Raw genomic sequence first — 72,089 nt, forward strand, 5'->3', positions numbered from 1 at the left:
CTTACCTGAATTTTGTGTAATTTCACCTGACCTACGCTCCAGACACAGGCACACTTTAAACATACAGCCACCGGTTACACGATGTGATACTTTCAAGTACAGCTTTTTTCCAAGGGCGATTAGAGAATGGAATGAACTACCAGATTCAGTTGCCATATCTTCATCTATCCGTGCTTTTACAGCTGGGTTAGAGGATCTCATCTTCCCTGACATGATTGCGTCTATGTAGATGCTGTTTCTGATGCGTATAATACGAGCGCTTTTTTCACTTGTTCACTGCGTGCCACTTTCTACATATACTACCACTGCTTTGCATTGCCGTTGTCTTTTTGTTGTCGACTTGGATCGATACTTGCCTTTTCTTGGTTGCATATTTTTTCTCCACTCCTGTAAAAGCCCCTCTTGGGCTGACCGTATCAACAAATAAACAAACAACCGAACAGCACCAGCGGATGCCAGAGGCAATATCTTTACGTGTCTTATATACATAAAGCCTTCAAGGCATAGCTTTATGCCTCCTTTGCTCGCCTTGGTGGTCTCCGTCCTGAAATTAAATACAGCTTTATATCAATACTGAGAGAAGTGTCCAACTTTTAGCGCTCTGCATACCGTTGCATCACGTCTGCTAAGTCGTGCACTTACCTTCCAAGAGCTGGTGCAAGCGCGAAGCTGCTGTCTCCAGGTGCAGTACATAGGCGCTGAACTACCACCCCCTAAATATTGCGTCGGCGTCAAGTGATAGCTCGATGAGAGCGTAGAGGACACGCGCAGTCCTTGTGTCTACAAACACGATGCCCAGCAAGAAACGTTCGTTCATGATGTCGAGTGCCTTCGTTATGATCTGATGATAGATGTATATATATATATATATATATATAGATTTAAGAGAAGTGGGCACTTCTACAAAGACACTTTTATTTATCAACGTTTCGACCGCGGTGCGGTCTTCTTCAGGACCGCGGTCGAAACGTTGATAAATAAAAGTGTCTTTGTAGAAGTGCTCACTTCTCTTAAATCTTTATTCTGCGGAGCCAACGCAACGTACGTTCGTAATATATATATATATATATATATATATATTACAGTTGCATTCTGCAGTCCTTGAGATTTGCTTGTATTTAGCTTGTATTTATTTTGTGTATCATGATGTCCTTCTCATCATATGTTTTGTTGCAGACCTTCCAAGCGTTCAGCGATAAACCACTGCCACACTTGCGTTGCTGTGTCCATGCCGTTGCGTTTACGGGTCAGTGACTCGTTCCACCAGCATACAACTTGTATCCGCCTGATGCGAGCCGTACAGGCACGAGAGTTGCATGCATGCACACATGCGAGGCGGCCGGATGCTCAAATTACGGCGGCTTATGATACGTTTCATGTCACCTGTTTGGGGACATTTTTTTCCTACTTCGCAAATTGTGACGTTTTTTTCCGGGGATGTATGTTCTGTGGACGGTTTTTCCGGGGACGTATCTTCCGGGGACGTTTTTTCTGGGGACATTTTTTCTGCTCCCGATGGGGGCAAGCGTCAGTAAGCAACAAAAAACATTGCACATCACTTAAAGGAGGCACGTTGTGCTCTTCTACAGTTCCATCTCTCACGGCACAGAAAATCGATCGAAGGGGCACCACTGGCAGCACCGAGTTCGTCTATGGAGACTTATATGGACAGCAATGACGCCTCCGAGGCAACATTGTGAAGAGAGCTTGTGCTTCAGGAGTCTCCGACATGGTTGGCGGTGCACAAGAAGGCTCGGGATATGCCATGCATAACGGGGTACCCACCGGTGATGCAATGGGTAAAATTTATTGTCTGTCCTGGTGCTCGGCTTCTATGGGGTGAAATGCTGGAGAAATGGGCCTTGGCGCCCCTTCCCCCCCCCCCCCCGCGTGTAAAAACAAAAAGGTGGGCCACAATGGGGTTTACCACACAAGGTGGATTTCAGACACTCTCGGATCGATGAACTGCCGACAGGGTGCATTAGCCAGCGTGGAGTCAAGGTGAGACATGCCAGCAGGCACAGTCATGGAGAAGCAGTGAGGACATTTGGGGAGCGTCCATCAGGCATTGTGTGGCTGAGGTGAGCATTGGCAGTGTGTGAATTCCGATGACAGAAGTAGGTGCATTGAAAAAGGCATATGAGCCGCCATTCGTGACATTGCGCAGCTCACCGCAACACTCAATACCAGAGAGCTCGGTTACAGAAGTGTTATCATTTCCGACGCTGATAATGATTGGCGCCAGCTTGTCACTAAACCCACAGTTCTCTGTGAAGAGCATTTCGGCGTTCTTCCCATGCCGCACAGCATTCGCCCAGTTTTATGCCATGATATTCTGTACTTCCGCAAGACGAAGAGCGTGCACTTTCCTGGTCTTGAATATGGTATTCAGTGCTGTTACTCCATTCTTAATCTGTGCCCAAATAAGTTCTACAAGGTTAAATTCAAAGTGGTAAAGAGGCAGCCTGAGGATACCACACCCAGCACTTTCAGCAGCTGCATCAACCCGGTACATTATAAACTTAGTCTTGAATAGAGAAAGGGAATTTTAATGAAAGAAAGGCACGGTATTGCCTTCGAGGCCACCAGCCTTGGATGTATGCTTTCAGCCTCGAGAGTGACGGGACGTTCTCCACGCGTCTGGAGTAGTAGAACGCACTGTTCATGGCAATGACGCTTTGCGGTGGCAGATTACTGAGGACATAGCTAAACCATGTCTCGAAACGGTCGTCGTCCATCTCAGCGTGGTAGTCGCCTGTTTTCTTTCTCACGAACACATCCAGGCAACCATCAACAAATCCGTCCTCACTACCGATGCGAGTCACGATCAGCCGCTGCCCTTTTCCTGACGGCTGCTTGAGCCCCGTTGCTAAGCCGCGCCTGTACGCGTCACGTGACGACTCAATTGTCTTATCAGGCCACACCTTAATCACTGTGTGGTCAGCGGCGACCCAAGTTTTTTAAGGTAAAATATTAGGTGGTCTTCGTCCCTGCAGTGGGCGATCTCGTAGAGGTACTTATGCTCCCACAGCAACAAGTCTTCGCACTGATGAGCAAGGAGTTCTGCCCATGCCTCTCCTTCTTGAAGCCGATGTCCAAGGGGAGGCGGCGAATGGTCTATGGCTGAAGTGTCGCTAGCTCTTCTGGGGAGTCCGCGAATGCTAAATCTGCAGCAATATTCTGCGCTGTTGGGACCTCCTTGCACCGGAAAAAGCTGTGCATGCAGTCTCTTAATCCGGTCAGTATGAAGCTGTCATAAGTATGTATGCGCCTCTTGCAGCCTTCTCGTACAGGCCGCTTCCACGGAGGCAACTATAGCGCTCCGTCCATGTTTCGCAGCACTCCTGACATCAAAAACTTTGCGTAAGCCCACACCAGTTAGGTGGTTCTCGCAGATCTCTGTGATAGCTGCTTTCAGATTCTCTTCTTGGAGCTTCATGTAAACATTCCGCACGATTTCCTGAGTGCCACTGCAGAGGGCATTTCTACTGCGATTCTTTTTGAACAACCCACTCGGTGTCGTCGCGCTGTCGTGGAGCGCTTGAGGCGCGCCTGATGACTACGCAGTCGATGAAGGCGAGCTCGATGTAGCAGCCGGAGGAACGGCAGATGCATAATCATGCTCAGCCAGAAACGCGTCCTCAAGATTGGCCTCCATGTTGAAAACAGAAGTACGTCTAAGCCCCGAATCGTTTCACACAAACAATTTTATCAAGCAATAAACGACAATGAGAGCTATTATTAATTTTTGGTTTATGGTATAAGGGGGTTTAACGTCCCAAAGTGACTCAGGCTATGAGGGAAGCCGTAGTGAAGGTCTCCGAAAATTTCGACCACCTAGGGTTCTTTAACGTGCACTGACATCGCACAGTTCACGGGCCTCTAGAATTTCGCCTCCATCAAAATTCGACCGCCGCAGCCGTCATCGAACCCGATTATTAATTTTTATTGGAGAAAGTTATAGCATTTGCATTGTCGCACAAAATGTGTGAAATTATGGTTTTTGCTTGCCGTGAAGTTGTCTGAGCGCGCCGGGTTTTTTCGTTGCACACGTTTTATTTGAGCTTGATCAAAAAATAAGCTTTCAATGCTCCATGCCAATAAGCGGGTCGAAAGTTTAAAATTTATGGTTGTATAATCTTCTTTTTGTGACCATCTTTTTAGTTAGGGTAGGGAGAAAGTTTTAACATCGGACTATTTTGCATCCTCACGCAGGAAGAGTGGCAGGCGGAAATGAGGGTGTGGGCGTAGCTTCACAGCAGACTTAGGTTGTATCCGACCATAAGAGTCTTTAAAAATGGTAAGGTACAATCAGGGACACAAGTCTCTAGGGCACACCAAAGCTACCTAATAACAAAGACTCCTTGTATGTTAATGATTACTTCCTCTCGGTATCACACTTTACAAACTCATGTGAGTTATCTTGTTATGGTACGGCTTTTATATATAGAAATTACAAAGTTGATTTTCGTTAGTGCGTCTATTCTACATACGTAAAGCCTGCAGCCGTAAAGGAGAAAATGTTTTATCCACGGTCCTCCATGGAGCTCTCAAATGGATTGTGGTCTTGCAGCCTACCAGTAAGGAGATATTTTTTGTGGACTTTAAGGTAACTGAAAAGCGTCAATTTATACAGGTTAAAGTTACACCCAAGAACCCACTAATGAACTCTACAGAGGCCTGCATCAGTCACGAACCATGGCGATATAGCCCACAATGGATTCTATCTTCTTGTAGTGTAATTCAGCGAATTCGTAGTACAAGGTTATTTTTAAAAGATGATATAATTACTCCATTACGTAGAATTTTGTTGATGGTTACTCGTGCGTGTTTAAGTGAGGTTGCTCAAGATGTTCCATTATTTATGTTTAAAACTCTTTATCGGTTGCAACTCTTCCTAGGGGTATATGAGAAATGAAGCTGCTACAGGGTGTATTGATTAGTCTGCGGAGTAAACCTAACATTTTGTTTCATAGTTCCTCGCTAAGTTATACCAGCATTGTTAATAATCGCTGTTGTTCTTGTACAATGCTTGTTTGATAATTCCTGCTAGAATTGCAGGCGTTTCTTTTATTTGTTCGGACTGTTTTTACGGCTTGTTGCTGTTATGAATCTTTCATAAAGCCGGGGTTCCGTGTCTGCATATCATATTGATATGGACAGCATAATAAGGATGCGGCTATAACATGCAAGAAAAAACTTAATATGAAATAATAGTGGTTTGCTCACACTGCTGGTAGGCCCTTTTAATTTTGTATTTTGTAGCTGCATTTTGGACAGGATAGCGGCACGTTATATTTCTTCGCACAGAGCATGTACAAAAATGAATTGAAGAACATAACCTATGTGTTTCTCAATTACATTACACCCTGGGTCATTCGTTTGTACAATAAGGATGAATCGCTATGAGAACATGAAACATTCTGCTCTGCCTGTCACAGGAAATGGATCACAGCAGGTGGACCCCATGTGCTATAATGAGTAATGCGAGCAGGAACATGGGAGCGCGTAGCAGATATCTTCGAACTCCGCTTGTGGCGATGCACTTCGGCCGGTTTTTGCAGCATTGTGGAACAAATTCTGCTGCGTTTCCTGCTTCTGAGAAATGGAAGAACGCACCTCCGTTTCCAATTTGCTTCTGGAAGCGGCCGCCACGTATCGCTACATGTAGGGTTTGAGACTATCGGACACGCGTTTCTGTCTTCCCGCTCACATTGCTCATGATTGTACCGTTCAATTTGTCACCATAATTAGGCCACAACCAGTTCATCGAAATGCCACACTGGTAGTTATTATGCAGTTATCGGCTTTGCGATGTAGTGCCACTTTCCTAGAAAGAACAGCACTGACCACTCACTGTTGGCGCCCATTTTGCAGAATCTGCGATAATTACTTACCCGCCGCGGTGGCTCAGTGGTGAGGGCACTCGGCTACTGATTCGGAGTTCCCAGGTTCGAACCCGACCACGGCGGCTGCGTTTTTAACGAGGAAAAACGTTAAGGCGCCCGTGTTATGTGCGATGTCAGTGCACGTTAAAGATCCTCAGGTCGGCGAAATTATTCCGGAGCCCTCCACTACGGCACCTCTTTCTTCCTTTCTTCTTCCAGTACCTCCTTTACCCCTTCCCTTACGGCGCGGTTCAGGCGTCCAACGGTATATGAGACAGATACTGCGCCATTTCCTTTCCCCCAAAACCAATTATTCTTATTAATATAATTACTTGAAAAACACTTCAAGAAACCACCAGGTGTTCAGTGAAGCGTGGAAAAAAAAGGAAGTAAAACGTATGTGCTTGTTTAGCCAATACGGGCGAAGAGAATCTGCAGGAAGCAAACCTGCAGTGGAAAAAACAAAAACCGTGGAAAGCAGGCATTGCAGTGACCCATATTTCGACTCAATGACATCTGGTAACCCCGAGGGAATAATTTTGCAGCGCCTGTCGTTGGCACTGCGTATGGAGTTACGTACCACGATTGTGCGTGTGCACTGTAGAAAAAGCGCCGGCCGTCTTCTTGTGGAGATAGTTTTTACTCCGCCGTCTCGCATTTGCACAAAATTGCAAATGATGAGATACTAGCACGGGACGTGCGATCTGCCAGGAAACGATGTCGTGGCCCTATCGAGGTCCTTTTGGAGCAGCGCAGTTTTGCATCTTCGGCTGGTGGTGTGGCGAAGCCACACCACCAGCTGAAGATGCAAAGCCGAAGATGCAGCGACCGCACCGGTGCACCGGTGCATCTCGTAGAGCAAAATCCCTGGGTTTCGACATTCGAAAGCAGTACACGCGTGGTTGAGAATGCGCGCGCTCGAGAAGGAGGCGGCTCGATCATGGTCAAGCGCTTCACCATGGTCGTCAACCTATGATTGGCCATGCTTGTCGTACGCAGCACACGGCGCGTGGGCCGTTGTAGCACCGCAGGAAGTCGTTGCAAACAAATACGACACTGGCCACGCACGCGCTGCTGCAGCACCTGTGCTATGTCCTCAAATGCAGAAAAGAAGCGTCAGGTATAAGCTCTCAGTGCATCCGAGAGGAAATATTTTGAAGCGGGTGCTAAAGATTCGGCGGATACACTTATAAGACCGCTTACCTGTGAGAATGTCAAAGCATTTAAGTGCTGAGTCATGCTACGTTGCATAATGACTATGAGCCATTAGTAATGGCTATTACTGCGAGGCATGACTACGCATAGTTTGTACAAACTATACACGTTGCACTACTTAAGTTACTTGCGTGTACATGGTATAATTTGCTTTCCATGACACACTTTTTGGAACATTAATTATTTCTGAACAGATGCACCAATTTTAGCTGTCGTGTGATAACTGAAGCAATGTACACATCGGATAGTCACACAGGCTAGAAGATCAATTTTCGAACAACCCTTTGTAGGGTTAGTTAGGCACTAGAGGACAGCATTCAGCCCGGTCGCAGAAAATGCATCCAGGTTTCTATACATCATCACATATTCTACATCCAATGCCCTGACTAGTGCATATGCATAAAATATATTTTATCGCGTACATCGCTGACTGCGTTGCATATACACATATTTTATCCCCTCTGTGCTTGAAAACGGCATCAGTTTGTGCCCTATATTTGTGATGTGTGTTCCTGAATGTGCCGAGGTAGGGGAACAATACAAAGGGCCCTAGTTTACACTTCCCGCATTGTGCGAGATTTGGAATGGCTGTACAAAAAATGTCGCCATTCAACATCACTATGTTCAGACATACTATTGGCGGCAGTATTTTTATTTTGTAATAATGACATACATTCATCGACACTGCTGCAAAGCGAGTGCACGACACGTTAAAGGGCTAGCCACGTGGGCGAGCTGACCCGTGTTACCTCAGACTTTGTGCGCATACAAATGAGCTTTTAACTCAAGCACCAGCCTACAGGTACCACTTGCCGTTCGAAGCTTTTCTAATGTGCCTGCACTTTCTTCTATGACACTGCATAAAAAAGGCCCCCGAAAACCTCCAAGTCCTTTCTGCTTCCTTGTAACTTCGTGTACGTCCGATGTGTTTATTTACATATAAACTATAAGGATAATACACGTCTGCCAACTTCGTAGCTTTTTCTCAGCGTTGTGTGATAAAGAAGACCCCAGGATACCATTCTTGAGTTTAATATAGATAACTTGGCTCCTGCATCTTAGTCATGTATGACGCGCACCTTTCACCCACATCTCCTTTTGTTTCAAATACGTCATATCCGGCCTGGAGTTGGTCTAATGACAATAAAGTTCAGCAGTCTTCTCCGCTGCACCACATTGGTCTTTAAAGCTCTTTAATCGTCACAATAATGCAGCAACATAATGTTGGTCGTAGCAGTTACTCAGGCTCTCTCAGAAAATTAAGGAAGCCAGTGAACATACACAAAATAGTGTTGCCACTAGCAGTGTATCAGTGTGTACTTGTGCCACAAGGTGAACCATACCGGCAACAAAACCTACCGTAGAGCTAATTGTGAGTGGACATCTTTCAATATGTCTGCGAACACTAAGCACAGAGCTGTAGTCTGCATTCATCCTTTTTCACACAAAACTTGTTATTCCTGCGAAACGCTGGATTTTTTGCTAAAAAAAAACATGTAAAGCATCGAGACAAGATATCATAGTAAAAGTAGTTGTCCAGTTATGTACGGCTGATTAATAATTCAGCCTGTGCAATACGATTTTAACGTATGAGGAAATGCTCATTCACCGACCGTGGTGGCGCCCAGGCTAGGGTGTTCGAAAGGCCAGAGTAGGTTGCAGGGGATCCCAGCTATTGCAGTTGGATTAGCAGGGATGCGCAAAGCCATCCGTGTACTTTGCGATATAAGTGCATCAATCACCTAAGATGGTCGAAGTCAATCTGTGCAGGCCTTCCACTACACTTCCTCCCGTAGCCACGTTTCAGGTTTATGATGTTAACCCCCGAAAGAGACAGGAAATTGCAGTTCATTTTCGAAATATATATTCTCATTGTAAGTTCTTAAGCTGGGCATTCTTTTTGCCGGCCTCGTTTTTTGGTAAAAACTCGGCATTCTCTTCAGTCGGCTGCAGAGTCTGTCTTGTTAAAAGGATGTGCAATGGTCTTCTTGTAAGCATCACGTTTGAGAGTGAAGTTTCATAAAGGCCAGAGTAAAGCAACAATGACATGTTGGTCAAAATTTTTCATTTAGTCTCTCTCGGCCAACCAGAACGCAGCAGTGCCCCTTGGAGGAAATATTAGTGATGCTAAAGTATGTTCATAAATATTGGTAGTCCACACCGAAACTTATCTCCAGCGCAAATGTCGTCGATAGCGCGGTGCTAACTGCGATTTCTCCTTGTTTTCTGTCCGTGTATATTCTAGTTCATAGCATGTAAACTCCCTGCCAAGTCTTCAGGGCACAGCGTTTAGTTTCTAGTCATGCAGTGGAGCGGTCAAAGCTCCCAGAAAGCTGTAAACGTACGGAAGGTGCGAAGAACCTACATGATGTCCTAATTTTTCAAGGTTCTATGGTCTTTAAGGTTGTCATGAGCGCTCAACATGCTGCCGAAAAGCAAACCCTGAGCACGAAAACTTTTGGCGACGACTATATATATTGTGGTCTACAAGCACCCTCAAAGTAAAAACCATACTACCACTGTAGAAACTCTCAATGTGCTGCTGTAGTTCAATGTAAAAATACATACCATTCTTTGGGAAGTTGATCTATTGCATCTGAGGGATACAAAAATTGCCGTAATAAAATAACGCGCTGTCCTAATGAGAGTATATGTCGAGCACATTTCACTCACCCATCATTCATGGTTATCACTGGTCATGTGGACACAGAAGGGAGGACGTTCGTTTGCAGAGCATGAGTTGCAGATCTCAACCCGCTCATTGCAAACATACTTCGGTGGGTGTGGGATGAAAAATCATCCTGGTAAATAGTAAAGGCTAGAGGTGGTTGTGTGTTAAATTTGATGTCCACTACACCACCTCTCGTAGCCACAGTTCCTGTTTAGGGTGATAAAGTTGCACAGAATACGACAAGTTCTTATTCATGAGCACTCGTTAAACATTTCATGCATGAGTTGCGTAATGTCATTGGTGCTATGCTGGCACAGAAGAACGTTACAGTGTTAATGCAGGTTCTTTCACACTTTCAGTATGTACAGCACCTATTTAAATAATGCAAACATAACGAAGTGCCTCAGCACTTACTGTATATAATATATGAAAGCTGTGTTTGCTTCTCCTTGAGGAATCTGAATCACTTGAGTGCACCTGAAGAGAGAATTGAGAACTGACCGAATAATCCAAATGAGCATTCATGGGACGAAAAGTTGGAAGTACTTCATGAACCATGCAGCATAATAGGAGTGGCAGACTGAGAAAAAAGGCACACGCCTTATTTCTTCAGTCTGCACTCACAACTCACAAATGAAGCTTTCTTTCAGCGACGTTTTGCATAAATACAGAGCCCCAGCAAAAATATGAAAAGTAAAACTAGCATACACATTGAAGAACGCATTTGTTACGGTTCTCTTTTTCTGATATAGTTTTTAATACATAGTATCACCGAAACAAAAATTTGCTTGTCAGGCAGCACTCTATAATCTTTTGTTTCTGCTTCAATGTGTAACTTGGGCCCTGCTGTATGCTTCATGATGCTTCTTAACTGTAGATTTTCCAATTTATTGCAGTTAAAGTATTGCCTTAAACTGAGTCAGCTTCCTGGAGTTTTGATACACGGCCTACAATGCTTTCTACTTTTAGAACATATTTATTTTTCAGTGTACAGTTGTCATATACGCTCTTGACACTGCATAAATTCTTTCTTTGCTAGAATGCATTCCCAGCTTCATGCACGAGATCGCTGAGCAATGTTTTTGATGTCAGGTTGTTTCAGTGGTATTGAAGTCATAAACGTAGCAGAAATTTTTATAACCCTGACTAGTTACGATTATGGGAGCTGCAAAAGCACGCATGTGGGCCAGCAAGTATTCACTGTCGCCGTATACGGGGGACCTGCCGGAAGCGTATGGCTGAAACGGGCGCGCGAGCGGCACGCACACATTCACAAATACAAGCACCTTTCACGAAAAATACACAAATCATGTGGAAAATACGTTGACGACTGCTCTGTAGAGCACGCTTTACTGAATAACTGGTAAACGGACAGAGAAATGCTGCCCGGTGAACACCGGCGGTCTCCAGACGCGGCTGAGCACTCCAGCAGTAGATTGACCGGCAGTACGATCAATGTCGCCAAACGCGTCACTGTACACAACGCGCAAACAAGCCTTTTCACCGAATTTCACATTTGGGACATGACTCAACAGCACTAACGTCAGACTGGGGTAGCAATTTTTCTGGCTTCGCCGGCAAGCCAACGCTCCCCGTGGAGGCGGCCATTTTGTGAAAAGTCCGTAGGCTCTTAAATCCAAGAGAAAAACCAGTTTTTGATTTTTTTTCTCTCTGTGCTGCGACGTCAAGAACTTGCAGCGACTCTATTGGATGTGAGGGCGTCCATTGAGGGGTGGATGCGGCTGATTTCTTGAGCTGTGTCCTACTATTCATGAATGAACCAGTTCATGCGGTACCTGGCGTCGCTGGCAAGAAACCAAGAGCGGAGGTGCAATAGGCGACGCCCCTCGCCAGCCTAACGAAAACACGTTAGCATGATGCTCTCAGGGCCTCAAAAAATTAAAAAAAAACGAATAGGAAACCAAATCTGCACCGTTCGCCAGTCGGTGCCAGCGCAGTGACACATCGTTTCATAAACCTTTGTGCTGCAACAACCAGTGCCGGATGATTCCACGGACCGGGAAAAATACCGACAGTGCTATTTTCGCCAGTTCTGGTGGTACGATTTCGTCTTCCCTAGTATCTAATATCTTCTCCTAAGGTTACTGAGGTGCGAAACTCCTGCGGAGCTGTTGTGCTCGTACTCGCCTTTGCTATCGCAACGTCGGCACGCAAAAAGAACTGCAACAGCCGGGATCAGAGCGCACTTCATGCTTGTGCAGCTTTTATTCAAAGCTATCACTAGATGAGTATACGGGAGGAATCTATGAATTTCGGCTTTATTCACCGCATCTCTTTTCAACGGGACAGCGGCACCGTTTTCAATACTGGACCGCGCGATTTACTGCGACGAGTGTCAGTTGCGCGGTCGTTCGCCTATTCGGCGCCGGTCGCCGGACTGTAAATTTACACACTTGAAGCATGAGCCCCGTATTTGTATTGCGTGGACTACGAGTAAGCGATGACCTGATATGACGCGCTGGGCTGACACGTGCCCAACGTGATTGTTTTTTTTTTTTGGGCGTCACTAGCCAAGCAGCCTTTATATAGCTCGTTGTCAGCGAAATAAAGCACGCCTGCGTTTGCCCCCCGCCCGGCTCTGTCACCCGTTTTAACAGTGGCGGCTAGGATGGGATGAGCTGAGCTACAAGGACGCAGTCACACCCCTTAATGCCCACTACGTGCCAAAGGGCAACGAGATTGCCGCAAGTTACAAGTTCTTTACAAGAAACCAGGCTACAAGCGAATCTGTCCGAGAATATGTTGTTGAACTCCGCAGACTTCCTCATGGGTGTAACTTGGGCTCCAGCCTTGACCGCATGTTGCGTGACCGCATCATTTGTGGCAACCGAGATCACGCTGTTCAACAGACGCTGCTCGCAAAAACGGCACTCACGCTATCTGAAGTCGAAACTATTGCTATGGCAGCAGAGGCAGCCGCACGTGAAGTGAGCGCCATGGATGACGCAGCCTGATAACGAGGCAGCGATGGGCAGTTTAGGCGGCCGGTCTCGCCGCTCTGAGAACCGCACCAAAGCTAAAAATCAGATGAACTGATTGCGCACGGTGCGGAAACCGCGATCAGGCAAACCAATGTCTGTATAAAACAGAGCAGTGCTTTCGTTAATAAGGTAGAACTTTGGGCTTGTTGTGCATGACTTTTGAAAAAGACAGCGCATGAAGACAGCACAGTTCTACCTTATTCACATTCATTTCTTCTACATCGGGCTCTTTTATGTGTGTGCGTTCGCCGGAGGAACAGTGCGGGCAGTTAGCGTTCGTCCTGTGTTGTCTCTGCACTGTCCTGCCTTCATGCGCTATGTCTTTTTGAAAAGTGGTGCACCAACAAGCCTACCTTATTAAGATTCATTTCTTCTACAACGGCCTCTTTTATGTGTGTGCGTTCGCCGGAGGAACAGTGCGTGCAGTTAGCGCTCGTCCTGTGTTCTCTGCACTTTCCTATCTTCATGCGCTATGTTTTTTTCAAAAGTGATGTACCAACAAACCTACCTCGTTAAGATTCATTTCTTCTACATCGGCCTCTTTTATGTGTGTGCGTTCGCCGGAGAAACAGTGCGTGCAGTTAGCGCTCGTCCTGTGTTCTCTGCACTTTCCTGTCTTCATGCGCTATGTCTTTTTCAAATGTGATGCACCAACAAGCCTACCTCATTAAGATTCATTTCTTCTACATCGGCCTCTTTTATGTGTGTGCGTTCGCCAGAGGAACAGTGCGTGCAGTTAGCGCTCGTCCTGTGTTGTCTCTGCGCTGTCCTGTCTTCATGCGCTATGTCTTTTTCAAAAGTGATGCACCAACAAGCCTACCTTAGTAAGATTCATTTCTTCTACATCGGTCACTTTTATGTGTGTGCGTTCGCCAGAGGAACAGTGTATGCAGTTAGCGCTCGTCCTGTGTTGTCTCTGCACTGTCCTGTCTTCATGCGCTATGTCTTTCAAAAGCGATGCGCCAACAAGCCTACCTCATTAAGATTCATTTCTTCTACATCGGGCTCTTTTATGTGTGCGCGTTCGCCGGAGGAACAGTGCGTGCAGTTAGCGCTCGTTTTGTGTTGTCTCTGCACTATCCTGTCTTCATGCGCTATGCCTTTTTGAAAACTGATGCACCAACAAGCCTACCTCATTAAGATTCATTTCTTCGACATCGGCCTCTTTTTTGTGTGTGCGTTCGCCGGAGGAACAGTGCGTGCAGTTAGCGCTCGTCTTGTGTTGTCTCTGCACTATCCTGTCTTCATGCGCTGCCTTTTTCAAAAGTGTTTTCGTTGTGTAAAGACTGGCTATGTCGCGATAAAATGCCGCTCACAACCCTGTGTTCTGACCGGTCGCAGGCATGATGCCGATGCTTACGCCGTTTAGTCCGACAGCCCGGCCCCTGAGGTGGAGGAGGACAATATTTCGACAATCTTCGCTCTCCAGGAAGGACAGGAAAAGCGGAGACTGCTGCAAACGTTCCGCAGGGTCATTCGCTGGGGCGGTGTTTCCTTCAATATGATCATTGACACGGGATTACCGTTTTCTATAATTCCGCAGGAGGTGCACCTCAAGCATCGCCTAGGCTGGCCCCGTTTATTGAAGTGCACACAAAAGCTCAGCTGCTACCATGGAAAGCTGCCCGTCCTCGGTGAACTGCGCCTCCAAGCACATTTCGCGGGGAAGACAGTTCCTGGTACCGTCATTGCTATAAGCTGCTCAGGTCCTAGCCTTTGCGGAAGGGATTTAATTCAAGCGTTGTCGCCACTGCCGCCTGGTTTTCTCGCTACGGTGCAACCCACTCAAGCCGCTCCAGTTTACCTCCTGAGCAACTTTTCTGACCTTTTTCAACCTGGGCTAGGAAGCATTCAGGGGCAGCTTGTGAAATTCCACCTACGAGAAAACGCGCAGCCTAAGTTCCACAAGCCACGGCCAATATATACCGTACGCGCTTCGTGACAAAGTCGAAACAGACCTCGACCGTTTAGTCAATGAACGGATACTGTCATCAATTGCACGTTCTGAGTGGGCAGCGCCAATCATACCGGTCATGAAGAAAGACGGGTCCCTTTGCATCTGCGGTGATTTCAAGACTACCATATATGCTGCTTGTATAACTGAGCTATACCCGCTGCCAAACATTGAGGACATTTTTGCGTCGCTTCGTGGCGGATCCCTTTTCACTACACTGGATCTCAAGGATGCGTATAACCAACTCCTATTGGATGAGGAAGAGATGAAACTGGCTGTTATAAATACAAAACTTTGTTCTGCTATAACCGCCTTCCCATTGGAATTGCCTCGGCTCCAGCGATTTTTCGGCGGCGCAGGGAAACTATCCTGGCTGGCCTTCCGGGCGCGCAGGTGAACTTGGACGACGTATTGATAGCGGAACGCGAAGGTGGCAACGAATCGATGATCCGAGATGTTCTGCGCAGGTTACGCGACAATGGTGTCAAGTTCAGGAGAGACAAATGTCAGTTCAGTAGAGACTCAATCGTTTACTTTGGTCATCGCATTGAAAAAGATGGCTTGCACGCCCTTAAAAAGAACCTTGCTTCGATACGAGATTCGCCGAGGCCTACGAATGTAAGCGAACTGCGCTCGTTCTTGATTGTTCTGTCATATTACCACTAGTTCCTACCACACACGTCCACACTGTTGGTCCCGTTGAATTGACTGCTCGAAAAAGAACAGAAATGTCAGTGGGGCACCAACCAGGAAAATATATATCGCCGGGCTAAACAGACTCTTCTGAGCTCGCCTACTCTGACATATTTCAACCCCGGTCAACCAGTGCGATTAGGATGTGATGCGTCACCATCGAGTTTAGGTGCCGTTATCTCGAGCCGCATAGGCAAAACGAGTAAGGCCATTGCTTTTCGTTCACGCACGTTTATATCCGCTGAAAATAATTATTCACAGCTCGAAAAGGAAGCTCCGCAGCTGGTGTTCGGAGTAGCAAAGTTTTCGTACTACCTGCTATGACGGGAGTTTGTGTTGGTCAAGGACCACCAACCACTAGTGGGACCATTTTGAGCGATATTTTTAGCCGGCATGGACTAGAGTTTATCTTCTGTTTTTAGCCCGGACGATGTCACGAAAGTGTACCGATACGTTGACGATTGTTTTAGCCATTTTGGACAAGCAGAGCCATTTACATTACTGCGCTACAGTTAATAAAGTTTTAAATGCTTTTAAAAAGCATTCTAAGGGACTGACGTTCACTTGCGAGTTACCGAAGCAAAAGGCCCTTCAGTTTTTAGACATATGTGTCAAGTTTGGTGAGGAACGTGTGAGTTGGGCATATGCTCCGCGTGTAAAAAAAAACAGCTCCTACCGTATGATTGCGCTCATTCAGAGGTCGTAAAACGCAGCATTGTTAACCTCTGCCTGGAATCAGGACTAGAGAAATCGTGCGAACACGAAATGAAAAGCAGCTTTAATAGTCAATTGGAAAAATTAGTAGCGTCTGGGTACCCTCAGTCAGTCGTGACGGCGGTTGCCGAGACAGTCCTTAAAAAAATGAAGAAGCGCACGAAAAGCCTGAAGACGAGGGAAGATGAAAGGAGTTTGCGACCGGAAGTTGCCCCCTACATGCATAAAGATAGATAGATAAAGAGGAGGAGGGAAAGGCAGGGATGTTAACCAGAAAGGGGTTCCGGCTGGCTACCCTGCACTGGGGAAGAGGGATTAGGGGACTAAAAGGAAGAAGAGAGAAGGGAAAAATGGGATAACACACACACGCACAACGCAGTCACAATTTGTTCCTCAATTCAGTCGCTCTCAAGTAGGCAAAAAGTGCCTTGTATGCCTTGAGGGCAGTCGACTGCTGTGGCCACGGACCGAGGATCTTTTGCTCTGTTAATGGGCGAGGATCGAGGCGGTCCAGGGCACAACACAGTGTAAGTCTTGCACTCGCAAATGCAGGGCACTCACAGAGAAGATGAGCGATGGTCTCCTCACAACCACAGCTCTCACAGGCAGGGCTGTCGGCCATCCCCATCCGGAAAGCATAGTAATTGGCAAATGCAACACCGATCCATAAACGGCATAACAGTGTTGCGTCGCGACGTTCTAAGTTACGTGGAAGACGAAGGCGCAGCTCAGGGTCCAGTGCCTTGAGGCGGAGGTTGCAAAACTCTCCCGTTTTCCACGATGAAAGTGTGAGCTCCAGCGCCAAAGGGCGAAGCCCACACGCAGCGTCAGGTCTCGATATTGGGATCCTCACTGGAAGTCCGTCGTTGTGAGCAGAACGCGCAGCCGCATCGGCCTGGTGATTACCGTTAATACCACAGTGTCCGGGCAGCCATTGAAAAATGATGTCATGACCTTTGGAAACGGTGCCGTGGTACAGTAGACGGATCTCAGCAACAAGTTGCTCCTGTGACCCGCGGCGCAGCGTAGCTTGCAGGGCTTGAAGGGCTGCTTTAGAGTCGGTGAAAACCGTCCAGTCATGTGGAGGTTCTTGACTGATGAACTCTACCGCAGCCCGTAAGGCTGCGAGTTCCGCACCAGTTGAAGATGTTGGATAGGTCGTCTTTACTTTCATGAAGATGGATCTGGCCGGTATCACCACCGACCCCGCAGAACTGGTCGAGTGAACTGATCCATCTGTGTAAATATGTATGCGGCGACTGTGGTAACAATGCAGGTGATTCAATGTCAGTTTGAGAGCGGGCAGTAATACACCAGCTTTCTTTGTAATGCCAGGATTATAGAGGTGAACCCGAGGTTCATGAATACTCCATAAGGGTGAGCTCGGTCTTGACGCAGGGGTGAACTGCGATGGAAGATATGCGCGATGGGCTTCAGTGACTTTGGCGAATGCAGTACGCGGCCTAATTATTGGGAGTGTTGCGAGGTGATGACAGGGAACCCGTGGGAGGTGCCCAATATTTGTTCTCATGATGTCAACAGCAATGTATGTAGTCACAGAATGTTCTCGGGCAACAAGAACAGTTGCTGCTGTTGATGCACATTTAGGAAGTCCAAGACAGATACGGAGAGCTTGCACTTGCACACTTTGAAGAATCTTGATATTTGTTTTTCTAATGAAACTGAATATCGGAAGACTGTACCGCATGTAGCCCAGAAATAATGAACGGTAGAGTTGTAGCATCGAGCGCACTGATGCGCCCCAGGACTTTCCCCCGAGGAAGGAGAGGACGTGGACAATCGAAACTAGTCTTTTTCTCATGTCGTAGATATGTGGACGCCACGAGAGGTTCCTGTCGATGACAACACCAAGGAATCTGTGGCTTCTCTCATAGGGAATGGCTTCGTCATTGATGCAAATGGTGTGACGTGACATTATTTTGCGTGTGAACGCCACAAGTGAACACTTTTCGGTCGAAATGGTCAGGCCCTGCAAGCGAAGATGCATAATAGTTCGCACAACCTGAACAAGGTTGCGGGCAGGTTTGGGGTGCCACCCGTTTTTTCCGCTCCGGAAAAACTATCCAAGCAATGCCCTCGTATCGCCGGCAAGGAATCCGCAAAAAAGGTTGCGGAAAAAAGCATGCCAAGCCATGCGTACGTTGCCAAACAGGAGTGATATACGAGAGACCGCTGTCTTGCGGGAAAGCTTATGTAGGCCAAACAGGCAGATGCCTGAACGATCGACTCAGGGAGCACCAAAGAAATTTACAGGACAGTGAGGACGTGCGCTTAGTAGAACACTGTAGTTCTTGCAAGTGTTCGCCACATTTTGAAAGTACTATGCTCCTAGGCAAAGGTAAAGACCAGGCCGCACGTGAGGTATTGGAAGCCTTTCATATAAGGAAAAGGGGCAGTGATTGTATTAGTGATACGTCAATTGTGTTGTATAGCTCGGAACGTGCACTTTTTTCTGCTACAAGATGCATGTTCACGATAGTGTGATGGCACGCCTTCTTTCTTTCTCTCTTAGCGCGCATGCGCGACGCAGTCTATATATTCCACTTGATGGCTTAGAATAAAATCAGTTGTGAGCGCAGCGTCTGTGCGTGTCTCTCGGTGTCTACTTCTTGTTTTGTGTGTATGTGTTTTGCACTGCTACTATGCCTTAGAATGGAAGGTATGCGTTGCTCACTTGCAAAGTTCTACGTTGGCATTGAGGAGCTTCTAGATTTGATGTGCGTCAACAAGAACCATCCATATAGAGAGGCGTTTTAGCATTCATACCTGCTAAGCATTGAATGATATTCGCACAGGCTTTGCGGCGAGTTAGCAGAGAAGGCTGTCAGGAATTCTTTTCAGTAGATTTGAACGCTGTTGTAAAAAAGCACTGAAGTTTGTGCCCCGGTGATTGGAACATACTGAACATACTGTACATTGTGGGTGTTACAGCGCGAAAACCAGACGAAAGAACAACATAAAGAGGCATCACTGTACAAAATGACGCACCTCCATCCGACATACATATCTTGATATTGCTTCTTGTGCTAATCTCACTTTTTAAGTTTACTCCTCCCTAAGGCTTATTAGGCAACACCAGCAAGTGTGGCAATGTTAGAGTTGTGCAGAACAATAAAATGGTATGATCAGGGAAAAACAATACAGGTCACCGAGAAACGGCTGACGTACGCAAGGCACGTTTACTTCGTTTACTTATGCGCGCAAGACGATGCTAGGACGAGCAAGGCAGCAGGCAGCTCCAGAGATGAAGACGACAAAACATCTAGCCCCGAGATGGCTCTCAAGCCGCCGCGGTGGCTGAGTGGTTATGGTGCTCGGCTGCTGACGCGAAAGACGCGGGTTCGATCCCGGCCGCAGGGGTCGAATTTCGATGTAGGCGAAATTCTAGAGGCCCGTGTCCTGTGTGATGTCAGTGCACGTTAAAGAACCCCAGGTGGTCGAAATTCCCGGAGCCCTTCACTACGGCGTCTATCATAGCCTGAGTCGCTATGGGACGTTAAACCCCCATAAACCATAAACCAAACCGAGATGGCTCGTGCGAGACGCTAGCGGGCGTGGTACGGCTTCATCCGGGCGACGTGGACAACTTCAGAGGTCGGCCGTCTAGAAGAGGCAACTGTTCCCTGGGGGAGAGCTTCGTAGGTGGCTGCACTGAGCTGGCGGAGCACCTCGTAGGGGCCAAAGTATCGGAGTAGAAGCTCCTCAGAGCACCCTTGCATGAGGATTGGGCTCCACACCCAGACTTCTTCGCCTGGCTGGTAACGCGCATTTCGGTGGCGGAGGCTATAGCTCCGAGCGTCGTGGACTTGCTGGTGCCGGATGCGCTGTCGAGCGAGTTTGCAGGCGGCCTCAGCGTAACGAATGAGTTGGGCAGCACCCGTAACAGAGGAGGTAGTGTTAGCTGGAAGCAGCAATGCCTCCAGCATGGTCGCGGCTTAGCGACCATGTACTAACCGAAATGGAGTAAAGCGTGTCGTGGAGTATGGCATCCCAGTTCCGGTGGTCCGCGTCGACATACTTGGAAATTATGTCGGCGAGCGTCTTCTTGAGGCGTTCGATGAGGGCTTTCGTCTGAGGGTGGTAAGCGGTTGTCTTGCGGTGACTGTTGCTCAGGCGCGTAACCTCCTGCGTAAGGGCCAAGGTGAACGCTGTTCCCTTGTCAGTTAAAGCGATGCTGGGTGTACTGTGACGAAGCACAATGTTTTGAATGAAAAATTTCGATATTTCGTCACGAGTACGGCGGGGAAGAGCTTTTGTTTCACTGTACCGGCTGAGGTAGTCGGTGGCGACCGCAATGTAGCGATTACCTAGCGAGAACTCCGGAAATGGGCCGAGTAAGTGCATGCCGACTTAATGAAAGGGGACCTGAGGCGCAGCAATAGGCTGCAGTAGTTCCGGCTTGCTTAGTCGGCGGCGTCTTGCGACGCTGGCACTCTCGGCAAGTTCTTACGTAACGCTTCTCTACTGCAGCAACCCTGGGTCAGTAGTACTTTAGCCGTATTCGTGCCAAAGTTCGACACAAACCTAGGTTAACAGATGAGTCACCATGGCACACTTGCAGGACTTCGCCGCGAATGGTCGTAGGCATGACGAGTTGATAGACAGCTTCCGTCGGGCAGTAGTTTTTTCTTATCCAGGACGCCGCTGCATGAACAGAACGACGACAGTCCGCGCGAGAAGATTCGCGGGGAAGACTTTGCGCTTCCTTCTAGATTCTCAATTAGGATCCATAGTTCACTATCGCCTCTTTGGTGTTGAATGAGAATAGACGTGGAGATGGCGCCAAGAAAAACAGAATTGTCGGCAAGGTATGCTGAGGGATCCTCGATAGGAGCACGATACAAAAAGTCGGCATCACTGTGCTTCCTACCAGACTTCTAGGCGATGGTGACATCGAATTCCTGAAGTGGTAGGCTCCAGCGTGCAAGGCGTCCTGAGTGATCGTTGGGGTTCGCAGCCAACACAGCGGGTAGTGGTCACTGACGACCCTGAAAGGGCGGCCGTATAAGTACGGACGAAATTTGGTCACTACCCACGCAATCGCCTGGCATTCTTTTTCGGTGATGGAGTATCTCGCCTCAGATCGTGACAAGGTGCTGCTCGCGTATGAGATTACGAGTTCGAGACCATCCTGCCACTGCACAAGTATCGCACCGAGGCCGATGTTGCTGGCGTCTGTGTGCAGTTCAGTGTCGGCTGACTCGTCGAAGTGTCCAAGAATGGGCGTACTTTGGAGACAAGTTGGGAGGTCTTCAAAGGCCTGCTGTTGCCCCAGGCCCCAGAAGAACGGTTCGGAATCCTTCGTGAGTCAGGTGAGGGGCTCAGGGATCCGGGAGTTCTGCACAAAACGCTGATAATAGGCGCAGAGATCCAGAAAGCGGCGAACACTTCGCTTATCGGTGCGCAAAGGAAAAACAGCGACGCCATCTTTATCCGAGTCAGGGTTAACTCCCGTAGCGCTCATGATTTGGCGCAGAAACTTAACTCCTTGGAAGAAAAGTCGCATTTTTGGGCTTTAGGGAAAGACCGGCCGAACGAATTGCTGCGGGCACAGCGCGCAGGCGCTTCAGGTGCACTCCTAACGTGGCGGAAAAGCTGACAAGGTCATCCAGGTACACGAGACAGTACTGCCATTTCAGATCGGTACGCACAGGGTCCTTCATCCGCTGGAAGGTTTCAGGAGCCAAGCACAGGCCGAAAGAGAGCACCCTGAATTTGTACAGACCGTCCGGTGTAATAAAGGCGGTCTTTTCTCGGTCGCGATCGTCAACGTCGATTTTCCAATAGCCGCTGCGTAAATGTAGCGATAAAAAGTACGTGGCGTGGCGCAGGCGTTCCAGGGAGTCATCAATGCGCGGCAGAGGATAAACGTGTTTTTGTGACTTTGTTTAAATGTCTGTAATAAACGCAGAACCGTAGGGTTCCATCTTTCTTTCCTACTAGAACAACAGGTGACGCCCACGGGCTCGTCGAGGGCTGTATCAAGTCGTCCTTGAGCATTTCTTGAACTTGTCAGCGAATGGCATCACGCTCCTTCGAAGAGATCCGGTAAGGCGGCTGACGTAACGGTAGCTGACTTGCATCAATTATAATGCGGTGCTTTGTGAGCGAAGTTTGCCCTTGAAATCGAGGCAAAACATTCGCGGAAAGATTCGATTATGCTCTCCAGGCCACTTTTCTGATTAGATGGGAGGTTTGGGTTCGCGTCAGTTCTTATGGGAGTTGTTGATGCCTCCACTGATGCCGGGGCTGCTCTGCCAGGCAAACACTGAGCTTCACAGCCAAAACTGGTCAGCAAGAATTCGGTTCGGCTGTAGTTCAGTTCAACAAATCCGCGAGCAACACAGACTTGCCGACCAAGGAGCAGCGACGTGTAGGTTTCAGCGATGACACTATTCCGGTGCTCATATTGCAATCTGCGGCAACAAACATGCGGTCTTTTGACGGGTTCAATACGTGGTTGTCACAGACGCGTAACCTAGTCCTGCAGCGTGGCTTGGGATCACCGTCCACGAGGGGTTGAGTGGAAAATAACACGACCAGCTCCTGAAGGTTGATGACGGCACAGTACTCCCGAAGGAAATCCAAACCGAGAACCAGGTCTTTGGAGCACTCGGGCCGCACAGGAAAGCAATCAGGGAAAGGAGCACCGCGTATCGGTATTCGTGACGTGCAGACACCAATCGTCGTAACCACTTGGTCGTGGATCTGCGGCTCAGACCAAGGGTTCAGAACCTTTGAGGGCCGTGGCTCACCGACTGCTCATTACAGAAAAATCAGCGCCGGTATCCACAAGTGCGGTCACATTGCGGTTATCAGCTGTTACTGGGATTTCGGCAGACGCCAGTCGGTCACATCACTTCCTTGTCGTTGAGGTCGTCGGGCGATGTCGTTGGTTGGATCCTAGCAGGGAATCGTCGATTTCAGCAATCAGTCGGTCACAGTGTGCTGTTATCGTTGAGGTCGTGAGGTCAAGTAGGCGTCAGTCGGATCGTAGCCGCTGATCGCCGGGTGGAGGCTGTTGACTTGATCCAGTAGCGGCGGCCCTATCCCCAGAAGACGCCGTCTTCAGTTATCCCGATGTGGGGACGTGCCTCGGAACTGGCAAGAACACGACGGGCGGCTTGGCGAAGAAAACCGCCTTGGGGATGGCGACCGGGACTGGCGTCGCTTCGAGGTCGATGGCTGCACGTTAGGTACTGCCCGATATTCCGCGGCCGTTTTCCGTAGCGCGGTCGAGGTGCGTCAGGTGAAAACACCATTAAGCGCATTCTGTGAAAGGGGCAGTAGCGGATCATGTGGCCGTGTTCCCCGCAGTGGTAGTAGAGCGGCCTATTGCTTGGCGTATGCCAAACGTCCGTTTTGCTCATGGTAGACCGTGACTCCTGTGCTACGATGGGTACAGCTGCAATTGGGTACCGCAGTGACGGCACAGGAGTGACGAGGGAAAAGGCTTTCATCACTGGCCCAGGACGGCTTTGTAGTGCTTCATTGTATGTCATCACGTAGGGCGCCGGCTGCGAAGCTGGTGGCGGCTGAACAACTGGCCGTATTCATCTCGGACCACGTCCGGTATGGCAGCGACGCTGGCCTGTGGAGTTTCGAAGCGAAGTTTCTCTAGTTCTTCGCACACCAGGCTCCTCACAAGCTCTCGAAGCTCCTCAGTGGGTAGCGGCTCAAGCGTATAGTGATGAGCGGCTGCTACACTAGCCTGACGACCGTAGTGCGCGCCCCGTTCTTGCAGAGAACGCTCCACGCTCGTTGATTCCTTGGCAAAGTCGGCAACCGTTCTTGGCGGGTTGCGTACCAATCCAGCAAACAATTGTTTTTTTACGCCGCGCAATAAGTGACGTACCTTCTTGGCCTCGGGCATAGCAGGGTCTGCGCGATTGAAGACTCGCGTCGTGTCCTCGATGAACGTGGGAACGCTCTCATTCGGCTGCTGCGACCTCCATTGCAAGGCTATTTCAGCCTTTTCCTGTCTTTGGCAGGTGTTGAACGTGGCTAAGAGCTCTCGGCGAAAAACATCCCAGTTAGCGAAGGAAGCTTCGTGGTTCTCTTACCACATCGTGATCTAGTCCTGTAGTGCGAAGTAGACGTTCCGCAATTCGCTCCTGCCGTCTCACTCTTTGAAGCCCGCCACACGGTCAAAGCTGGCCAACCAGTCTTCGACGTCGTCAATCATCTTACTGTGGGACGATGGTGGCGACCGATATGTGTGAAGGACGAACGGCGGGGCACTCCCGGAATGCTGACTTGTCTGGCTAGCCGTAGTGGACCTCATGGCCATTACCAATGTTGTGAGTTGGCCGAACTCCGGTTTTAGGCCTCGCAGGCGGCGGCTCGCCTTGTGGACTGGTGTGACCACGCGTTGAGAACTGACGCCAAGGGTGTCCTCGAGGTCAGCGTACATGGGCGATTACCCAGCTGCTCCACCAAGTATGTCACCGAAAAACAGTTGAAGTACGCAGGGCAGGTTTACTTCATTTACTTATTTGCGCAAGACGCTGTTCAGCCCCGCAAGGTGGCAGGCAGCTCGAGGGATTAAGACGACAAAACATCTAGCCCAGAGATGGCTCAAGGCTTGAAAACTGCCAGGTAATAGTTTAGCCGCGATACGGCGCCTCTAGAGGAATTAGTAGTGTAGCAATATAAGAACCGTGCGTCATAACTCGCAAGCATGTGTTATTGCTTGCTGTATAGTCGAGCTTACATAAAATGCCAAACTTACCACACAAACAGGCTAGTTAGTTAGTTATATTGATTTTAATGGCGCAAAAGCAACTGAGGCTATGATGCGCCAAAAACACGGTTAGAGCTTTTGTTAAAGGTTACGCTTTTTATATCTAAAGTTTGTTTAAAACATTGGCTTCTCTGAGAAACTTAAAATTGCTTGAAAAATCAACCAGTGGTTGATCACCCAAAAGTAACATGGGGTGTAGTGGGACGTATTCATTGTAGAATGTTGTGAAATATTTTTTCCTCAGTTGTGCCAGTTTTGTGCATACAATTAAAATGTGGTTTACCGTGAGTTCATCGCCACACATTTCGCAGAGAGGTTTGTCTTTCTTTGTAAGAAGTGTGTAAGGTGTGTGTGTCCAATGCGTAGTCGACACAAAATAACTTCTGTAAAGCGTTCCTGGTGTTTAGATGATCTCCATTCTCCCAAAACGGGTTTTATAGAATGCAGTTTGTGGTTTGTTCTTCCCATGCAACCTGCTACTTATTCCTGAGTTTACTGTGCAGTAAATTAGAAAAATCCCTCTGCGGTATGTTAACTTGTTTTATATGACCAATTCGAGCTTGTGCTGAGCAAGCATCTGCTCTCTCATCACCTAAAATTTCAACATGGCTAGGGACCCAGCAGAATATAATGTTGTTTTTGCTTTGTGATATTAACTATGTTATGTATGATTTTTCCTATTATGGGTTCAACAGCATTTGAGAAGTGCAGCGCTTTAAGCATACTCAGTGAATCAGTGTAAATGATGCTATTTTTATGTTTTGTTTTACTATTTGTTCTACGGCTACAAAGATGGCATAACACTCCGCAGTAAATACCGATGCATACTGTGGCAATCGTATCATTTGTTTTCATTTTTTCCTTGAATTACTGCACTTCCGACATGACTTTTTGTTTTCTTTTTGAGCATCAGTGTAAAATTCAATGTAGGTGTCATATTTTCCTTGTAGTGCAAAGAACTCTTGCAGTATGTGCTCGTGTGGCATTTCCTCTTTGTTTACGTGTGTCAGTGTGAAGTCACACACCTAAGGGAGGCTGTACCATGGTGGCAGATATTCATGTCTTCGTGCAATATTCTGTATGGCGTCCAGCACTGCTAACTCTTTACATTTTTCTTCAAAGCGCATTATTAGTGGCCTGATAAAATGTGGTTTATTATTGCATAATCTTCTGGATGGGCACTTGGTAACAATGGGATAGCAGAGATGTTTAGGAAGAGAACGGGTTTTTAGGATGTACGTGCATGTAAGTGTGACTCTTCTATCCTTTAGTGTGGGCTCATTAGCTTCAACATAAAGACTATTTACCGGGGATGTTCTATATGCCCCAGTTGATAGGCGCATGCCAAGATTATAAACAGGGTCCAGTCGTTTCGAGTAGGATGCTCTTGCTGAACCATATACTATGCACCCGTAGTCCAGCTTGGAGCGCACTAAAGAGCGATATATTTGTAATAGGCATGCTCTATCGGACCCCCACCGTTTTCGCGAGAGTACCTTTAATACATTGAGGGCTTGGGATGCTTTCTCTTTAAGGTTGTTAATGTGTGGTAGAAACGAAAGTTTCTTGTCAAAAGTGACGCCTAAAAATTTATTTTCCTGTTTGACTGGCAGTGTGCCCATACAAAAATAGCTTATGGCCGTCTATAGAAAAGCCTATGGTGAGCTATCACTATTTATGGCCGTTTATGATCGGCTATAAAGGACGACAGGAGTACCTGTAGCCGGCTATTGACGATTATAATGCCAGCGCAGCTAAAGACATGATACCAATGAATTCCCTACAGCCGGCTAAGCAAAAACGTATGTGCACAAGCCTACAGATTGGTAACCGTCGTATTTTCTTTAGATGGCTATAGACTGGTATATCCATTTAAAGCTATAGACAAGCTGGCATCAAATCCTCTTTAGCTAGCTGTAGACTAATGTACGTCTATGAGGCTAAAGACTGGTAGCCATCTAATTCTGTTTAGATGGCTATAGAGTAGTATATCCATTTAAAGCTATATACAAGCTGCCATCAAATCCTCTTTGGCTAGCTGTAGACTAATGTATGTCTATGAGGCTAAAGACTGGTAGCCATCTGATTCTGTTTAGATGGCTATAGACTAGTATATCAATTTAAAGCTATAGACAAGCTGCCATCAAATCCTCTTTAGCTAGCTGTAGATTAATGTATGTCTATGAGGCTAAAGACTGGTAGCCATCTAATTCTGTTTAGATGGCTACAGAGTAGTATATCCATTTAAAGCTATAGACAAGCTGCCATCAAATCCTATTTAGCTAGCTGTAGACTAATGTACGTCTATGAGGCTAAAGACTGGTAGCCATCTAATTCTGTTTAGATGGCTATAGACTAGTATATCCATTTAAAGCTATAGACAAGCTGCCATCAAAACCTCTTTGGCTAGCTGTAGACTAATCTATGTCTATGAGGCTAAAGACTGGTAGCCGTCTGATTCTGTTTAGATGGCTATAGACTAGTATATCCATTTAAAGCTATAGACGAGCTGCCATGAAATCCTCTTTAGCTAGCTATAGATTAATGTATGTCTACGAGGCTATAGACTAGTATATCCATTTAAAGCTATAGACAAGCTGCCATCAAATCCTCTTTGGCTAGCTGTAGACTAATGTATGTCTATGAGGCTAAAGACTGGTAGCCATCTGATTCTGTTTAGATGGCTATAGACTTGTATATTCATTTAAAGCTATAGACAAGCTGCCATCAAATCCTCTTTGGCTAGCTGTAGACTAATGTATGTCTATGAGGCTAAAGACTGGTAGCCATCTAATTCTGTTTAGATGGCTACAGAGTAGTATATCCATTTAAAGCTATAGACAAGCTGCCATCAAATCCTATTTAGCTAGCTGTAGACTAATGTACGTCTATGAGGCTAAAGACTGGTAGCCATCTAATTCTGTTTAGATGGCTATAGACTAATCTATGTCTATGAGGCTAAAGACTGGTAGCCATCTAATTCTGTTTAGATGGCTACAGAGTAGTATATCCATTTAAAGCTATAGACAAGCTGCCATCAAATCCTATTTAGCTAGCTGTAGACTAATGTACGTCTATGAGGCTAAAGACTGGTAGCCATCTAATTCTGTTTAGATGGCTATAGACTAGTATATCCATTTAAAGCTATAGACAAGCTGCCATCAAAACCTCTTTGGCTAGCTGTAGACTAATCTATGTCTATGAGGCTAAAGACTGGTAGCCGTCTGATTCTGTTTAGATGGCTATAGACTAGTATATCCATTTAAAGCTATAGACGAGCTGCCATGAAATCCTCTTTAGCTAGCTATAGATTAATGTATGTCTACGAGGCTATAGACTAGTATATCCATTTAAAGCTATAGACAAGCTGCCATCAAATCCTCTTTGGCTAGCTGTAGACTAATGTATGTCTATGAGGCTAAAGACTGGTAGCCATCTGATTCTGTTTAGATGGCTATAGACTTGTATATTCATTTAAAGCTATAGACAAGCTGCCATCAAATCCTCTTTGGCTAGCTGTAGACTAATGTATGTCTATGAGGCTAAAGACTGGTAGCCATCTAATTCTGTTTAGATGGCTACAGAGTAGTATATCCATTTAAAGCTATAGACAAGCTGCCATCAAATCCTATTTAGCTAGCTGTAGACTAATGTACGTCTATGAGGCTAAAGACTGGTAGCCATCTAATTCTGTTTAGATGGCTATAGACTAGTATATCCATTTAAAGCTATAGACAAGCTGCCATCAAAACCTCTTTGGCTAGCTGTAGACTAATCTATGTCTATGAGGCTAAAGACTGGTAGCCGTCTGATTCTGTTTAGATGGCTATAGACTAGTATATCCATTTAAAGCTATAGACGAGCTGCCATGAAATCCTCTTTAGCTAGCTATAGATTAATGTATGTCTACGAGGCTATAGACTAGTATATCCATTTAAAGCTATAGACAAGCTGCCATCAAATCCTCCTTAGCTAGCTGTAGACTAATGTGTTTACAAGAGGCTAAATATTCGCAGCCATCAAATATTCTTTCAGCTGGCTATAGGTAAGTGTATGTAGCTTCGTGTGCACACTAGTAGCCATCAAATCCCCTTTAGCCAGCTGTTTATAACTTTAAAATCGTATGTCTCTTCATCTAAGAGTGGCAGCTATCCAAACATTCTCTAGCTGGCTGAAGAAAGATGTATGCTCCTAAACCTAAAAACCTTGAGCTATCCAACCTTCTTTAACAGCCTATAGAAAAGTCCAAGTCAATAAAATATAATTTTGTAGCCATTCAGGATTACAAGCATAAAAAGAGATGACATCCAGAACCATCCAATCTTTAGTGGGCTATATTCAGTTGTATGCCAACAAAGATGCAAGCTAGTGTCCCGCAGTTTTAAAAAAAAAGTGCTCTCGATGACTGTGTGGTCACAAGGACTTGCGACTCTATGGCTGAAAAGCTATACGCATTTGAAACTTCAATTCTTTTTCTGCCTTGAACACAAAGGGTGCGCATGAAAAAAGTCATGTTTTTAAGCCTTAGGTTCGATCGTGCTCTCCTTCAGTGGTGGAACCGACAGCTCGTTTTTTGAGGCAGGTTTTCTTGCAGAAGAAATTGCATTGAGTAGCAACAATATCAGGTTTTGTAGCGCGAAAAATGGTATTCTGTAGCATGCAGGCATTCCAGCTTTTGTAGCAGAAAAAAAATTGAAGTTCGGAGCAAAATGTCAGTTCTTGCATCATATAAAGAAAAGGAAGTTACAAAATTTCGGCTTTAATTGGAAGCCGGCAAGTTCACCTGGACATTATAACAGAAGAAAACACCAAAAAATAAAATATCCTAAACCCAGATATCCCGTCACTACAGTGCTCTTCAAAAAGAAAACATATAATGACAACACTGAAAGTGTGGATAGAACAGCAGTTGTTGCTCAGGGTAAACATAATAAATTTAGAAAAAATATATGCACGAAATGCATGAATTAAGTCCTTGAAACTAAAGCCTCCGCCGTCCACGTACTATTTATCGTCTTCTTTAAATTATTCCACCTCAACAATAATGCCACCGGCCAATCGATTGACATCAGATATCGCCATTGAAAGGCACGAAGTGATGCACTGCTGGCGAAAAACAGAGGGACGGCTCGCAACGCGAACTATATAGGCGGCTGTTCGGGCTATAATGCGAGTGGCCCCATACGTTCGTTCTCCCGCAACGCCTGGAGAACCCAGTTATCCCAGTTGCAAGCCCTGCTTTTGTGCGCGCCGCGCATCGTGGATACCTAAAATGGTAGGAGCACTGGCGCCTGTACACATACTGCACTAGCGCGTTCACAGCCACTGTCGGCTGTGTGGAGGCACGACGCAGTGACGCGCCGCGTGCTGCTGCACTCATTCTGATCCACGAGCGCGAAGGGCAGCCGCTTTCGATGGCCGTCAACGAGTTTCGTGTAACGGCCAGTACTACCGCGCGTGCTGCCGATTGGCCACACGAGAATAGCATACGTTCATCTTGTGACAAGGGTGCGATCGTGCTTATCTCAAGATATTGAGCGCTGTTTAGAAACGCCTGTTTTTTACTGCAAATACATAGGACCAGGAAAATGCACAATTCACGGTTACTCTTTAGATATTTCCAACAGAAAATGCACGTGCGACTGAAATCGAATAGCAGACTCTACTCACAAACTATTCAAAATTTTGGATATTGACACATGTGCATCGGAACTATACGTTTCTACTGGGGGAGTGAAAAAGATACTTTCATAAAAATCATCATCATCCCCATTATTTTTCTTGAGGGCTGATGCAGGCGCTAGAGTTGCAGTGATTAGAATGGTGTTACTGAAAAATCGCTATCTTTGCAGGGTCGCACGTACCCAAAAAGGCGGCGAATGTCGGGACTGGAAGCGAATGTCGTGTGATCCTCAAGCCTGTTGCGAATACACCAGACTTTACTGCGGTCTGGGGTGCAGCAAGTGCCCTTTGATGGGGGGAGCTGTGCTACCTAATCTGGAAATGGGGGGAGCCGTCGCTCCCACTGCAACCCCTGTTCCTGCGCCTCTGCACACGTGACAATGTCATGCAAGGATCGCGAAGCCAACATTTCAAAGCGCCGGCTTCAGTTCCGGTCTAGTTCTTGTGAAAGATTTCCAATTACCTTCTAATGCAAAAGTGAGCAAAAACTCTACTTGGCTTCAGCATAAACACAACGCATCATTTAACGCAGCAGCTCCACCACTGCCCTTTACTGCACGTTTTGTTTGTTTTGTGCCACTTTGAGTCATAAATCGGGTCCACAAGACCTTATTTATAGCTACCTTAAATCATGAAGCTATGTACACTAGCACAAAAAGCTATCTCGTGGCGTATGGTGAACACGCAGATTCTATCAAGTCATGGGTGGTTCAAAAGCGTTTTACCATTGGGACTATTAAATTCCATGCTATTGAACTGTTCACAGAAAATAATGCTACGGTTATTCCAAATGTCGAGCCTATAAATGTGTTATTTGACCGACATGTCTGCAAAGTATAGTCTACAATGAAACTTCTCTACATGTACTCACAAACTTTAAGGGCTTTCACCTTTGCTTTTTTGGGATCCCCGTGTACCTGCACTATGGTTACGTTCCAGATGTGCAAATTTACATATCGTGTTCAATGTCCATATCTAAAGAGCAATTTTTTAGTAATATGAAATTCTTGTATGGGCACTTGCATCAATATGTCGTAAACCTCGCTATACCACTATGGCAGTTTATTCAATATGAGCCAAAAATGCTAGGAAAATGACAATTTGCACAAGTATTTAACATGAATACTGAAGTTTTTACTGGCTTAAAGAGCCATTTAGAAAGCACAAAATCCAATATGATACCTCTAGTGACACATCAAAGCAGAGCAGGTGCAAAGACTAGTCTATACCAAGCTGAAAGGAGAATGCACTTGACATTTCCTGAACAGAGTTGTACAAGTAGTTAAAAGACACACACAGCACACAAAATAAAATAATACTGCACAGCATAATGTACAGCCATGGGGGAAATATATATAAAACTAGACTATCAAGCATACTGGTAGGCAAGAGCAAATTAAAATGTAATAATAAGAACTAACATTCATATGCGGTAACAAAGGGCTGCTTAGAATGAATACAAAGACTGGCTTGCAAGATTTATTGGGTGGCACAAACAAAACGAGGCTGCTGTTGCTCACTCTCAATGAAGTCATCCCTCGAGGATTAAATTTTACTCTAAAGAAAGGCAGGGCTAGGAAAATGAGGTGCTTATTACAATATGCGTATCAAAGAAGCCAGCCGACAATGAACAGGCAAATGAGAGTTGGTTTTTAATGATGGTGTTGAAACAAAGTGATAAATAGACATAACTTGAGTGCAGAAGAGAGCAGCGAGAGGCGGCCCTGTCCAGCTTGGACATCGAAGACCAGCGCAAGCTGATTAACCAGGCCCGAGAAGCAGCACAAGCCATCACAGTTTTCAACTGAGGATGCCGACTACCAGTCTCCAGAAATAACCCTTTGAACTCAATAAAGCTTCTGTTTACAGAAAACAGAAGAAACAGCCACATGCCACCAATGGGAATCCAACCCACGACCTGCTTGCAGTATTACACTATGTTCCACATATACTGCTGCTATTCAAGGTGACACTGGTGAACAAGCTCAAGGTATGTTTATGTCATGGGTTAATATGTGTGTTAAAAGCAACACAAATACACCAGAAGTAGAAGGTTACACAATCACCAACATAGCTCAGTTGGCACAGCACCATGACAGGTGGAGGTCATAGGTTTGATTCCCACTCCTGGCATGTAGTTTTCTTCTACTTTCTATAAAATACAAACTAATATTTGAAATAAAAAATTAAACAGAAAACTAGAATTCCTGTACACCTTCCTTGAATGCTATGCCTGCTGGCTTCTTTAACATACAGATGCGGACATAATAAACAGAGCATGATATTACGTTCTAAGTGCAATCGCACCTTCCCTATTAGCAATAATGAAACATTGTCAATCGATAACAAAGCGCACTAGCATCCACTACCAGCAGGCGCATACCATTGCCAGCAATTTCAATTAGACAAGGCGTGAAAAATGTTAGAAGGCAATACCATGCTCCATTTACTTTTGTCCGCACCTGTACATAATCCTCAATGAAAAAACCACCTAGAATAGTTTGCTTGCAGCCAAAAATATATATGACAAAGCTATCCAGACTAGCATATGACCTCGCTATTTGGAGCATTACCTGGATTAACACACACAGTAGATGAAAACAGCAATTTCCAAGCCAGTGGTCATTGATCCACTCAGATGTCATTCAGGACTTGCGAAGGCACAAGAGGCATATACACAAAACCAAGAGGTATGCACACAAGCGGCACAAGCACAAGTGGCATCCATGCAAGGGGAACAAGCATAATTGGGCATGTTTACATTTAATCTGACTGGACACTGGCAAACAAAGGAAGTCACAGAACTTGTACCTACAGAAGAAAAATACTTGTAATCAGCTGCCATAATGATGCCTCAGATAGGAGACTGCAAGATGGTAAGGAAGCTAAGGGTTTGGGTACATTAAATGAATAAACAATTGGCAGCAATGCCTCTGTAGCATTTGCAGTTATTACAAACTGATACAGTCAGTTTTTCCTGGTCTGAATTTTCCCCACATGGGTGAAATTCCTTGTCAAAGCAAACTGGCATGGTGGCATTCATCTTTTGATTTCAGCAGTTCAGGTAAAGACAAGCAAGGTATTCTTGAAGCGGTGAGCATGGATGCGTTTGTGGCATATTTCTAATGAGAGCAAGCTCAAAGTGGGCTTATTGCAAGGAGCAAAATAAGTAAAATCCAAAATGAAGATGAAGTACATTGAACTGTTTGTCCTAAAACTGAGGCGTGGCTGCACATGCAGTGCTTGAACATCATGAACTTTGCTCGAGTGCCTACTGAAATGGAAAAGCCTCCAGAGAGAAGTACCACAGAACAATGCACCTCCTTTGGCCACTTTGAATGACTTTGGTCAGCAAGCTTCAATAGTATAGATCTGTGGTTTACCATGGGCCTGGAGAGCTTATGGTAAACCTACCAGGGAATGGAAAAATGAGTATGCACTTTTAGGGCAGGCGTTAATCTCCTCAAAAGAAAGCACGAATACAAATCTCCCGAGGAAAACAACCAAGTTGCAGGACAGATGACTTCATTCTAGACACTCAAATGCCAGAGGTCTTGCACCTGTATCACACTAGCAACAATTCAGGTGATCACTACTGCTTTTTTCAGAATTTATGTAGCCCTTTTGGAGGAAAAATGTGAAGCGAGCAATCTACAAATCTATTCAGTCATATCATCAGTGCCTTGATAAAAACTCAATACCTGCAAAGAATCAACAAAATAGTTTTACTAAAACATTGTAAGGTACCATTTGGGGCACCATAGTGAACCTTGATGAATTCAGGAGCATCTGAAAGCCATGACAGTTTTAGTGGCAGTGGGCCAATGAACAATAGTGGTGCCATGTGCAAGCAAAAAAGACAGCTACATTTCTGAGCTGACAATCTTGCAGAACTGTGACTGGCGAGCACAAAAAGTGTTAAATGTTCACTACAGCTGCGCCTTTGCAAGGTGGTCACAAATGGGGCTCTGTAAAACCCTTGGACAGTCAAGACGAAATTTATGTTAACGGTTTGAAACCGCACAACTAACGTCATTTTCAACCAAACTCCAGCTACATGTAGAGCAGGACAAAGGCCTATCTTATTAATCTCCAAGTAACCCTACCTCCCATCCTACCTACATCTGTGGCCACCTTAGTGCTGTTAACTTCCTAATCTGCACATCTCACTCTTTACTGCCCCCTGCTATGCTTGGCTTCTCTTGGAATCTCTCCCCGTACCCTAAGGGCAGTCATACAATCGTTTTTAAGCGGCTTCTGCCAGGCCTACTTGGCGAGCGGGCAAGCGGATCCGCCTTGTACGGCAAACGGATAGAAAGTTGGTCAACTTCAACTTTCGAGCGGGTTGGCGGGTCGGGCCGGCGACAGGATTGCAGCTATTGGCAGTTTTTTCCGTGACGCCAGTGACGTCTCGAGCTCCGCCACCTTGCTCCTGCCGGTGCAAAATAGCCGTCCGTCGACTGAACTGGAGAGCGAGGCCTGGGCAGTGGCAGCTATGTCGCGAAGCATATTATATTGGCCACATGTTGATAATGCTAATCTTCGGAGCGACTGCGAACTTCAGCGCATGCAGCAGTGACGAGCTACAGTTCCACTTGTTGAATTCTGTATTTATCTACACTGACTGAGTTGACAGAGCGCCTCTTCAAACCGACGTAAGACCTGTGAAGTGGCGGTGTCACGAAGTGTTTATTTGTAGCTGTTTGTAGTTGTTGCAGGCGCTTGTAATCCCTACTGTGAGTTATTTTCATGTGCATGCACAAGTTTCACAGCATAGCGACAAGTGTCCGCATAGTGAAAGTGATTATGGTTGGTGCGAGGTACTCGGATGGCCCAGGTTCAGACCAGGCGGCCACATTTGGGGTTCCAGTAGTGTTGAAATCTGGGTCAGTTGGTACATGTTCAGGAGTAAAACCAGTCAAAAGACGGGACAGAGCGAAGAGACGAGGCACACACACGACGACTGGACTAGCAACTGTGCTTGTTAGAAGAAAACAGACTCCCAGGAAAAGTGGCAAAGTTTGCGCAGCTCAGTTAACAGCAATCTACATCAAAAGATAAGCTGTAATCTAACGCCGTTGCGAAAGGAAGCTAAGTTCCTTCTGCATGAGGTAGATAGAAGGACTGCTGATACAATCATCTCCTTGAATACTAATGAAGAACGCTTCGAGGATTTCGCGCTCAACTTTTCCCTTGCCTCTGCCGACAACACTAACATTGGAAAATAGCGGGTAGCAACCGCATTCCCGGCAATGTCGAGGCAAGTTAGCGCCGTCAGTAGGGGACAGAGAGTTGTGGTGTTCTCTTAGTCTGTCAATAATACATCGGCCTGTTTGACCAATGTACACTTTTTCGCAGGTAAACGGAATTTTGTAAACAACACCTGTGGCACAGTTGACGTAGCGGTTTTCATGTTGCGTCGAACAAACCGGCCGATAAGTCCTGCCACGTGCAACACGTGAGCACAGGCGTGAAAGCTTGCAGGGAGCTGAAAACACAACATTGACGCCGTGCTTTCCGGCGACCTTTTTGATGGTGTGGGCGACTTTATGCACATAAGGCATGACTTCAAAATTTCTCTTTTCCACTGTCTTTGGGTAACCCCTTTTGACGTCTCGAACCATTATCTTTTGCAGGAGCGTTTCGGCCACTGCCCTCAGAAGTTCTTTTGGAAAACCGGCCGCCTCCAAACGTTCATACTGGTTATAGAAGCTAGTCTTCATGCTGTGGTGACAACTCTTTTGCAGTGCATTACGGAAGCAGTTAGTAGCAATCCCCCTTTTGACAATCTTGGAATGAGCTGACGAATACGGTAATAAGGACTTTTTAGTTCTAGGCATGAAGCACCAGCAAACATGGCCATCGTCACGAAATGTTAATTGAAGTTCTAAAAATCTAATCGAGTGGTTAGCGGGCAGTTCATATGTAAAACTGAGGGCACTCGAGCAAGCTTTAAAAGCTGTCAAAATCTGGTTCACAACCACATGCAATGAGTCACTGGGTGAAAGATTCAAAAGAATCAGGAAATCATCAACATATCTAAAAATTCTGCACACATGTTTGTCAAAAAGAACACCTTGCAACGTCTTGTCAAACTTTGCTAAAAATATATGGCACAATACTGGTGCTACGCTTGCCCCAATACAGACTCCTTTTTTCTGCACGTACATGCCATCCTTAAAATCAACAACTGTGGAAGAAAGATAAATCGTTAACAGCTCAAGGAACGTATCCACAGAAACGCCACAAGCATTTTGAAAGGCGACTTGACCCTGCTGTTCAATCAGCTCACGCACCGCAACAAATAGATCGCCATGGGGGATGCTGTAAAACAAGTCCTCAATGTCAATGGAAAACGCACTGTTGGCTCCAGGGATGCCTTTGTCCAGAACTTCAATCACTGCAGCCGTGCTCGCAACACAGTAAGGGTCCTGAACAGTGATGGACTGTAGACGTCTCTGCAAATACTGGCCCACTAACTTCTGCCACGTGCCTGCCTCTGTCACAATGGCTCTCAAAGGGCAGTCAGCCTTGTGCGTTTTTGCAGAGAAAAACACGCGGAGGCGATTCCCTTTGCAATTCTTCACCCTTTGAGACAGGCTGTCCAGGTTGTTGGCCAACAGAAGTCTCATAGCTGCGGACTTCAATTTCGAGGAGTTGCGCTTCGCAGGCTGGAAGTTCCTGTCAATGGCCGCCAAGGCCTTCTCACCAAACGCGCCCGTGGGAAGCACCACAAAACCGCCTTCTTTATCTGCCTGAAGAAGTGTCAACTCATTTTCTGTGAAGTAGTCCACAACTCGGTGAAGAATGTGGTTACTGTGCCGTTTCTGCTTTCCATCTGCATTGCAAACGGCGTCTATACCTTCAGAAAGGCACCTCTCTGCTTTTCATCTTTGTCGGCTTTATCTGCTACACGGTGTGCAGTAGCAAGAAGTTCGTGGCTGCTGACACTTGGTTCCAAACTGTACTTAGGCCCTTTCTGTAGAAGCTGATCAATTTCTTTGGGTACTGATGCTCCATTGAGGTAAGTGACAGAATCTCTGTGAACCTTAGGCCGTTCCGTTTTAGGCAAGAGCCTTCGCACCTGATTCCAGTAAGCCTCAGTTGCCTGGGCTGCCAAGCGTCGGTGTTCCTGAAGGCAGCGAACGCCGGGCAGTTCACCACGTCCAGTGAAGCACAAAACACGAAGCCAATCATGCAATAGTCTCACCTGCCTCCAACACTCGCATTTCCAAATCTTGACTATCCGCTTCCAATGCCCCGACGATGGTTCCAAGAGGCCGAAGAACGCGACGAGCTCTTTGGGCGCCGAATTCACCCTGAGGCAATGGAACAGAGTCCGCGCTCGGCAAGTGATGATGGCAATTGCGCTGACACAAACCGTTGCCTGATTCTCTTCTAACAAGCACAGTTGCTAGTCCAGTCGTCGTGTGTGTGCCTCGTCTCTTCGCTGTGTCCCGTCTTTTGACTGGTTTTACTCCTGCACATTTGGCGCCCTGGCCTGGCTGCAGAGCTCTCGTCTCGTGTTGATGTGCTTGCTTATCAGTCTGTCTTGTGAATGTCGCCTGTAAGTTTCCATCTTTTTCGTGTGGCATGCCTGGTAACATAAATTCACCTGTTTCATTCCTTTGTCTGTTTGTGCCTGTCTGTCGGTTTGTACCTCTTTCTTTTCAGGCTTGTGGCAAAGGTTGCTGTGAAGCTGTATAGAGGTGTTGCAACCCACAGTTCAGCCGTGTGCATTACCTTTTCTGAGACTGTTGGTAATGTATATGCCACTCCTCTTGACGTCTGGGCTGTGTGAACTATCACCTTGGCCGGCACCATTGTTTATGTGCCGTAAGTATGTGTTTCTGAGCTTGACGTTTCCATCTTGCTATCCTTTCAACGGCTGGGAAACCAGACCAAGCAGTGGCACTCTCGGCAGAACCTGCCTGCTAGAGAGCGCGATCCCCAGGTGGCGGATAGGGGGCCTGCTGTACGGCAGTGCAGTGACAAGCATAGTCTACAGCAGTGGTGCTTGCACCTTGCGGACCAACAGGCAGATGCAGTTTCCCTTAGGAGCGCCGCAGGCAACCATCTTATGGAGTCCTCTCCTCTTACAAACTGAATAAACATGCAGTTTGAAACACCTATTGGTCATATTTCACGTTGTTTCTTCTTTATGAATGAAGCTTCGTGCTGTGGTTTGCTTTAGTGAGGCCCGTGTAGCGTCACATGTGCCCGTAAGCTTTGGAACACTTCGCATAGTGAAGTTTCCTAATAATGAGTGTGTAGAGTGACAACCAATTCAAAAGAAGCTCATAAATGCAGAACACTCCTATGAGTGTATACTTTACATGTTGCAAGGTGGGCACGTTTGTGTGGGCCTGAGCAGAACATGAACGTTTAAGCCATTTTGACTGCTGACTGGTCACCTTCTCAAGCAGCTACTCAGTGATGCTTGACAGTTGCATTCGAGGTGTACATAAAATTATCGCAATGATCTTAGCCCTGTGTGTCAAGCAGGTTTTGTACAATGCCATGCTGCGCATTTAATGTACTGTAATTCCAGAAAGTCGACTGCTAGTGATCCTCTTGGCTTCTTTTTGAACGTAACATATTGCCAAAATATCAGGTCTCACACTGGGGTAATGCATGAATGCTAGGAATGATAGCGATACAAAATAAGTGGCGGTGGAAGAAAATTTATTCTGCAGTGATGCTTTTGCCGGGCTTTCTTGCATGTTCTGGTCCTGTAGAACGATACAGGACAACATTAGTGCAAGTAGTGCAATGCAGGCTTCAGTGAAATGCTATTTCCTAGTAAAAGGTCGCCACAGCACTGAACACACGATGCATCAAGAGGCTTCATCAGCTCATGTCATGTCATTCGAGGCAATACCTTGTGCAGTGTTGTAATAATGGTGTGTATGAGCATGCTTGACGGATAAAGTAAGTATGAAATGTGTTTAAAATAAAAGTTTGTTTTTTATGGAAAACCAAAGCAGGGCAAAGAAAACAATGACAACCGAGAAGGAAAGCCAAAAACACGCTGACTGTTTGCACTGCTTTGGTTTTCTGTGATGAACAAACTAGCCCAAATTGCCACCCTTCATCACTTGTTTTTTGTCCTCCACTGCAGAAATTATCACAGAAATTAAATTTACCACTACAAAGAAAACAAAACCTTTTATGACAGAGAAACACTGCACCTTCAGTGCCTCTCTCATACCTTCATGTCATGAATTGTTGACACTGGCCATTGGAATGGCCTTTCGCCCTGCAGTTTTCGCACTGCAATTTTTTTCTTATGAATGCGGACGGCTTGCACCCAGTAACCATATGCGACACTCGGATGCGTTTAAGCCCAGGCAGCCAGCTTTTCGAAAGCCAGTGCGAGTGGGCGCGCCATCTGCAGTTTTGGTGTCACAAAATATGTCATCATCATCATCATCATTTATTGTCCCTTAAAGGCCCCTGTCGGGGTATTACATAAGGGGGGAGCGTATACAAGGTTGATGTGGAAAAACAAAGGTCACAAAAATATAACAATGCAATATAGGAACATAAAGAGAAGCAAGGAACGCGAATAGTTAGAACGGTGCATGTAAAAAATGCCTTTAGGCCACAAGCACCACACACGTCGGCGAGAGGTTAGGAAAAAAAAAATGTCAACCCAGGTGATCTAACAACATCGCCTTAAACCTTGTCGCATCGTGCACATTTGTTAGTGAGTCGGGCAGAAGGTTCCATTCTTCAATTGCGGTCGGAAAGAAGGACTTGTTGAAAGCATTGGTGGAGCCATGAAGTCGTTGGACGCTATTTGAATTAAAAAGGCGGCGCGATGTACGAAAGGGAGGAGATATGAGGGAACCACGGAGATAGGGGAAATTGAAGTATAACTTATGGAACAAGCAAAGGCGCGCAACTTTTCGTCTGAGAGCTAAGGAAGTGAGGTCAAGTGATGATTTAATGGAACTTACGCTGGAATGAAAGTCGTATGTTGACGATATGAAGCGTGCTGCACTGTTCTGGACGGCTTCGAGCATGTTAATTAGGTAGGACTGATGAGGACTCCAGATCGCGGATGCATACTCCAGCCTACTGCGGACAAAAGTTTCATATGCCAGTTTACGTATGTTAGCGGGGGAAGAGGTAAGTGATCTTCTAATAAAACCAAGTGTACGTGAAGCGTCGGCCGTGATTTTTGTAATATGATCAACCCAAGTTAATTTGCTATTGATTGTGATGCCAAGGTAACGATAAGATTCAACTTGCAATAGGTCCTCAGAAAATAAAGAGTAAGGATAAGTTAAATTGGAGAGTTTCCGAGAAATTTGCATAAAACTGCACTTCCTATTGTTCAGTTCCATCATCCCCAAAGAGCACCAATTTTCGATGAGCTTCAGATCGTTTTGGAGGGCAGCTTGATCGTCTTTAGTATTTATACGGCGGTAGATAAGGCAGTCATCTGCGAAAAGACGGATGGTGGATGAGATGTTGTGTGGGAGGTCGTTAATAAATATTAAGAAGAGAAGCGGACCCAGCACAGACCCCTGTGGTACTCCGGAGGAGACGGAAGTATAATTTGAAGGAAGTCCGCCTATTACGGTGAACTGAGAGCGAGCTGTGAGAAAATTGTGAATCCAGTCTAGAACAAGTGGGTGAAGGTGAAGACCTGAAAGTTTGAACATAAGACGTTGATGTGGGACACGGTCGAATGCTTTGGAAAAATCAAGATAGATGACATCGGTTTGGAACAAAGAATCAAGGTTTAAGTGAAGGTCCATGGTAAACTCAAATAACTGTGATTCACATGAATAGCCGTGACGAAAGCCATGCTGATTTTTGAAGAAAAAGGAGTTGGAATTGAGGTGGGATGCAATATGCGAGTATATAATATGCTCAAGAAATTTACATGGTATGCAAGTTAATGAAATAGGACGATAATTCGACGGGTCGCTCCGGCTGCCAGCCTTGAACACAGGAATGACTTTGTTAATTTTCCAGTCACTAGGTATGGAACTGTTCGCAAGAGATTGATCAAAGATTATTTTTAGAAAATGAGAAGATACATTTTTGTAGCTTTTAATATTTTGGCAGTGAGGTTGTCAGGCCCGGCAGCACTGGATAACTTTAGTTTGTCTATCAGAGCACAAATGCCAGCAGTAGTGATGTTGATAGGTGCCGTCGCAGAAAAGTTTAAAAAATCTTTGTGTGATGTATTCCAGGCAGGTTCATGTGTGAAGACTGATGTAAAATAAGAGTTCATGACGTCAGATCGAAGTTCTGGAGGCACCTGTGAACCATCAGGATACAAAAGGGTAATGCAATGAGTGTTGCCTGATTTGGGTGATAACATCCGCCAGAATTTCTTTGGGTTTGTTAGTAGAATGCCATACAGATCATTGTGGAAAAACTTTCTTTTTGTACACCTTAGGAGACGCGTGTAATCCTGCAGGCACGAGAAATATTTTGTCCATTTATAAGCCAGTGCAGTTCTGTTAGCTTCACGAAAAAGACGCTTTTTCTTTTGAGAAAGCCTCCTTAAGGAGTTAGAGTACCAGGGCTTGTTGGAGTCACCGCGAATGCATATCAGCGGAACATAGGTTTCGACCAGATTTAAAAGTTTGTTTTTGAAAGTTAGCCAGTTTTCTTCGACAGACCTATTAGATGCAGACTGCTTGAAATGAAGAAAAAAGTTCTCAAGCTCCGAGTTGATACAGGCGAAGTCTCCCCTTTTATAATCGCGAATGAACTTAACAGAGCGCTGCCGTTGGGGAAACGGGAGTGATAGGTTGAAAATAACTGTGTTGTCGTCACTGAAACCGTCAGTGCTCGATATGTATTGGATGAGTTCGGGGCTAGATGCAAAGACTAAGTCAAGGGTGTTACTGCCACGTGTAGGGAAGTTTACTGCTTGGGTGAGGTTAAATGTCATGACAACGTCAAGGAAATCTTTCGCTTGACGAGAAGATGTGCTCAAGTTTCCCCAATCGATGTCAGGGAAATTAAAGTCACCGCAGAGGATGTAATTGGCTTTAGGAAAACGGGTATTAAGAACGAGCAGAACCGAGTAAAAATCGGCAATAAAGGAACTGTCACTGTCAGGAGGGCGATAACATGCAATAACTATGCATGTGCTTGTGGAAAGGGTAATTCTGATACAAAGAATTTCCTGGCAGGGATGAGTCATGAGAAGAGAAGAATTAAGACTGGTTTTAATAAAGACTAAAACACCCCCACCCCTGCGCGAGGCCCTATCACGTCTGTAGATGAAAAACGGTTTATTGTTGTCAAGCAGTTCCTCGTCTGAGATATTAGCAAAGCAAAACTTACAGGAACCTTCTTTAGGCTGTTGAGGAGCAGTCTGGCAACGGAAGAAAGGTCAATGAACTACATATGGCTGACATGCTTTGCTGTGAGCTGTTATCACCTACGTGGGCTATTTCTCCACTCCCGTTTTGTTATTTCGAAAGTGTTTGAGCATTTTGCTTTTACTGTTACAAAACCTGCAAAGCATAGCTGTCTGGGCCATATATTTCAACATGCTAGCTACCGACTGAAACCCTTCTTATGGGATCTGTTCGAAAGACCCTGGCAAGTGGGGTTTGTATACAAGCCTGATCAAATATAATCCTAATTAGTTACGACATAGAGTTTTTCTTGGCAAATTCTTCAGGCGGAGGTCCGCAGGGAATACCTTCACATCTGAACCCGAAATACCAAATGAGTCCTGTAACCATATCGTCTATTAGTGTACATGAAAGCATAATTACAAATTGCCTTCCTTACAAAGCTCATCTCTCATTTTCCACGTGACACCATTACAACGATGCCACTACTGAAGGCATTGGGATATCACTGGGGTGCTACATTGTTACATGGGTACACAAAGTGAACATATCGCCCCAAAAAATTCATTTTGAGAGACGCATAACAGGTAACATTGGGGATCATAGGAAGACCTTGTCAAAGAAGTGCTGAAAGCACACTTGCACTGACCACATGGTTGGTGCCTGCTAAGATGTTTCAGTGCAAGTTCATGCAAGGAAATAACTGCAGTAATGCTTCTCATTCTTAACCTCAAATATCTGAAAACTCTTACTTTCTCTAGCATTTCACCCGTTATTGGAGAACCAAGAGAGCAGAAAGGCCAATTTTCTTGCAAGTCGGAAGTCTGTCAGTGTCGCTGCATAACGTTAAATCAGTTTAGGTTCAGTAGAAACCGTATGAATTTGAAATTATTCTGAATGACCTATGTGCATTACTTTATGATGAAAGAGTTGAGATATTCAATTCACACCAGTGCCTATTAAGCCAGTATCCTTGGGCCTTTGTTTTTAATCGGTATATTAATGATAACGACACTCATGACACTACCACCCGTTTTATAATTTATGTACATGATACTACTTTCCTTATGTCTGGCGACACCCTTAAAGATATAATCATACATGATAATCTCATATTAAAAGAATTTCAAGCATGCTCAGACACAAATATTCCCTCAGTAAACATGACAAAATCTAACGCTGTGCTCTTCGGGTAGTCTATGATCTACCTGGATGACACACAACCCATTTTCTTATAATTAACCATGCCATCATTAGGACACATATTCTTCACGGTTATTACCTATTGCACTGGTATAACCATGAGAAAAAGTCAGAACTACACCATTTTATCAGTGGCTCCTAGGCATCACTTAGTGACTCTATCTCCACCACCACAACCCAATCTGAATTTTACTCATTACAAGTAACCACAGCCATCAAAAGCTTGGTTACAAGTCACCGATTCTGCTGAATAGGTTTACCGTAGGTGAGTTTCCCTGATATTAGTATGTCATCTCTGCTAAGAGGCACTGTTCATTTCAGATATCGTGAGCACATCCTGTGCTGCTGTGTAGTGCATTTTTCTTTTACTGCTCCTTGATGCCTACCTGCATATTATTTCATTTAATTTACATCCACGTATTCTGCTCGACTGTGCACACTATTTTTTTTGTTATGATACAGTGATTGAGTCATTACATTTGTATAAGCGTTTCTTGTCCCCTGTCACTGCCATCTGTGCAGGAGCAGAGCACACTTGTCAAGGCTGCCTATGTTTTTTCCCCTCCTCCAGCAAATTCACTTTCCTCCGACAATACCACTGCACAGATGCTGAAATAAATCAGCGTATCCAGGCATATGCCAAAAACTGCACGCATGCCTAGCTTTGAGTGTTCACACTGGGGAACTAATACAAATCAAAAGACAACTTGAACCTATGTAGAATTGTCAACAACTTGGAATCATTGATACAAAACCATGATTTGTGCAATATTTCAGGGGAATCATTGATACAAAACTATGGTTTGTTCAATATTTCAGGGGAATCCCCCAAGGTGAAGTAGGTTTGTAATACCGGATGAAAGGCTGATGCGCTGCTCATGGCCACATAAAACTGTCCAGTCCATAACACAACACCTTGCAATGCGTTATGTTCAGTGTACACTCACCCTTGCTGCCCTACATTTGTCGAGCTTCTCTTGAATTGGTTTTTGCTGCACACACATTATAAGGAACCTTCACTATGTGAAGTGTTCCGAAGTGCTTACGGGCACATGTGACGCTACACGGGTCTCACTAAAGCAAACCACAGCACGAAGCTTCATTCATAAAGAAGAAACAGAGTGAAATATGACAAATAGGTGTTTCAAACTCTATGTTTATTCAGTTTGTAAGAGGAGAGGACTACATAAGATGGTTGCCTGCGGCGCTCCTAAGGGAAACTGCATCTGCCTGTTGGTCCGCGAGGTGCAAGCACCACTGCTGTAAACTGTGCTTGTCACTGCACTGCCGTACAGCAGGCCCCCTATCCGCCACCTGGGGACCACGCTCTCTAGCAGGCAGGTTCTGCCGAGAGCGCCACTGCATGGTCTGGTTTCCCAGCCGTTGGAAGGATAGCAAATTGGAAACGTAAAGCTCAGAAACACATAATTATGGCACATAAACAATGGTGCCGGCCAAGGTGATGGTTGACACAGCCCAGACATCAAGAGGAGTGGCATATACATTGCCAACAATCTCAGAAAAGGATATGCGCACGGCTGCACTATGGGCTGCAACACCTCTATACAGCTTCACAGCAACCTTTGCCATAAGCCTGAAAAGAAACAGAGGTACAAACCGACAGACAGGCACAAACAGACAAAGGAATGAAACAAATGAAATTATATTATCCGGCGTGCCACACAAAAAAATGAAAACCTACAGGCAACTTTCACAAGTCAGACTGATAAGCAAGCACATCAACTTAAGACGAGAGCGCTGCAGCCAGGCCACGGCACCAAATGTGGCCGCCCGGTCTGTACCTGGGCCATCCGAGCACCTCTGAAAGGCCCGTTGAACCAGGCGCAGGCCGAAAACTGGTGGCAGCAGTAGAACAACACCACCATTAGAAATTCAAGAAATGGGAACCTAGCCTTGAAGTGCTCAACACATGTATCGTCCTAGCGCTGTGCTGCCACTGCAAGCCAGACATTGCCTGAATTCCTAAATGCAGCACACAGAACAAATGCAGATGGCTATTTACAATGCGGTACGAGCTCTGCAGCCAGGCCAGGGCACCAAAATGTGGCCGACTGAACCTGGGCTATTCGAGGGCTTCTGAAAGGACCCGTTGAACCAGGCTCAGTCCAAAAACTGGTGGCGGCAGCAGAACAACACCACCGTTAGGGATTCAAGAAATGGGAACCTAGCCTACAAGTGCTCAACACATGTAGCGTCCTAGCGCTGTGCTGCCACTGCAAGCCAGACATTGCCTGAATTCCTAAATGCAGTACACAGAACAAATGCAGATGGCTATTTACAATGCGGTATGAGCTCTGCAGCCAGGCCAGGGCACCAAATGTGGCCGCCTGGTCTGAACCTGGGCCACCCGAGCGCTTCTGAAAGAGCCCGTTGAACCAGGCGCAGGCCGGAACATAGCAGTGGCGACAGAGAGTTCATGTTCCAGGCAAGTGTACCCTGCTATTTAGGATGTACAAAGCCAGATGTACCACTTAAAGGTCCATGTTCCTGAATAGAGGGCAGGCATACAGCTTGTCATTCACAGTGAAAGCAACACATTTGTTACAGCACCAACATCCACCAGTTTGTAGTGCTCTCGAGTTTCGAGAAAATACATGCGAGAAAAGCTCGTGGTGAACCTTGAGAGCTTTGCCCTTACATCCTGCAGCATCAGATATACATCTTTCTCACACCTGCAGACCACAGTGCACTTCCTACAAGTGACAAGCACACATTCAACAATGCCAAACAAACCATCATTTAAATAAATAACTGAATTGTTCCGACTGCTTATGTCCAATGAGTTGGAGATGAGTTTCGTCCCCTTAACAAATACTTTTTTGAACTTCATAAGACATGAAGTAGAAATTCCCTTGCTTTGAACTGAGCTTCGCACATCGTAAGAATTTTTGAGCCAGCACCAATGGTCATTGCGTTTCCTTTGCAAATGCTGAAAATTTTTCTGTATCCTCTTGCCAGGTTTTCAAATTGATGTAAAATTTCAGGCTTGCCATCAAAAGATGAATGCGTTTTTGCCAATGTGGGCAAGAATTAAGATAGAAGAAGTTTTCGACCGATTTGCTGTGGAACATACTGTGTTCCATGAAAACTTTTCTTCACAATCCCATTCATATTTTCGAAGGGGAAGGCAGAAAAACCCCAAAGTGGGCCCCACTGCCGCACACTGTCACACAAGTGCGACAGCAGGTGCACATTGAATGTCATGTGTACAAACCCATACAGATGCTGGTACTCTTTCATGAAAATAGCAACTTCTACCTCAACTGCTGCAAGGTTATCAAGGGCAACTTTGTCAGCCAGAAGTATGTGCATGATGTTGGCTAGCCTGACCCAATTCTTGAAGTACGGGAGAGGCAACAGACCGTTAAGAACAAATGGTGAATAAAACAACAGCCATGCCCTCCACTCTGTTGCTTTGCAGAACTTGCGCTGGCATAGAGAGTGAGGCAGGCGGGACAACTCATAAGGCGGCGTGAGGCCCTTCAGCCGCTCGTTTAGGGCTGCAAGCTTTCTGCCCATGTAAAAGCTTTTGCCAGAATGGGCACCTTTCAGCCATAGGTTTGTGGTAGCTCTAACAACACCTAAACACACAGCATGAATGTAGTCCACCACAGTGTTGTTGGTGATGCTAAAGAACAGCATCAGCGATAACCCTGTGGTTCCAAGCACACCGTGTGAGTGAGATTTCGCATCCTTGATGAAATCATCATCTGTCCTCTTCCTGGCCTTCATCATTTCATACACGCGGGCATGCCCTCTGCCCTGCCTGACGACGCGGCCAGGGTGCAAACACCAGCAGCAGCCATACTCCCCATTAAATTGTGTCTGGTTATGCAACATGCACCTAGCAACTGTATCTACAGTGCATGGGCCAGAGTAGACTTTTGTGAAATGGCTGACACCGTTCCTGTCTGACCATCTTAAACCACTCGTGCTCATTTCATTCATTTCCTGGATGAAAGGAATAAAAAAACACTGCATGTCTGGCTTCTTTGGCCCAAACCAGAAACCCGCAAGAAGTACATTGTTCATCCGCTCTTTGAAAGGCAGCTCATTCACCATTAACTCCAATGGCCACACACTATAATCCGACGAATGAAAGATGGGTATGCCGTCTGTGTTCCATGTCAGCGTGATGTCGTCGGGGCCAAGGGGAAGTTGGCAGTACGCTGGGCTTTCTGTTAGATCCCCAACATCAAACTTTAGGCCTGGTTTTTCAGCCAGAGAGCCTCTGGCCTTCAGGAGGTTAAGGAGCTCAGCCCTCCAATCCAAACAAAGAAAGTACAACCCTTCCTTCTGCAACATCTTAGCTGAATGTTTCAGGCCACATAAACAGAAAACATCGTCACCTTCTTCTGCCACACCAATATACTTACGGCAAGTTGAGCAATAGAAATGGCTAGTGATTGCTTGCTCCTGGTCTCTAAAATATTTCTCAAACATGTACTTTGTGGCAGGTAGTTCGCTGCCTTTTGGCAGATGACTGTGGAGCAAAGCCAAAAGGCTTTCTGTAGCTTCTTTTGAATTGTGGTGCCGCAGAGAGTGAGCCATAACCAGGAGAAGACTCGTGGTGGTTCAGTTGGGCCCCGGGAAACAAGGGTTGGGCCTGAAAAAAAAAACCGCTGGCACCAGACTGCTTTCAAACTATTGGTAACTTGGCCACATAGTGTGCAAACTGCAGGAAGCAACCCTTCACAAAAACATAAGCTGTTATGATTTCAACTTGTTTAATTCCTAGAGCTTCAAAGCACTACCATGTTTACCCAACTCTGACACATGCATTTTCTTTAAATGCAAGACTTGTATGAACCCTCCACACCCCTGTCATCTCTAAACATATTTTCAACTTTTCTTATATATGCGGGGATAAAAGTACTCAGATAACTATCTTGTGTACGTGGAGCATACCCTCAATTTATGCTCTGCCGATTCACAGATGAATCCAGTTTGTGTGCGGCAAAATAAGTATAAATGCACATACCATTGGGTCCAGCTCGATGGATTCCATGCAAGGTGGGTCTGAAACTACAGCCTGTCGAAGTGGTGCAGCAGGAGAGTTCTCCCTGTGTGGAATGGTATCAGCATCTTGCCCAGCAAAAATTGCAGCTTGTCCTATGTCTCCCCTTTGCGCCTCTTCAAAATCTGAAGAGGGTGGTGCTGATGTAACGGGGGAGTTCTCCATTTGTGGAACAGTATCAGCATCTTGTCCAGCAAAAACTGCAGTTTGTCCTATGTCTCCCCTTTGCACCTCTTCAAAACCTGAAGAAAGTGGTGCTGATGTAACGGGAGAGTTCTCCATTTGTGGCACAGTATCAGCATCTTGCCCAGCAAAAATTGCAGCTTGTCCTATGTCTCCCCTTTGCACCTCTTCAAAATCTGAAGAGGGTAGTGCTTATGTAACGGGAGAGTTCTCCATTTGTGGAACGGTATCAGCATCTTGCCCAGCAAAAATTGCATTATGAACTATGTCTCCCATTTGCTCTTCTTCAAAGTCTGACGATGGGGAACACACTGCTGCTTCAATCTTGGCAGCTATTCTATCAACTGAACTCCAAATAAACATAAAGACGGTGTTGAAACTGCCATGAGAAGTCCAACTGCAGCATGATTAAGGCTATGTGCACTTGGATCATTTTTATATTCTGGTACTGTGCAATCACTTTATTTCCGTTACCAAATAGAAAACCACTGCAAGGTGGCACACAAGATGTATTTCACCCATATATGACAAATGAAAACCTTGTCACATATGAAGAGGTCAGCAATAATTTGACAAATAATGCTGGAAATCAGCAAACAAGCTACAATTTAGTGCGACCTTGCTCTATACCATTTACGAAGTGTGAATTTTAATTATACGGCACTTAAGAATTACAAAAACTAAATGCCGTGGTTTTTTTCATTATGCTTCCATGCAAACGTGTATAAATGAGAGTGCCGCTCGATTTTTCGCCGGCAGCTATCACAGTGCACTAGCAGTTTTCCAATACCGCTTAATGGTCATGAAACTGCTCTGCAACTTTATGGGAAAGCTTGGCACACTGCCAAAAGCAGCCTTACAGCAGCGCTGGTGTCAATCAAGGAGCGTTTTAAGGTGAATGGCGCAGCGGAAGCCGCCTGACTGCATAGAAAGCAACGTTTTGCAGTGTGGAATTTTCTTGTTCTGGTATCTTATCAAGCACAGTGTCGAAGAATACTATGCAAATGTTTATGTATTTGTGAACAAGCGTGCGCTTTCTGTTAACGATGCTTTCGTCTTGTCTGATGAGCTGCCGCTACAGCTACAAGTGCAACGACGAAAAGGTGCCATATTTTGCTTCCCGTGCCTCACCGAACTGCGAGAAAATTGGAGACGTGCCGTTCCCTGATGAGACGTTGGTGGCTTCTCTTCTCAATGGCCGAATGCGCACATTTGTGAGAAACATTTCATTCCCACAAACAACGTTCTGCACAAATTTGTGAAAAGGGACGTTGTGTCACTGCAATGTATGCTGCCCAAGCTGAAGCCTTGATGATTGGAAGCTTGTCTTGGGGAAAAAAGTTTCCTCTTTAATAACTTACAATTCTGAAATCTTCAGCGAACATGCATTTTTACATGCTGGTTTCAAATAAGCCGTTCAATTTCATGTAAACAAGTTGTACTGCACTTATGTAATACATTATGTAAGTTTTTTGCTGACATCTTCTAGAAAATTTTTGCTGCAATAAATTTGCCAAAATGCATGCTGCTGCTTTTTAATAGCATCTACGAATGCAATAAGCATAAAATTCTCATTATAAATTATAAAATTATCCTAAAAGCCAGTATAGTCAACTCTGAATAATTCGAACTTGATGGGGAATGAAATTTTATTCAAATTAACTAAGTAAAACTAACAGGACCCTTTTAACGTGTTTAATGTTAACCGAACCAAACAGACAGCTGAAATAACCTGTTGTGTAAAATAAGTGAGTTTGAATCAGTGGCACTCCACTGTACATACCATTTTCTCTTCTACCAATAACGCTAATAGTTCCATATGTGCAAAAAAGTGGCTTTTTAACTAGATGCACGCCCAAATAAAATGAAGAATTGCTTTGAAAATGCTGAAAGCACCATGCTAAAATCACCGTAGGTAATTAAATGAGAGTGAACAGAATTGAACACACTTCCCACTGACATCTAGAGCATTGTTCTACAGCATTCCTCAGTGGATGAGTCACCGTTGTTCTGCTGAGGTGTCTGCAGTGGTAAACATAGCTACATTCCTCCCGTTGGCATTTTCCCTCTCTTAAAATGGTCTTCCCATGCACACACGTTTTTTGTTCCCTGAGTGAATTTACTGAGGTTGTTGCATGCTTTAAGCTTGTGTATATGAACAGAAGGCTAACCATTGTTTTTATTATTTATTTATATATGAATACTGCAATCCCACAAGGGATTTTTGCAGGGTGGGTGCATGAGTACAAAAAAGAAAGGGAAATTATAAGTACAGGCATCAGAAGTTCATGCAAAAAGCTCAGACATAAGGACAGACAAGCATAAAGACCTCTACAAGTATGACTTGTTCTCATCTCTTTGTAGAGAATTTTGGTCACCTTCATTAGCCTTCTAAATTTGTTGTTCCTCTTATTGTTTTGTTCACGGATAAGTAACCACTGCGCAGCTCTCAGTCATATTGAAGATAAAAGCTTCAATCACTCGACATGCGTGCCTTTGTATAAAAATTTCCTGTGGTAACTTCATCCAATTTCTTGAACTCCTGAATGAAACTCCATCTTCTTACAACTGTCATATGCCTGGTATTCAGCAGTTGTTTCTCTTATGAAAATAAACTAATCTCCCCTTTTTATAATTTGCTTTTCAACCTCATGGAAGGTAAAAGACCATAATGCAGAAATAGGGCTGCCACATGTCAGAAGGGCTTCATTCACAATTCTATTATAAAGAAGAAAAGGCCCTCGTTTTGGTGTCTGAAATACCCGTGTGCAGCTCCCAGGATGTACAGCATTTCGCATGTAGACAAATGCTGGTATAGTATTTGTTGTTTAACATCTCAAAGCAAAATGGGCTGTGTATGAAAGATAATGCAGTGAAGGCTTCCGGCTATATTTAGATCACCTGGGACTCTTTAATGCGCACTGACATCGCACTATACATGGGCACCTTCAATACGCCTCCATCAAAACTCAGCCACCGTGCACAGGTTCGAACACGCGTCCTCGTGGAGCATTCAAGCGCCCTACCCACAAAGACACTGCAGCAGATAATAAACCTTTCAGCCACAATACAGGCTTTTATGTCATTGTTTTTATTATTCATAGCATAAGAACACAATGTACAACCTGTCTCTTCCTTATGTCATGCACTTGCGTGGTCCAGTGCCCCACCAACAAACCAACAACTTGCTGCATGTGCGAGGTTCTATACGCTACACTTCCCAAGAAATAGAGCCACATAGATATACAAGAATCATGGGCTGCTGTCTAATTTCAGTTTTTACTGCCTGGAAGCACTGCTTTAGCACTGTACACAGGTTTGGTGTAGACTACAGATATTTTTCTAACATCAAAATTGTACTTATATATAAACACTTATTACATGCAGCAGAACTAGACAAGGCCACCCTTGTGAAAAGTGCTATATACACGACATGACAGATGCAAACCATTGAAGCCACTTAGGTGCCTTGCATGTCACATACCACAAACATGCAACAGTACCTTTTAAGGAAAAATATAAATATAAATTTTTATCAAACCACATATATAACATTATTTAGAATGTGCAGAAAAGGCAAATGAGTGGGAAGAATGGATCAAGCTTTAAACCTGAAGCCTATGATAACGGCTGTCTGTGTTTGCTGACATGAAGTAACTACAGACATGACCACATTGGATAAGTTACCTGACAGAGACATTCAGAGCAGTGTACTGCTTCTTGTAGCGATGTGCTGAGCGTCTAGGAATTCCTGCAGCATCACTGTGTTGATACCGCTTATATACGCCTGCCGGCTTCATCTGAAAAATAAACATTTGTTTACACATTGCACATTTGATTCATATATACCAACTTCTGTGATCTTTGTTATCTGGCTGAGCGCAAAATTTGCTACGTTGCAGGTGGTGCTGGAGTGCATGCAAAAGTGTTCAAACATAGCTTTAGCCATTTGGCTGCAATCAGTATTCCATCTTGCAATAAATGTACAACACTCTGGAAGCTGTCGACCACAACCACCACCGAGCCACTGCGGTGAGCGGAGCTGTGCTTTTCTGTCGTGTGCCGAAGTTCGCTTCGCGAACTTGAGGTTTGCTTCGTTGCTGCGAGCCGCTGTCCTGCAGTCGAAGTTGAGTGCATGCCGCATCCGTGCTCCAATTCACTCGTGTCGCGATGGCTGAGGGGGTCGTTCGGCTCGCGCTATGTTCGGACCAGAGGGTGTCTAAACTCTATGTGCGCGAACTTATGTGCGAAAGACCAAGCTGAGAGCAGCTCACTTTCCTTGTCTTCCCCTAAAAAATGTCCATGTTTGCCCTGAAGTGGCTCAATCGTATACGCTTCCGGCTTTGCAGTTGCTCCTCCCCAGTTTTCCCGTGTCTTGCGGTGGAGCACTCCCCATCCCAGCAGGCACTTTGCAGTGGCCATCGCCGAGTGCAGGCGCTCAATCCCTAGCAAGCACACCACTACACTTCACAGGTCTGTGCACAACTGCCGCCGGCACAAATTCTGGCGATAACTTGCTCAAATTACGAGCAGAACAAGGTGACACATTGAGAGGTTGTTTACTGAGCCGCAAGGGGACAGCAAGTGAATACACATCTGCTGGCTTACATCGCGTCACCACTTGCGTATGCAACCTGGTGCAAGTGACGGTGGTGCTCGCCACGCACAACCGGGCCTGAAAACGCTTGTCTGTGCCACTTTTGGGAGTGCTTCAAGTCTTTCACTACATCTGAACGTAATCGCATGCATTTAAGGTCGCGGCTCCTTTGTGCATGTCGGATGGTCGCGACGAGCGGACGAGCTAGATACGATTCGTCGCCGCCGCAATGACTGAGCGACCGCCGGAAATATAGGAATGGGCAAACTTCTCTTTGCAGCTCCTCAAAAGTAGGTGAATGTAGCGTGCACCTTACAATATTGCATACGCTTTGCAGAGAACACCGCATAACAAGTACAGTGGCGCACCGACAGCATGAAGCGCATACGTTTGACGCGACTTTAGCCACGGACCTGGTTTGGTTGACGGCGGTTTAACATCCCAAAGCCACTTAGGCTATGAGGGACGCCGTAGTAGAGGGCTCCAGAAAGTTCGACCCCCGGGGGTTTTTTAACGTGCAGTGACATCGCACAGTACACGGGCCTGTAGAATTTCGCCTTTATCGAAATTCGACCGCCGCGGCCGGAATCGAACTTTAGCCATGGACCTACAGCGACGTCCGCCGTACCTTTAATGAGAACGAACTGGGTAGAACCGAAAATTTGGCGAGTTGGTGAACGTTTAGCATACTTGAACAGAGCGAAGACACGAGGAAGCGCTTCGTTTGTGTCCGTGTTTCCTGCTTAGCCCTCGTGTCTTAGCGCTTATCAAACATGCTGAAGTGTGTACGCCGGACGTATCTTTAGGCACTCCGTAAATGTTAACGCGGATTACGCATACATTACAATTCAAACTCACCCGCCAAAACAAAGGGCACTCACCTTTTGTCAGGCGTGATGTTGACAACTCCGTGAAGCGAACCTTTCCAAACACTGGTACAGCGCACGGAACGTTCACGCTGCTAACAGCAGGGGTTGAACAAACGACTCGAATTACGTGGGAAAGGCAGATCGAACTGGATGCTAGCGATGCTAGTATGAAAAAGACACGATGGTCGCGATCGCACAGTGTCTTCTGCTGGATCAGGATTCGGATTCGTAGGTACTCCTAGCCGAGCATCGGCTATGCAACGTTCATGGCTAATTCTCAACGTGAGCTGACGTGTGCATACCACTTTTTTTACATCATATTTTAGAACAACTATAGAACAGCACACCTCAACGCGGTGACCACATATAGCACTGCAAGCGTTGCGTTCAGGAACCAGCCACTGATATTTGTTTTGACTAAAACTGGAGGTACAAAAGGCAAAGAGTTCGCATATGTGATGAATCATGTCATTTGTATGAGAAAATTCGATCATGCAGCCCCAATTGGGTGGTAATCCTTCTGTAAATGCAGAGGTAAAATAGAAAAATTTAGAGTAGTTCGAAGCAAAGGAAAGCAAAGTACATACCGTTGGTGCCAGAATTAAACGCGAGCACATAACGAATGGAAGTGAATCTGCGATGACAGACATGTGTGTGTGTGTGTGTGTGTGTGTGTGTGTGTGTGTGTGTGTGTGTGTGTGTGTGTGTGTGTGTGTGTGTGTGTGTGTGTGTGTGTGTGTGTGTGTGTGTGTGTGTGTGTGTGTGTGTGTGTGTGTGTGTGTGTGTGTGTGTGTGTGTGTGTGTGTGTGTGTGTGTGTGTGTGTGTGTGTGTGTGTGTGTGTGTGTGTGTGTGTGTGTGTGTGTGTGTGTGTGTGTGTGTGTGTGTGTGTGTGTGTGTGTGCGTGCGCGTGTGCGTGCGTGTGCGTGCGTGTGCGTGCGTGCGTGCGTGTGTGTGCGCGTGCGCGTGCGCGTGCGTGCGTGTGCGTGTGCGTGTGCGTGTGCGTGTGCGTGTGCGTGTGCGTGCGTGCGTGCGTGCGTGCGTGCGTGCGTGTGTGCGTGCGTGCGTGCGTGCGTGCGTGCGTGTGTGTGCGTGTGTGTGTGTGTGTGTGTGTGTGTGTGTGTGTGTGTGTGTGTGTGTGTGTGTGTGTGTGTGTGTGTGTGTGTGTGTGTGTGTGTGTGTGTGTGTGTGTGTGTGTGTGTGTGTGTGTGTGTGTGTGTGTGTGTGTGTGTGTGTGTGTGTGTGTGTGTGTGTGTGTGTGTGTGTGTGTGTGTGTGTGTGTGTGTGTTTGCCGCTCACAACGTTAGCACATCTCACCAAACTGATACGCGGTGAATCGAAAAACGCCTCTGGGCGCATTTCGATGAAGGCGAAACACAAAAAGCTCATGTGTACTCTGCGGTGTCTGTGCAGGTCGTCATCCGGAAGTTCACATCTTCGGAACTCTGAACCTCACATGTAACCATACCATACCGTACCATACAACACCGCATAATCTATGGCAGCCGAAAAAGTTTGCCTGCTGTGGCAAAAGGTTGATTGGCTGCAGCTACAGCTGATAAATGAATTCAGGTATACCTTTGTCAAAAGTTTGGAGCCCAATGGGTTTATTTTCTATAGCTTCTGGCAAAGACGTACGTTGTACACAGGTGGCACCAGCTTTAAAACTGGCACAATTATTAGAAGCAGCCAATAGGCTGCATCTAATAATTGTAATGGTTTGGCTGACTGCAGTCAGCCAAACCAGTGCACGCAGTAGAACCTCAGGTCCGGCTGTCATTGCTCTCAGTTTTCCATCCTTAGGATATATTATGACTATATTGCAGCTTAGCCCAGCCTTGATCATATATGTCATTTGTGCCATACGTGTCATACATTTCATCAGGGAGGAAGAGGAAGACGAAGACGTTGTTCGATCGCCTGTCGCCTCATCTCTGTTTATTTAGCTAATTTTTCCTAATTTACCTAGTTTTAGTTGAATATTCGAGGACGGCAGCATCTTAAAAGCGGTACTGTCCCTACGGGAAGAGTACGGCTGCTCCGGCGCCGGCAAGCCTAAAGGGACTACGCCATTTAAAGGAGGCTGGCTCGGAAGAGGCGGCCATGGCTTCCCAGGCTGTGGAGCGACCAGAACATGGACTCAACCACCCGTCCAGCGAGACCTCATCGCTTAGTAGGGCTGAGTCAATGGTCGTGGACGGTGACGAGTCAGTGGCTGATATGGCTGACGTGGACAACGAGGGCTTCAAGTTGGTGAGTCATCGAAAGCAACGAACGGTAGGTATCCCGGTAGTGGTTGAGCCCACAGAAAAGGGGGTTGATTTAAGAGAGAAGAATCCCATCTTACTTTTCGCGGCCATTCAATCACTGCTGGGATCAGCTCCGATTCGAAGTCGGTTCTCCATGCACGGGGCTCATCAGCTGGATGTCTCGACGGAAGAGCAGGTTGACAAGCTCCTGCAGAGCTCTCAGATTTTTGGCATCAAAGTTAACGTGCGGTTGCCCCATTCCTACATGAAGAACACCTGTGTTATTAAGGGTGTACCAAAGTGGTATTCGGAATGCGACCTACTTGATTATCTGAAACCACAAGGTGTGCTGCACGTGAAACGACTTGTGCGTCGTGTGGAGTCTCCAGGAAAAGAATGGGCTGTGCAACCTACCAACTCTATCGTGTTGACATTCGCTCCCAACTCAGAGCGCCCCGAAAAAATTGATCTGGGATTCACAAAACACGCAGTTGCAGATTTCACTCAAGCTCCTCCACGGTGTTTTAGATGCCAACGGTTTGGGCACGTTGCCAAAGTTTGCACAAAGGATCGACGCTGTAAGCGGTGCGCAGGCGACCACAAGTTTAAAACCTGCAGGGCAGATTTTGCTTGCGCCAATAGCGGTGGCGATCATCCAGCGAGTTTCGGAGGCTGCCCCTTCCGTGTGAGCGCTCTGCACCATCGGATGTCCTTTATTGCTGGTCCGAAACCCCCACCGACTGAGACGCCCGTCCCAGGATTAGACGAGTTCCCAGTATTGGAGTCTAATGTTGTTGCGTTGCCCAACAATGTCCCTAAAAGACCGCAGTCCAGCAAGACGCCAAGGCCCAGTGCGCGCGAGTCGACTGTTCGACCTCCAGCAAAAAGTGTCCATGTTCCTGAGCGGCCGGATCACAGCCAGACTCCACGGCAAGGGGGACCCTCATATGCACAAGTGACAAAAAAACGAGCTACAGCGGCCAAGAGTGTGTCCCCGTCGGCATCCTTTGTCGATGTTGTAAGTGAGTGCGTTGCGCAAAATAAGGAGCTCTAAAATCAAGGTATGTCTGACCTTGTTCATGTTTTGTTTGGGGCCCTGCGTTCACATGTTCCAGCGATGGCGCCTGGTTACCTGAAGAACTTCCTACAGCTTGTGCTTTCTTTTGAGTCCCTAATTTTCATCTTCGCAGCAAACTTCCTTGCGAACTAAAATGGATGGGGCTAAACCACGTTGATCTCATATGCACCGAAAAGTGCCGTTTATATTGCAGTGGAACTGCGCTGGGATTTTCATTCGGTTAGCTGAACTAAAACTATTCTTGAAAGAGACTTGTGTTCCAGTATTGGCCCTGTCAGAAGCTGGCCTGCCAAGTGGGAGATGTTTGACTGGATACGTCGCCCATAAAAACTGCAGCATAAAGTCATTTCCTGCAGGAAGTGCTGCGCTTTACATAAGAAGAGACATTCCACATGTTTCTCTAAGCGTTGCCGATCTTTGCACGGATGACATTGAGGTAGCGGCTGTGAGAATACAGCTCGGCTCTCGAACCCTTTCTATTGCATCCGTGTACGTGTCTCCGCGGAAGAAGGTAGCATTAGATTTGTTTCTACAGCAGCTCTGCGACCGCTGCCAAGCACCTAGAATAATCTGCGGTGATTTCAATGCCCATCATGCCGCTTGGGGTGACAGGAACACGGATTCCCGTGGACGCAAACTTGTAGAGGTTATTGACAGTTTGGACCTGTGCGTTGCCAATGACGGAAGCCCCACTTTTTTCCGGCCTCCAGCCTCAGCGACAGCTATAGACCTGACACTGCATTCACCTGACGTCCGCGTGAGTTGGTCAACAGCGCCTGACGGCATGGGAAGTGATCACTATCCGATTTTTGTGTTTGCTGCCGACTTTCGTATGCATGGTCCTAAAATTAGCAACGTGGTCAACTGGGACAAGTACAGAGAGCACCTAGAACGTGTTTCTGGTGATGTTGTTGACAAAATGCTTTCTAGTAAGTTAGCAGCAACTACGGCAGTCAAGTTACCTTATCATTTTCCGGCCCCGGATTTAAAACTCAGGAACCTTTGCGCAGCGAGAAGAAGGGCGGAGCGCCAACTCGTGCGGAAGAAAGACGACAGGCAACTGAAGACGACCTTCAATAGGCTGAATTCTGCTATTAGACGGCACACGAACAAGCTGTACAGGACGCAATGGGCCTCATTCTGTGCTAGTTTGACTGTGTTCTCACCGATAACGAAAATATGGCGAGTTATTGGCAGCCTTGCTGGAACATCTCGCCCTTCGAAGCCCTTGTGAAGCTGTTGCAATACGCAAGGAAAAACCTATTGCGTGCTTGGCAGAGGAATTTGCAGACGCACTTGTACGCGCTGATTCTGGAATAGAGATATATATACCACCTGCTTCCTCCAGGTCTATCATGGACGTCCCGTTCCCGCTTCGTGAGCTTCAGACTGCGCTCAGTGGCCTGCGGCGCCGGTGTTCACCAGGTCACGACGGCATCACCAATCAAATGCTGAATAATCTGCCCTTGCAACTCAGAAATGAGCTCCTCAACTTCATCAATCGAGTTTGGGAGACTGGCGATGTTCCTCCGCCAAATAAGGTGGCACATGTAGTTCCAGTACTGAAGCCTGGCAAAGACATGACAGACCTTGCCTCCTATCGCCCTGTGTCATTGACCTTCTGTGTAGCTAAGTTGATGGAGAAGCTGGTAAATGAACGCTTATCATGGTGGCTTGAGGACAGCAAGGCACTGCCATCATATACGACAGGATTCCGCCGAGGTCTTAGTGCCCAAAATAGCGTCTTAGACTTGATCAGTCACATTGAACACCAGAGAGCTTTCGGCCTTTCCACCTTAGCCATTTTTCTTGATGTTGCGAAAGATTACGACAGCGTCCTTCAGAGCTCAATTCTAAACAGTTTGCAAGGCATGGGCATACAGGGCCATATGTTAAGATTCATTTACAAGTTTATAAGTGATCGCGCGGTTCGTGTACGGTTAGGGAGTACGTTAAGCACCGGAAGGGTTCTATCACGAGGTGTGCCTCAAGGAAGTGTTCTTTCCCCCACGCTCTTTAACGCCATAATGGCTGGCCAACCCGATTCGTTGAAAAAAAAGTTGCAGGCAAGTGCGTATGTCACTTTATGCGGACGACATCTGTATTTGGATTACTGGCTACCAACACAAGCGATTAGCCCTGATAGCTCGACAGGCTATACTTTCGGCACAAGCTTACCTTCAAAGTGTGGGGTTGTCTCTGTCGGTGGACAAATCCGGCTTTATTCTGTTTCCAGGTGTAGGAAGACGTCAAGCGTGGTTGAAGATAGAACTCGGTCACTCTTGCATCCGTTAATTCACCCACGCGCGTTTCCTGGGCGTCATTATTGACTCCCGTCTACAGTGGCGAAAAGCTGTAGACGCGATTGTTTCATCTGTATCTTCTCGTCTCAATGTGATCCGTAGAATTGCACGTGAGCAATGGGGAAATCATCCTTCTTCAATGGTCAGAAGCGCTGGTGGTAAGCCGGATAATGTATCACTTACCTTTAATTTCCCCCTCGGCATCACAACTTGAGCGTCTCGAAGTTGTCCACAGAAAGGGCCTAAGAAGAGCCATTGGAGTTCCCTAGGCGGCTGCGAATAAAGCAGTACTTCATGAGTCCCTATCGAAACCTCTTAGCCTTATCGCTTCTCAGAGACTATTAATGCATCCTGACCGCTTAGGAGAGACGGTAGCTGGGCGATCCCTTCTCCAGCGGCTCTGCAAGAGATATGAGTCGAAGGCTTACTTGGCACTCAATACTCTTAGTTCTTTAGGCATTAATGTCCGAAGGAAAAGGAAACGGTTGAAATCCCCCTGGTCTTTTCCGACCCTCGACTGTAAGGTCAGAATTCCCCATGTGAGCGCAAAGCGCAGCTCTCCTTTGGCAGCAACTCGTTCACTTGTACTGGAATACTTGGAAACAGAGTATGCCTGCTATCTTCAAATTTTCACGGATGGTTCTGTGGACAAGGTGAAACAAGCTAGCGCAGCTGCTTTTTACATTCCTTCTTTGGACTGTAAGTGGTCCGTACGCTGTACTGCTGTCGTATCCTCCACAACGGCTGAAAGTGTTGCTATTGAGGCGGCTTTACGGAAGGTAGGGTCTTGTCCGGCTCAACCTGTTGTCATCCTAACTGATTCAAAATCTGCCCTTCAGAGGTTAGAGCGCGGATTCCCTACTGACGCCTTGTCTCTAAGCTCTCTGCGCTCGGTGCAGAATCTGCACAGCAGAGGCTTTACTCTACATTTCCAGTGGGTGCCCTCACGCATAGGCGTCAACGGTAATGAGGTGGCAGACAGTCTCGCCCCTAAAGCTCTCTCAAGGATTCCATCAAAAAAGTACCTCAAGATTGGAAAAGTCTCTGCAGGAAAACGGTGCTCGATCATTTCAGTACCCTGTGGAGTGCGTCCCTCAAGCCTTGTGTGACCAAGGGACTGAGAAGATCTCAGGCGACCCTTCTGCATCGAATTCGCACGGCCTCTGCTCGCACTCCTGCATGGATGCATAAGACCGGCATAGCATCGTCTCCGCTCTGCTCTTTATGTGGTGTGTGCGGGGATATCGAACATTATATTATGTACTGCCCAGAGTACAACGCGGAAAGGCATGTGATGTTCGCTTCCTTCAAGAAGACAGGAAACCGTCACAGCACAGTGCAGGACATTGTCTACCCGAGTGGAAACCAGACATGCAGAAGGGAGGATGCACGCCTTCTTTTAACATTTCTACAGAACACGGATCTTGTTTTTAAATGGTGACAGCAGGAACGGACTATGGCCTACTGTGATTGAATGTGTGCATAGATGGTGTCTTCCGGAGTGGACTACTTTATACTGTGAGTGAATGTGTGTATGGAGTGTGGCACTACAATGGCCTATGTTCTACTGTGACTGAATATGTGCATAGATGGTGACTTCTGGAGTGGACTGTGATGTGAATTGTTTGGATTGATTGTGGGCATAGCTGGTGACTGCGGGAGAGAATGTGTTCCATTATAAGAGACTGCGATTAGCGGGGTAGATGCGGCATTGTTAATATCGAAGGGACGCTGCGGTGGAGCAATTGCCGGCAGATAAAGCAAGGCTAACCCCACCTGTAGCATTCAACACCTCAACCTGAACCTCAATTTTATCAGGGACAACAATATTTCTTTGCTTTAATATCGTTCGACTGCCGTGAAGTTTTATTCATCGATCGTTTGAACTTTCACTCGATCAATTTTCCGAGACCAAAAGTGCCGCGTAAGCGCTGAAACCAGGATGCATAATATTTACTTGTGACTGTCAATGCTGAATGTTTACCGGGAGAAAATGGATATATGCTAAAAGGCTCCAGGCGAATTCAACAACTCCACAGCGCATGACAGCCTTGTGTAATTGTGTAGCATAGGCCACTGCGTGCACATGAAATAAAAGCAAGAAGACGCAGCATGCACTGCGCAAAAAATTACCGTTCGAGTTAAAATCGAAACTATCAATGTACTGCGATTAAAATATGTCTGTGACAGAATAATGGTGCCACACAAAGTAATTGTGTACTAAAGTTTGTAGCACTGTGTGACGTACCTAGCTGTAAAATTAGGATAACAAAACAAAATGGGAAGAAAAGGTAGGTGCCGGCCGCGGAAACCGGTCACCCGGTGGGAAACAGGGTGGGACGCTGAAAAAAATAATAAAAGGCAAGGGGATAGCAAAAAAAATACGCTCGTTTATATGAGTCAACGCGTATTTGCCTGTAGGCGCTGCTCTATTTAAGGATATTGTGCAAAAAAAAAAAAAGACAGCTATTCAAGCGAAAGCTCCTGCACTTTCTTCCGTAGCTTGTTCGGCGCGCGTTTCATATGGCCTTAAACCGAGCATGGAATGTGGTGGCAGTATTCCCGATCACATTCACCAAACTTTTCAGCAATCGTTCGTCGTACAGCATCTGGGTGATGTCATGGCATTTCTCTTTGCTTATAGCTTACATATGTTCTAGACACGTTGGAGGCTAGCTTGCGACAGCTATAGGTTCGGACCAATGACACATATATATTGCACCTTGAATATATGCATCCTCAGAATCCTTTATAGTGCAGTCACACGCATTTTCACATAAACAGGTATATGCCATGGTGTGCCGCTAGTTGTTTCGCGATGGAGGCGAACCCGCAAAAGGCGCACGCGTGCATGTGCTGTGCGACGTGATGGCCAGGTGGTCGACCTCTACTACGGCGCCACTTTCCTTTTCTTCTTTCACTCCCTCCTTAATGCCCTTACGGCGCGGTTCGGGTGTCCACCGAGATATGTGAGACAGCTACTGCGTCATTTCCTTTCCTCAAAACCAAGCCGGAGTACCCGGCTTCGAACCCGACCGCGACGGCCGCGTTTATAAAACACGCAATAAGCGAGAGGCGAAACGCAATAAGCGCCCGTATGCTGTGCGATGTAAGTGCACGTTAAAGATCACCAGGTGGTCAAAATTATTCCGGAGCCCTCCACTACGGCAGCTCTTTCTATCTTTCATTCCCACCTGCCTCCCTTCTCATGCGGCGCATTTCTGATGTCCACCGATATGTGAGACAATTACTGCGCTATTTCCTTTCCTGAACTGTCATTAATTTTTTTTTCCACTAGCGAAAAGTCAAGGGCAAGACCTTGCCACGAGCGGTACCGTGTACCGCGCGTTCACAGATATGCGCCAATACTGAAATCATCGTGACAAGCTGCGAATTTTACTGCCTCATTTTCCATTAAAGCGGCATCAGAAAGCTGAAGGCGAGATTTTGGCAAAACACGTTAACAGAATAAGACACGTGATTTCGCGCTCGGCAGTGAGGCTCCCCCACATTCAGGACCACGTTCAGGACCACCGCACGGAATTCCTCTTAGACAAAAAAAAAAATAAGTCCAATCTTTTCTTGTTACCTAACCAAGAAGGTAATCACAAGAAAGACATTGTAAGCTCTAAAATTTTGATATCTGGCTTGTTTATTAAAGCTCAACGTTAAAAAGCTGATTTCGTTTACCAACTGCTGTTTTTTTGTATCGTACTCTGGCGCTCAAATGCCGTTCAAATCCAACGAATCCAAACCAAGACATCTAGTACGAAAATAAAAAAAGATCGCATAACACGTGCTTGCACTATTTGCATTTGTAGCTGCGGCAACTGTGGTAGTGGTGTCCGACTTTTTTCACTCGTACGTCTCGGACGGTCTCTGCTAAGAAGAATGACGTACGTACTTGTGCAGTGGGTCAAAACTGGCAGCGCCGCGGTGTTTGATGTAATCTCGGTGCAAGATATCGTCGAGACTAAAATTACGTCGGCAATTCTCCAAAATGCAAAAGACACCAGCGTATGGAATACGCATGTCCACGTGCGCTGGCGCGGAGAAAAACACCCTGCGAAAATCATCGCTGTCGGTAAGTACGCTTCAACTGTTTACAAAACTGCAGCTTTAGAGCTGTGCCTTCATGTGCTGCAAGTTTTTCTTACTTTTTTTTACAGGCACACAGACACAAATGGAGAAAAAATGCCGGCAGAAAATAAAGCGCGCAGAAACAACATGCGATGGGGCCGCAGAGCCCAGCAACGTGGTAAATATGCCTTTTGTGTGCGCTCTGTTTATATTAGAAAATCTTTCAAAACGGCAGTGTGACGGTAAAGTTTATGTCAGCCAGCCACGTGTAGTACATTTTTATCTCACCTGTTGTTACTCTGACTCGATCTTACCAGTTTTTCTCGCCTTTTGATGCGGTTGCGATGCGCTCACGATCATTCTGTCCTTTGAAGCTGGAACGGGTTCTATCGCTTGAAACAAAGACGCCCAGTTTCCTGCTACCGCCACGTGCATGTACGTTCACTTCAACACAGTAATCAATGTAGCTGACCCGAAAGACGGGGGTTAAATTCTAGAGGCCCGTGTTCTGTGCGATGTCAGTGCACGTTACAGAACTCCAGGTGGTCGAAACTTTCGGAGCCCTCCACTGCAGCGTCCCTCATAGCCTTAGTCGGTTTGGGACGTTAAACCACCATGAAAACCATGCAAAAAAGCCTCTAATCAATATCAATTCCATTAGCTGTAGCCGCCAGGCAGATATTTATGAAGCGTGTGCACTCGATGGCCGCGCTTAGATAGTAGCAAAATGCAAAGTACCTGTGTACTGTGCGATGCCAGTGCACACAATAAAGACCTGCATGTGCTCTAAATTAATCCAGTACCTTTCACTATGGGGGTCCTTTTAGTCCATGTGTCACTTTGGGACCTGTTGAATCTTTATGTGTATCTTTGTTGCTGAAACATTTTGCATGCTGTACAATGCTTGCTTAGGTGAGTGTGGTGCTGTGAACTGCTAAGAGTGCAGACATTTTGCTAATGCCAATGTTAACTTTCTTTTGGATATTTGCGAGACCTGTACGTCACTGTACATCGAAAATGGTGACCTAAAGGAGCAGTTGGCACTCCTGCAAGAAGAAAACATCAGACTGAAGGCGGCCATAGACCTTATGACGGAGAAAAGAAAGGCATTGAAGATGAGTGATACTAGTAATTGCATTGCATGCAACAAAAAGCGTGTGGTTTGGAGATTTTGTTAGGCTGGAGCTAGCTGGTTATGTACTTACATGATGTATTACCCTGCACTGCAAGTAAAGTGCTTTACACGGGTTATAAATGAATGTGCAGTTCATTTCAGTGCACACTGCCAACAAAAGGTTTGTTGTTCTGCTTTTTCTACGGAAGGATGTCATAGGAAGAAAACTCTCGAAGGAGGTCATTGGTATGATACCTCATGCAGACAGTTATCAAATGATATTAAAAGTTGCAAGTCGTGTACAGTACGGTCCACTGTTAAAGGGAACATGCGACCGTGTGGCCTCCGCACTTCGCGGAGCGCTGCCGTCGAGAATTTGTGTGAATTATCGGCGCAAGGCGCATGCGCAGTAAGCATGGTGGCTGGTCTTTCCGCGCATGCGCCTCATGCCGCTCATTCTTGCCGCGACTAAGCAGCAGGACTTCGTGAAACGCAGAGGCCACGCGGTCACATGTTCCCTTTAACAATGGACCGTACTGTACATTCTTGCGTGGGGTGCAGCTGGGCAGTTTTGCTGCCGAGCTGCGCAGCCAGCTCTGTTATATCATGGCACAGAAGAATTTTGTTGCGAAATTCATGCACAATAAGTGTTCCACAAAGAAAAGTGGACGTTGACACATTTAACAGTGTGCAAAGATGTTACGGATCACTAACAATTCACGCCGGGTACGTCGCGTCGTACCATGACGCTGCACGTGCTGGCGTTAAACGACTGCCAACGTGGTACACTTGCCGCGGCGACGTTCGTGCCATCTGTTAGCGCGGACTCAGTGAATACCTCCTATGTATGAGTCAATGGACATCGAACTCAATGGGGATCTGTCAGGAGGTCTTCGAATGGCCATTGGAATCTCGGAGGCCATTGAGAATTACTTTGTACATGCCATACGTTGAAAAAACAACACAAAAATGTCGAAATAAACAAAACATTATTCGCAAAATTTTGGACTTCTTAGCCAGTTCATAAACTATTTGTTATTCGATAGTCAAAATGGTAGCTCCGCAGAACGTGCGGCAGACAGATGCGGTCAGATGTAAACATGGATGTAAACAAACTGGCCCTGTTCTTGTGCGATGTTGTGGCATTCCGTTTTGTTTTGCTTTTTTTCGCCTCATAATGCACTTTGAAACAATAGCGACCAAGAAGTGCTCCATAAATGCTGCAGCAATAGTAGCCATGAACGCGACAATTGCTCATCTGTGGCAGCTTCGCCGGTGAAAAGTGAATGCTTCTGAAATGAAGTGTGCATCGCTGTCCATCGTTGCCATGCCATCGCTCTCTCCGGATTGTACAAAACTGTGAAGTATTTTAATAGCTTTTTCCACAAAGAATTGCCAGTTAAAATAGCACTTACTCCAACATCCGGCTCCTTTTACTCAGGTTCATTTGTATATATTTTTGAAAATGTTGTTAACCCTAGCGCCATCTGTCGTATCGCTTGCTCACTACTCAATGATTATTGAAATCCGCCGTGTGGCAGCGGTGCATCTGGGTGGCCCTCGAAAATTTCGATGGCCATTGTCTCAAGGGGCACTGAGATTGGCCGTCTGAGAGGGGTATTAGAGAAACAGTGCAACCTAGTTACTAGTCCGGTTACGAGCGCCATGCTGGCTTTGGCAGCTAGCCGCAGCCACGTTTGCCCGAGTGACAGCAGCTGTTGGGGGCACAATGTAATCGCAATATGTCTGGCTTTATTTTGCATAGGCAGGGCTTGCACTGAAAAGAGTGATTTCACATTGTTCTTGTGGCTGCTGGAAGTCTTTATCTGGCACATCTGACGATGGCAATATGTGCCGTGCCACCCAAGGAACAAACGCTCATTGTAAACATTGTCTCAAGGGGCACTGAGATTGGCCGTCTGAGAGGGGTATTAGAGAAACAGTGCAACATAGCTACTAGTCCGGTTACGAGCGCCATGCTGGCTTTGGCAGCTAGCCGCAGCCACGTTTGCCTGAGTGACAGCAGCTGTTGGGGGCACAATGTAATCGCAATATGTCTGGCTTTTTTTTTGCATAGGCAGGGCTTGCACTGAAAAGAGTGATTTCACATTGTTCTTGTGGCTGCTGGAAGTCTTTATCTGGCACATCTGACGATGGCAAGATGTACCGTGCCACCCAAGGAACAAACGCTCATTGTAAACATATGGCTCTAGGAAAGCAAGATGTACGCATTGTTGAAACGGCAGAGCAGTGTGTCATAACATCGATGTGATTGCACTTTAGCAGCATTTCATGCGGTGCACAGGATATTAATCAATAAGAGCAAATACGAAGCACAGCCTTTAACAGAAGTGAGACCAGGGTGTTTGCTTCGAAGCAGTCTAGCGGGGCTTCTGTAACATTCGTGGAAGTTCGACCGATTGGAGGGCCCAGAACCAAAGCTCTTGCCTTCAAGAGATTTGGAACGCTGGGGTAGCATTACTAATTACACAATGTGGCTTGTTATGCCACACCTTCTTCTTCTTGACATATTTGTAAATTTCTTGACACCTTTGTAAAAAAAAAGCGTGCAGTATACAGCATCTTAGGGTTGAAAACTCACATGGTGTCTAATGTGGGTTCTCTAGAATGCAACTATTCATTACTGCATAAACAGACCAAATACAGTGTGCTTATGTGTGCCATATATGGAAGTTTAGAGGAACGAAATGACGTCTTGACAGCTAGTTTAGTGCATATCTTTTTCACATGTGTCTTTCTAGAAAGCCATATGTATAGATATATTCATGCTGAGCAGTCACTTGAGACATATGGATGTCATGAAAGAATTATGCTGGGTTACGATGAACAAAGCGTGCTAAAAAATATTGGTTTTCAAGTCCAGCACAGCTTAAACAAAGATCATTGCTGAGCCACCAATCTAGCGGGAGCAAACAATTTCTCCTCCCTGTGCAGCAGCCACTTTTGTCCTTCTCAGTCAAAACTGTCTGTACCTGCTGCTTGTTATTGTACAAGTAATCTTGAGGCATGTTGCTGTCTTTCTGAACATGGTTTGCCACCGTGGTTGTGAGTCGGATTGAATGCGGCTTAGAAATTCATATGACCATTTTTGGTATGCAGGAGAGTGCATGAGCAGATAATTTAGGAGATGACTCTTGTGGCAACTTATTCGCACAATCATTTCTTAATATTGCTTGTCACTATGAGCACCCCTTTGTAGCCCAAATATCTTCTACTGGCAAAATGGCTACTTTGGCTGAGCCACTGCTACAGGCTGGCACTGCTTTGTCTTATTCTATACTCCATTTCCTATACAGCAACAATGCTGCAGAAGCTGCAGAAGTTGTGCGCCTGAAAAACTATATTACTCTGCACTTTTCATTCATTCCTCTCAATGCCTTGGCAAGTTTTTGGATGAAAACAAAGGCTGGTATAAAACGAAGTGCTAGCATTTGAAATTACTGTGAAATGAAAGCTGTGAGACACTCAGTGTTCAGGCCCTCTGGCTATAATTTTAACGAGTATGAACTGCCTTTTAGGTGCGGATGATTTTTTAGCCCTACCGGCCACCTTTCAGGCGCGGATGAATTTTTTAGCCCTACCGGCCATGTGTCATACGGCCACATGTCATCCTTACTCCTCGAAGTTTCCTCGAAGAACAAAATATGTCTGTGTTTACTGTCTTTGTGTCGCAAACTACTTTTCGGACGCTTACTCAACCTGCAGGAATAGCTAGCTACAGTAGCGTCAGTCGCTATGGATGAAACGGTGTGCATTTGTTATAGCTTTTCTACCCGATATGGCAACCATCAAATAGCTTAATAAGGTGGAAAGTTGACTTAGTTGGAGGCTGTTCATGATGGAAATACGGGGGCGCAAACTAAACAAGCCACAAAGAAAAACTTCTTTTTAGGTGTGGGTGAGGGAACAAACGCGTATTAATGACATCCTTTTCGAAATCGAGAGGAAGAAATGGGCTTGGGCAAGGGCATGTAATGCGAAGGCAAGATAACCAAGAGAACGCAAGCGTAGCAGGGGGCGGCGGAAGGTTAGCTGGACGGATGAGATTAGGAAGTTTGCAGGCCTAGGTTTGGGCGCAGCTGGCAAAAAACAGGGTTAATTGGAGAGACATGGGAGAGGCCTTCACCCAGGAGTGGCTGTTGTCAGGCTTGGTGTGGGCTATTGTGCGCTGTGATGATGATAGGTGTGTGCTATTGTCACAGCTATTAGCAGATTATGCGTATATAAATGTCGCTAACTGCTCTGGGCAAAAATTCTACTCCAGACAGAATAATAATTGAGTGTTTTATTAGAATTTGCCATTACAGCTCTCGTGTTGATATCCAGCCCTTGTTTTTGTCTCATCCTGTAGAAACCTAATTGACCTGTGAATTGTGAAGGAACCAAACTATGTCGTGCACCTACACGCAAATTGCTGCTGCCATTTATTAGTTGGTTTACAGACATTTTGATTGCCAGTTCTCTAAATCTGGCATTAGTGGGATTTCAGTCTGAAGCTTATAGAAAGTTTTGTGTACACTAGAGCATATCTTTTCAGCATAGCTTCCACTAATTCATAGTGAAATTAAGCTGTTCAGAAAGTTGAGACATTCCCACGCTTAAGGTTTAGTTTACAGTGTGGTGGTGAGGTGTGCAGTCCTGAAAACGAATGCGTGCTAGCAATTTTTGTACCCATATTTTTTGTGCAAGTGTGTCAGTCCATTAATAAGAGGTTTGCCTGGCTGAATCTAAAATTATTCTAAAGTCTGCAGGAGGACGTCGACACTTTCAAAGGCAGCTTGCAAGCTTATAGCGAATTAAGTATCTGCTTGGGACATATCGGAGTACGAAATTAGTAATTAGGGATGAGAAGGAGCTAAGAGTTACTTGCTTTAATTGATGAATGGAAAGTAGGAAAAACACAAAGTACTGCAATGCAAAGATTGAGCAGCACTGCAACATGGTGGAAGCATGAAAGCAGCAAAGAGACTGGGCATTACAGGCAAAGCCAGATGTCAGCAATTCGGATAATATTATTTAAGTGGCAGTAGTGTTCTTTGCTGAATCCACATAGGAACCACACAAAATAGTAATGCAGAAATGCAACTCAGTTGTAATTAACGAAGCTGTAAGGAATACCTTGCAAACAATGGCCACGGGGAAAACTTTAGTTGAATATGCATTGAAGGAGTACAGACATCAAATTTTGTTTGCGGGTTGTCTTTGCAATGATGCTTATGACATTAGCATATCAGATCATCATATGCTTACAGTTTCCAGATAATTTATAATTGAATTTCTTCTTTCACGCAATTCTGGTTTTGATTTCAACAGTAAAACGATGGCTGTGACATCAGAGTTCAGTTTGTCATGTGAGGCTTGAAAAAACTGCCATAAGATCACTGCTTCATTATTCTTTGTGATTCCAGCTCTTCAGACAGTGCCTGGTATTTTGTGGTATATTAAAAAGATGAAGCAGTGATTATATAGCAGGTTTTTCATGTGTGTCACACGACCTATATTGAACTTTGATGTCACAGCCATCTTTTGGCCAGTGGAACTGAAACTGCATGAGAAAAATTATTTCAGTCGCAGGCAAATACTATATGCTGATTCAGGTATAATAATTCCTTACACATCATTATAAAGAAGAAAAGCAACCAAAAGTTTGGTGGCTGTACTCCTTTAAGAAGTGCCACTGAAAGACAAAGGAGAGCTTCTCGTCAGAAATCAAAATAGCAGCGCTACTTACCTGGTTGAAATTCTTCCTTAGTGCTTGTACTGCCTTGCCATTGTAGACACCCATAGGCGAAATGAAAAATCATATATTCTTGTCGGCCTGCATCAGGCGTAGGTCGTTGTGCCTGAAGAACCGAGCCGCAGCTCCTATTTCTAGTTGCATCCTTGCTGAAGAGGGCTTCCCACCCGACCTTCACAGAGCATCCATTCCTTGTAAGCGGCACCTCCGCTAATTCTCCCCATCTGTTTTTCTGGCCATTCCTCGGTTCACCGCCAGCAATTCATGGGCTTCTGCTGAAGCTTCATAACTGAATTTAGGTCCGTTCTTCAGTATACTGCTAATCTTATTCGCGACACGCATGTCACCAAACACTATCAGGCCGGGATTGGTGGGATGAACACCCTTGCTCTTTCCCGTAAGCATCAACAGCTGGCTAACGGCATTGTTCCATCACCTCTCTGCAATCTGTGCGGCGAGGCGCCTATGCACACGTAACATGTGTTCGGCGCGCCAACCCCGGTTTTAGGCGTAACAAAACATGTAATCAATCCTGGAAGAGCCGAGCTTGCCTCCACATCTCAGATCTCATGACCCTACACCCTCGCTTGACATGTCCAGTGAATTGCTGCACACTTCCTAAAAGGGCTATAGGCATGTGCCTCAGCAGCGAAGGAACGAGTCAGCTGACTCGGATCTAGGGCAGAGCATAAGTGATGGTG

This window comes from Amblyomma americanum, chromosome 1 (genome assembly GCF_052857255.1).
Source record: "Amblyomma americanum isolate KBUSLIRL-KWMA chromosome 1, ASM5285725v1, whole genome shotgun sequence".
In the NCBI taxonomy this organism is placed as follows: domain Eukaryota; kingdom Metazoa; phylum Arthropoda; class Arachnida; order Ixodida; family Ixodidae; genus Amblyomma; species Amblyomma americanum.